A 71,642-nucleotide genomic window follows, 5' to 3' on the forward strand; every position below is an offset into this window, starting at 1 on the left:
GAGTCGAACTGAGACAAAAAGAAAACTCGGCTCAGGCATTGTAACCCCACCGGCTCCAAATTGCCGTGTGATCTCGTTGGCTAATTTGGAGCTCCCGAATATGGAAGACTCACTGGCAACTGAGAGCGTACGATATTTGAATTAAAAAAATATATGTTTTTTGTTTTGCTCTGATCACATTTGCAATTTCCCCACACAGACTGCCCCCCCCGCCCCCCCCCCCCGGACCTCAGAATGGAGCGGCCTCTGCCCCAGTTGGGGCCTGTCTACCACGCAGACGGAGGAGCGCGATCCGTTTGTTGTGTAGACTATATACATATGGATCTTTGCATCGCACAGTCACGAACATGGCAATGCTTTTTTTCTCTAACCCAGCAGTGGATAGTGCATAGCTAATGGTGATAATGATATACGACTACAACGATTTCAGCATCGGTTCTTTGGTGTATCTTGAGAATTAGGTCACGTATCTCTCTACAAGTAAATACAAGAAAGAAAAAAAAGCTCGTGTAACATGAATGTGGCGGTAATGTGCAAGCACAGGACATCTGTACTATGTGGGGAAATGGAGACGTGCGTGCTGATATCAAGACATGTAAATTGCAGCGATGACGGTGATAATGTGCATATTTTATCAGAGCATGTTTCTTTGCATGTTCACCACAGGCCAAGCACGTGTGGTTAATGCAGACTTGATTACTTGCACAAAGGTATCTATTTGGTGTTTTGAAAATCTTGACACCAGTTGTGTTGCCAGAAAGGGTAAAAACGATTAATTTTCATACTTTAATACTGGTAAAAAGAGCCATTGTTATAGCTACTCACCCCGAGCTATAAATGCTCTGACACGTGTGTAGTGACTGTGATTGTCGCTGTGTGGTGCCGGGCTTACGAAGCCACGGCAGATAATGTGTTGGCATTACGTGTAGCCCGCTCACTGGGCGTAGTACCACCAGTCCTAGCGGGGCTTGGATGAGCGCTGGTCAGCACAGAGTCACCACGTACGGTGTGCGGTGCGGACTCCCGGTGAGGGAGCGTCAGCCAGCCAGGGTTACATGCTCTTAGGTTTTTTTCAGTAAAGCCACGTAGGTAAAAATAAAAAAATAAAAAATAATAATAAATAATAAAAAAATTATAGAAATAATAAATCACGACGTTTCGGAAGCAACACAAGTCTCCGTCATCAGGTGGGACCGTCACAGCTGAATTTACTGTATTAAGTGAGGGAAAAATCCAAGAGACAAGCCCTTAAATACAATTATTATTATTATTTGTTTCTTTCGGTTAAATACAAGTTAACGGGGGGAGGGGGGGGGCTTGTCTGAATGTGGTAGCCAGGGGGATGGCCTGATGGTCCTGGGGAGCGGGGCTAAAAGAGAACAATGGTGCACATCGGCTCATGGTTGTGGCCGGTGTTAGCTGATAATAAGCATAAAAGTAAGCAACACTGGTAATCGCTGGGGATGTCAACAGCCAGGGTTACGTTGGGGCATGATACGCTGGTTGACCTGTCGACACGTGACCGGATGATATTGGAGGGGGGCCACCGGTGGAGGAAGACAGCTGGGCGGTCACGTGGTCTAAAAGAGCTATCGGGGAGCCTTTGGGAAAGAGCTCGAGAGATCTAGAAGGTGGGCGGGGCGAAGGGTGGAGCCAGCCCCAGCCCAGGCTCGGGGTTCTTTGTGTTGCTGGTGATGAAGATCCACGTCGGGTAAAAGAAGCCTCGAGCTCGTGGTCCGGGCCGGGATAGCGAACCCGTGTCTAGTTCTGCCGTAGCGTGGCTAGATGAACATTCAACACCCAAGTGTAGGTTGTGTTATGTTGTGTGATTTATTGAATACATTGTATTGCTCCCAAGATAACGTCTGCGACTCAAGTTGGACTCACTACACGTGCATTGCCGTTGTACTGTTCGCCTTTTGGCGTTCTCTGGTCTGACGCTGTTGAGACTAGGCCATAAAGAAGGCTGCTATCTCTGGTGTAGTCCAATCAGTTTCAAAGACAGTGCCATATATCAGAGCATGTTAGGTTGCATGTTCACCACAAGTACTGTGTGTCTAATGCAGACTTGATTCCTTGCAAAAGGTTTCTATTTGGTACTATGAGATCTCTTTTACCAGTGGCAAAATATAATGGTAGGTTTTTACCCTTTTAACTGGTACAAAACTGACACCTTTATTCAAGGCATCATGTTTGCAATGACCACAACACAAGTAGTCAATAAAGCAAACAAAAAGAAGCAACTCTGATAAGGATAATAATATGCACTGTCCTTGAAGTTGATTGGCCCACACCCGAGACGGCTTTCTTTAGAGCCTAGTCCCCATTGGTGTAGGGCCAGATGACACCAGAAGGCGTACAACTCAAAAACAGTGCAATATCAGAGTATTGAGAGTTCGGGGTAAACATTTACACTATGAGATCTCTTTTACCAGTGGCAAAATATAATGGTAGGTTTTTACCCTTTTAACTGGTACAAAACTGACACCTTTATTCAAGGCATCATGTTTGCAATGACCACAACACAAGTAGTCAATAAAGCAAACATTATTATCCTTATCAGAGTTGCTTCTTTTTGTTTGCTTTATTGACTACTTGTGTTGTGGTCATTGCAAACATGATGCCTTGAATAAAGGTGTCAGTTTTGTACCAGTTAAAAGGGTAAAAACCTACCATTATATTTTGCCACTGGTAAAAGAGATCTCATAGTGTAAATGTTTACCCCGAACTCTCAATACTCTGATATTGCACTGTTTTTGAGTTGTACGCCTTCTGGTGTCATCTGGCCCTACACCAATGGGGACTAGGCTCTAAAGAAAGCCGTCTCGGGTGTGGGCCAATCAACTTCAAGGACAGTGCATATTATTATCCTTATCAGAGTTGCTTCTTTTTGTTTGCTTTATTGACTACTTGTGTTGTGGTCATTGCAAACATGATGCCTTGAATAAAGGTGTCAGTTTTGTACCAGTTAAAAGGGTAAAAACCTACCATTATGTTTCTATTTGGTGTTTGAATATCTTAACACCTGTTGTATTGCCAGAAAGGGTAAAAACTATTGTTCTTGATCAGACATTCGTTCAGTAAAACTCCCATTTTGGATTGCTCCCTCGCTAGGCAACTGGGCTTATCAATATATATTTTTATGAACATAAGTTAAAAGAGATGGAACGATGGTAATAAATTCATGTGCAGGTGCTGCGTGTATTGTTACATTGTTGCATATCAGGAGATGGCAGTAGCATGGGGAGGCCTTCGTCCAACAGTGGATTAACCATGGCTGATGATGATGATGTGACAGTCCTGAGCAAGATCTGCTCAATCTATCACAATCATCATCCTCATGGGTCAGTAAAATACCACCACCTAGTGAGGCTGCACGTATCACTTCGTGGAGAGATAACAATGCAGATGGTCCCTGCCATAAAAAAACATAGATTTTTTTTGTTTATCGGCTCAGAACTACACAACACATGTTTTATCTTTCGCTGAATGACGATTAATTTAAAACGTCAATGCTGACGTCCCTTTAGAGTGAAATACAATGTCAACACATTCGTGGTAAGTAGACCTGACTAGAGGCGTGGGCGAGGGGGACATTTGTTTTATTAAATGCAATAATTGTTGTTATAATTATTATTTTTTAAAATGTGTTCTTACATGATCGGGGCCTTAACCAACAATTTGTACCAGGGCCTATACTGTTATAGGCTTGCGTTATTTGACAATGACCCTTTTTATTACCTTGTGTGTATTAGTCCGTTCCATATTCGTCTGGTTTAAGGCTGTCCTCGTTGGCGAGCCTGGCGAGGTTGTATTTGCGTTGATGCGTCATTGCACAAAAAAGGGACACCTGCCGTTGTGGCAATGCGTTAGCACCCTAGACTTGCAACCCAGAGACAGCGTAGGACAATGGGGCGATTCTCGTTATCCCCCCCCCTCCTCCCCGCCTCGGTCTACCCAGCAGTATAAATTGGGCACACCACAGTTAGTAAATTATCGGGTCAAGTTTGATGGAGAAAAATTGTCGTTAATTTCACCTCCATCAAGATGCCTGGCCGGCGTGTGAGAACTGGGCTAATCATGATGTCGAGATGGGCCACTCTATAGCTGCCTGGAGTGAGTACGAACTTGCAGGGTTGTGCCCGTACCGTTTCACCACTGCATTATGCAGTCGCTTTGTTTCGCATTTGTCTTTGTGTGAAGCTGCACAGAACATATCAGCGGAGGCTCGTGTTTATTTCGTTATTTTTTTTTGCGCGGGTGCTCCAATTGCGGTCCAATTTTGCTACAGGCATCAAGGTCACATCGCTTCCAAAGATACTTTTATTTAGCATAAGCTAAATAAAAAAGTGTTTGCCGCATATCAATCAAACTTTATAGCTGATTTGACACGATTCGTTTTTAGTGTGTGTGTACGATGGGGGGTGGGGGGGGCATGCCACGTTAATGTGTACACAATGCAGCCAATGTTAAACATGCGTTAAACAATTCACGGTATGAGCAGCAATACGATCTGTGTCCGTCCATCATCACGCCTCCTGCTAAGGTTGCGACTTCCATCACTGAATGAAACCTTTTTGGCTCGCCATCGGGACGAAGGCGACCACTGCGTCGCCACACGCTTTCAGATGCGCTACTGCGGCCGTCTGGAACGCTCTTCTTACCGATATCATGACGCCACTAGAGCTGTGCACGTTTAAATCAAGATCGAATCCTCAATTTCTTAAGAACCGCTTTTTGTGTTTAGTTTGTTGTCCTTCTCCAGCACCTCCGCTGAACACGGTGGGCTACGTACGGTGTGAAAGAGGTTCAACATACGAGTACATACATACACCTGACATTAAGACGCGGGGCTGAGGTTCCAGCTGGGGGGGGGGGGATGGCTAGCCCACATATCCATTCCGTCGCTTAGTTGCTATTGTACCAACCATTGTTTAGACTTAGAATTTAAGAGGAGAAGGGGGGGGGGGGCTCTACCCCTCCCCCCGGAATATGGATTCCTTCTTCATATGGCTGCTTCATCAACGAACAAAAAAAACGCCACAACCCTCACTCACTCTGGCAGTGGCCCCTGGATGCGTTAGATTTATGAGCAAAAAAATAAAATGTTAAAAGGATTTTATTTTTTTTGTTTGGGGGGTGGGGGTGGTGGTGGTGGTGGTGGTGGTGGAGAACGAGACGTGTTTGGCGGTGACGCGGGGTGGCGTCACCGAGCGCGCAGCATAAAGCGCGGGTCTCGGCCCCCTTACTCCACCTCCCCGCGCGCGGCTTCCAAGGCGCCACGGTCGCCGCCGCTGCTGCCGCCTACAGCAAAGAGCCACTTCTTCTGTCTCTGCTGCTGTTTCAAAGGGCAGCAGCAGCAGCAGCAAGCAGCATCAACAGCAGACAGTTATACGAGCAGCAGCAGCAACTAATTTCGTTCGCTACGTGTCTGAGCAGGGTGTGTTGCTGCTGGCGAGTTAGCGAGCCGGCTGCGTTATTGTTGAGAGATTAGTGTTGTTAAGTGCGGGCAGGAGTTCCGAAGCTAAATGCGTATTGCGAGTGCCGTGCGTGAGAGGGGTGCAGCGACTGGCGCCGTGGTTATTGCACTGCGCTTCGAACCCGACGATCTGAGTTCCGATTCCAGGCCGCGATTAACGTCAGCGTCGAGCGATTTCTGAACAAATCCTGGGCGTCTCTTAGATCGACTCGGCCGTGAATGAGTACTCAGTGCTGAATGTATAAACGTTAGCACTGGGGAGACAAAGGCGGCCGGGTGTGGTTCTGGCTACACCTCACACGTCGTGCGCCGTGTTCACCTTCATAGGTAACAGCACTTGCCGCAACAGCCGAGTAAAGACTACAGGGGGTAGGCTGTCTTTGTCTGTCTGTGTTTGGTGTGTTGATCACGAAGGCATTTAGCGCTGAGCGAGCGGTACTCGTGTTGCGTCGAGCTGGGAATCGGTGACTCCTTCAAGACAATCCGGCTCGTATTCTCGAATCTGGTACGAACTACATCAGCAGCAGCGGCAGGATCAACACCAATCATCAACAGCCATTACCTTGCCAGACTGCTCCTCCCACGTCGAAGCTATCCACGCAGCCAGCGCGCAATCATCCATATCGCTTGCCATCGCACTTCGGACAACACAACTTAGCAACGTGACACGCTTGTTTAAACACACCACCGTCTCGCGTTTAAGTTAACATCCTGCATCGATTACACACACGCGCGCAAAAACAATAATTGGTGTGAGACCTATACTGCATAATTAGAGAGTAGTAGACTCGTTTTCGGCAGTGTTAATGTCGGCGATGATAACCGCCCGCCGTTGCGCGCTTAAACATGCGTGGCGGCACTCGTGTGACCGCTGCACTTAATCACACGCGTCCATCTCGGCACGGCCGTATTTTTCAAAGAGCCACCTTCCTACCCGTGTGTTGAGAGACGCATGTCAAGTTTCGAGTAGCACGCCCGGCGGTAGATTTTGCTCGGATAATTTTCCTTATTCCGCGATAGTGAGCGACTGAAATCAATTCTCTTGGTGTTCGGCGAGAGATGTAAACATTTGGCACGCATATTCAGTAGTCGAGTCCACGAGTATAACTATTTTTTTCAAATTCCAAATTAAAAAAATCGAATTTGGGCATCGTCCAAAAAAAATTCCGGCCGAGAGGATTGATGATTGGTTTCACTTCGTATGGGGGCGGAGTGCAAGGATCTGTCTAAAGTTCTAACCGCTTTACAAACTTCTAAGCGCTTCACAGCACAACCCTCGCGTCAACCTCGTCACCCCCTTGCCCGTTGAGTGTGACTCTTCAGCCGATTGACAAAAAGCGGTCGCTGCTTGTAGGAGGTCCAGCAGTGGAGAAACCATGGAACTCCTCGTGGCGTCCACCGCTCTGGGTTTGGCATCTCAACCGAACGTCACGTGGGACCCCGCCGACTCGGCGAACGCGTCGAGCTGGTCACACGACCCGACCTCGCCGTCGTCGCCTCTCGTCAACGCGAGCACCGGCGGGGCCACCAATCGCTTCGCGCAGCGCCCGTGGCAGGTCGCGCTGTGGTCCGTGGCCTACGGTGGCATCGTAGCCGTGGCCTTTTTCGGCAACATGGTGGTCATCTGGATCGTGGTGGCCCATCGTCGCATGCGCACCGTCACCAACTACTTCTTGGTGAACCTGGCGGTGGCCGACTCGGCCATGGCCGCGCTCAACACGAGCATCAACTTCGTGTACGCGGTGCACAACGACTGGTATTTCGGTGGCGCCTACTGCCGCTTCCAGAACTTCATCCCCGTGGCCGCGGTGTTCGCCAGCATCTACTCCATGACGGCCATAGCGGTGGACAGGTAACGCGCGCGTGATGTCGGGGGGTTGATGGTGGAGATGTCATCCTTGCCACGCGCATGCATAACGCCAATGCGCGCATAGCCTGCGCAAGGCTGTCCGGGGCAAGTGTTGTTTTGAGAACACCCCGCGTGCACGTGCGCATGCACTCTACACGCGCACGCACCTGAGCACACACACGTGCGTACACAAGACATACAGACAGACTCACTCAGGTACGCACACTTACATACACAACAAGCACGCGCGTCTACACACGCACCGTGTGTTCATTCAGCGAGATCGATTCACGTTTATCTGAACCTGTCGCGGGCCTCCCGTAGGTCGACTCAGCCTCAAATGAGTGGCTGTCGATGATGTGTGAACGTCGCCGGCCTCCAAAGGTGCTCGTTAACAGCACGCAACACACACGCGTGTACTAAAGACAAAGATCGCCCGTATGGCCTTCACATACCGTTGGGGCAAGTGCTGTTAGCGAGAACCTATAAAAGACCGGCACGGCACGCGAGGGGGTGGGTGGCCAGCAACCACGCCCCGGCCGCCTTTGTCTTCTTGGTGGAGATATTTGCATACTGCACCAGGTACTCATTTGAGGCTGAGTCGACCTACGGGAGGCCAAGGACCGGTTGAGATAATCGTCACCGGTGATGGCCGTGAGCGGGAATCGAATTCTGGTCACCGGGTTCGTAGCTTAGCGCGCTAACCACTACACCACCGCTCCCTACGAGTGGACTAAGATCCCCGTGTAGCCTGTAACAGACTGTAGGAGCAAGTGTTGTTAGCGAGCATTTATAAAGGCCGGCACGGCACACGAGGGGGTGGGTGGCCAACACCACGCCCGGCCGCCTTTGTCTCCCTAGCGACGATGTTTACACATCGCACCAGGTACTCAATTTGAAGCTGAGTCGACCTAGGGGAGGCCCAGGACCAGGTTCAGATAATCGTCACCGGTGATGGCCGTGAGCGGGAATCGAACCCGGGTCGCCAGGTGCATAGCACAGCGCGCTAACCACTACACTACCGCTCCCCCACACACACTCATACACACACTCACACACACACGCGCGTCCCACCACTACTCATTGTACCGTATTGACCCACCAGTGCGACAGTGTCGCCCGACGCTGTTTCAATCGAAATTTGAATAGGCGAAAAAATCGACCTCGTTTTACTCACGTGAAGGTGTCATCAAACCACGCGTTAACAATGCACCCACCCACACACGCACCCACTCAACACACACACACACACCTACCAAACACACACACAAAGATCCCCCGTATAGCCTTAACAGACTGTAGGGGCAAGTGCTGTTAGCGAGCACGGCCGCCTTTGTCTCCCCACCCACACACACGCACCTACCAAGAACCCGCACACGCACGTGTCGAATTCACAGTTCACACGCCCAAGTCGCATTTTTTTTTCTTCCCACCGACAATTTTTGTGCTTAAATGTTTCTACACATCAGCAACGCCACCGCCGTTTAAGACGAAGGTGCTTCAACTCCGTTGGAAACCGACTCGCTGGAACTGCAACGCGCACTCGCAACACCAGTACGCCGAGCTGACGCACACGTTCTCTCGCGCGCGCGCATCCAGCACGCACAGGGCACGCGTAGAAACAGACACACAAATAACTCACGGGCAGCTCGATGGGAGCTCGGCACACGCGCTCGGCATGCGACCAAAGGGGATGGAAGAACAATGGCGATAACTAGGATAATTATGATAGCAGGTGGCGTGTCCTTTCGTAACGGGGAGCAGGACCGGTTTTTTGTTTTTAACCGCTCAGAATCGAACGTACGTCCAAGCGATGGGTCCAAACGGATGCCCACAGTTTGTGCTCCGCTTGCTGACACTTTTAGAAGAAATCAAAGGTACTCTCGGTATTTTGCGACCAAACTCATGCAAGTTTCCACCACCACCACCCCCCCTCCCCGAGTGCCTAGCGAAACGTACGGCAGCCGACTGCCACCACAAGCGCAACGACGAACATCCTGCGGTTTGTGAGCGTGATACCGCGCAGCGAGATGCCACAGGGCGGGTGCGCATCTGGCAGTCATCCCGGTTCACCAAGAACACCCGGGGTCTGACATCGGCAAATGGCGGTGACATTGCAGTGGATGTTGCTTGTTCGTAATAACACGGGCCATGAATTCCTGTTCGTCATTTCGCCAGAGAGTCCATTCTCGTGGCTCCGAAACTCCGATTTATCCTCGTCACATTCCATCTTTTTTGACGAATTGTTCACTGACGAGGTGCGGTGTTGTTTGAGCAGAAGCATCCCCGGCTTATACCTTTAGAGAATAAGACGTAATCCGATTCACTTTAACACTGACTCTGGCTATCCATCATACGAACCATCGATATAATAAATCACATTGGACTTACTGAGTAATGGAACGCCCCCCCTCTCCCCACGTCCTCCCATCCGACATTCCCCACCCAACTTATTTCACGGAGGTGACTCCCCAGGCGTGTTTCCAGAAACAGGAATTTGCTCCAGTGGTTGATGGGCTCGCTAAAGGCTGTGGGTTGGATGAGGATTAATATCAGCGTGGCCGGTCAACATAAACAGGAGGAAACTGGGCTCGACTCGAGGGTTTTTCGCAGCAGCGAACCACCGCGCGCTGCGTGGCTCAGCCAATGTTGGGTCAATCCTTTCGCATTAACTGCGACTGATTCTGCGAGGTCGTCGTTTTAAACATATCAACAAAAACATCTCTTCAAACTAAGGTTGGGAAGCATCGACGCAATTCGCTGTGTTCGTCTTTAACACGCGGTCACGATAACTCTGATAAGGGTGGTCCAATAAAAACAAATACATAGATTGAACTTTAGTATAAAGCACTAAAAGGAATACTTGCAAATATGCAGGAGCAGTTTCCCTGCCGCCGATAAATCAGAATCAGAGTATTTATTTATTCTGGGGGAATCCGATGAGCTATGAAGCTCTTTTCACAGATGTCCAGTAGGGGCGGGTAAGAACGTTACAACAACAAACAACACAAAAACACGATAGTAGTGCAAGTGCAATAAAGGTTAACAAATCAGCAAAAACACATACAAATGAAACTAAACCATCCCCATCCTACCAGGCAAAGCCCACCGAGGTAGTAACTTGTTTTTCAGAAGCGACCTGGCTACGAATGACAGCTCAACAAAGTGGCCCCATCATTTGGACATTTGTAACAGCGAAATAATCTAAATTATCTCAATACTTTTGAGAATAAACGCACGTTGGAAAGTACAGTATTATAGAATCCATGTAAATGTGTGACCGTTCTTGGTTGCTTAATGAATTGAAAGCCTAAATGCTCGTGGTTTTTTTCCTTCCGCTCTGCAACCAGTAACATTTGTATCTACCTATTTAACTTCCTCTGTAATTTTTCGAATTAAAGCTGTCGTGAGTGCAGAGATTCATATTCTTGGTTATTTCGGTAAAGTCACTTAGAAGGGAAATAATAAAATAATAAAAATAAAACAATTAAATTCTCATGACAAGAAAATGTTCTTGCTGTGGTTTTCACACCTGATGATGATTGCTTGTGTTGCAATCGAAACGTCGTGAGAATGTTATTGTTTTATTTTTTTTTATTTCCCTTCTACGTGACTTTACCGAAAGAACCAATAATATGAATTCCTCTGTAATGTTCCGCCATTTCCGACCGCTTGAGCTTTTGGCTGGACGCCTCCTGAACAAGAGGTCCTCAGCTCGCCGGCTTCTTCCGGCGTGAATCAAACGTCCGTGTCGATATTTCTGCGATTGCCCCATCGGTTTTCAGGAGACGGCCCCCGCTAGAGAAAGCAGATACTTAATCGCGGGCAGCACTTGAAAGTGCCACTTTCGATGTCCCGAAGAAATATCAGACACGCGTCACGCCACCTCGGCAAATCGCCCCCGTCGTTGGTGAGGAGTCGGACAACTCTCCTTTTTTTCACCCAGAAAAAAACATTCTGACCGAAAAGAAACATTCATCACGAAGCTTAAAACATATCTGGCCCATCAGTAGATTTTGGAGAACATGACCCACACTCACCAGCGTGGTAAAGGTGGAGCAGTGGTGCAGTGGTTAGCGAACTGTGCTGTTAAACCTAGTCACCTGAGTTCGGCTCCCAGCAATAGCTAGTATCAGTGGGGGAGTGATACCTGAACCAGTCCTGGATCTCCCCCCCCCTTCACCAACCCGAATTGAACAGTGCGGTGAAGTATGGTTTAAAACAAAACCTCATGACCAACACAACATAGGACGATGCCTTGATACAGCAGTTAGAGTTAGGCAGGCCTTCATCTGGCAGCGGATTAACAGAGACCGCAAATTACTGTTATTAAATCGGGTGCAAGGAACAACGCGATGTAATACAGAGATTAAGCAGTTACCACTGTAGGCTCGCACACCTTGCTCGCAAAGCCTTCTCTCTTTTTTATATTTTTAAAAATACGGCAGCAGCTACATCAATTACATAATAAAGCATATCCCTGCCTCTCTGATCACTGCCTTTCATCAAATACCACTGTCATTCAGTGATCTCATTGAACATGAATCAAAATAATGTCCGTGAATAGAGCATAATATAAGTGGCTAACTGACATGGACATTTTCATCTTTAAAAGTTTAGGTAATAGCGAGTGAATTAAAAGGACTGCACAAATAGGGCATCCATGTAATGGCATTACTGGAGTGACCCATGGTGTGATTAACATCCCATTGGGTGGTGCATCTTGGATGAGTCACAGATTACAGAATGTCGTTCTAGCGAGCCCGGTTTTGGAATCTTGCCAATGTGAAGTCTAATGTATCGACATAGTTGAGGGCATAATTGCGTTGGTACTATTTACGCGCAGCTTTCATTTACAGGCCAGCGAGTCACCTTAAAACGTTCCTGTTCTGGTGAGAATTATTTGTTGAATGACCATTTCATCTCACATGCCAAGTTGCAGGATTTTTTTTTAAACATACAGAAAAGTTAGGGGCAGTGAGACAGAACCGCATAAGAGAAGTGGTGGCTTTCCTGAATCGCAATGTGAAGTGCTAAGCAGCTGTCTGAACCTTATATCCTTGATCCGAGCTTTGTAGAAAAACTCCAAATGTGCCGAAAGATAAGGCTAAATCAAATATAAGCGAAAATGATATTCTTTATATGGTGTACTCTTGCTAAATACATCTGGTAATCTAGCAACATTTGTTTACCAGGCCTGACTGCTGTTGAGACCCATACAGTCAAAACCAGCGCCGAGATTGCTTTCTTAAACACATTCTGCTTGATAGTTTTGGTCTGAAAAGCCAATATGTCGATAGACTCAAAGCAATATGTTGTATTTTATGTGGAGATATACAATGGTTATATTTCCTTGTACCCATTAAGCTAAACGATGCATTTGCCTGGTTCCATATACAGCTGAATGCTTTTATTTACCCTACTAAATGTTAATGACCCTCTTACTGTGTTCTCAACAGGTGATTAAATATTGTGAAGCGATGGCTCGGTGCCTTACAGAGGAGGGCGTTCAATTATTTAATAAGTGTCATGCGATTCCAGTGGGATATGTGTATCGGCTTTGAAATGAAATGCTGTATTCTCTGTAATTCCTCCAGGTTATTTTCGTGGGGTATCCATAACTGTAGAAACAAGATTATCCCCCCCCCCCTTTAAACGGTCAATGTCGCCCTACACCGTCAATACCCCCCAGGCGATTTAATTGGAGAAATGCGTTCGGGTCCAAACGGTTGAAAACCTCTGCACGCGCCTTTTCACTCACACACTGAAGCCACACGTGACTGGACGCGCAACCTACCGATGCGCTCCCCTTAACACCGAGTGCATTCACGTTTCACTTCTTGTTACCACTTAAACTCACTGCAGTGTGCCGTGTGAATGTTAGAGGTCGCTAAACACCACCGGCTCAGCATTTCATGAAGCCCCAGCTGCCGATGGGTGACGAGCCGCAGAATCCACAGAGAGGGCCCATCTAAAAAATCCACGAAATATATTTTATTTCGGTCTCAAGCGGAGGCTCTCGAAACTGGCAGCAGGCTCGACCCTGTGGGAGTGAACCCTGGCGAACAGAATGAACGAAAACGAGGCGTCTGCAACAGACACATCGTCTCGGACCCCCCTCCACCCCCCGGCTTCCGTCTGTCCGGAAAACTCTGGACCACACCCAACCGCACAAGGACATCACACGGGTGCTGTGCCAAACTCATGCACATTGGGGGAATTGGGGGAATTAAAGAGAACCCCCCCCCCCCCCCACGGTTGCAATTACGACTCCACGCCACAAACCATGGACCTTATCGTCAACCACCGCAGCACAACATTGCTCGACGGAGGAACGGAGGAGCTCCACGCGGCATCCACAAACGTCAGCAGTTGGCTGCATAAGCTGGATCCAAGCATCTAAATTGCTTTTTGACCTTTTTCTCATTCAGCCACAAGTGAGAAAGAAACGTTTATCGTTGTGTGTGTGTGTGTGGTTACCAACGTGACCAGGGTTTACTCCTTTATGGAATATTTTCTGGGACCCCCAACAGTCAACTCCATGCCTCCGATTAGCGTGGTTGACTACGTATGGTGCGAAAGAAGTTGAACATACATACACAAGTCCACGCAAGTCGGGGGAGAAATATATTCTGGAGCTCAGCACTGGACAGCTCCAGTTGAAATTAAGCAATGCGTATAACCACGTTTTAACATCACACACGGTGTAACAATCCAAACGCATGTCTGTGTGCCTTGTAAAATATATTACTGACCACAATGGACCTTCGACTCGTTTTATCAGATGTACACAATGCTATTATGTAATGACAATAATCACACAAGCTTATATGTACATGTATAAAACGCCTCGCACAACAGGTTGTCTTGCAATCTAAAATGATAAAATATGTAACACTACAACTGTGAAGCAACAGGGGAGGGCAGTGATGGCAATATATATTTAAATGAGATAGTACTTTCAGTAATCACACTTAATTTTCATTCAGAGTACATACAATTTGGATAAAGTGATTATTTAAACGGGGTGAGTGACCGTTGAGACTTTCAGTATGCTTGCCAAGTGAACCCTGGGAAACTAATGGGAACGTGAACAAAGCAGGCACAGCAAATCATAATCAGACATGTTCTATCCACCGCTGGATGAAGGCCTCCATCATCGTCATACGATGCCACAATTCGATCTCGCTCCTGCACATCGCTGGAGCGCCGCTGTGGCGAAATGTTAACTCCCTCGCCTGGTATACAGGACGTCGTGGCTTCAATCCAGACCTGCTGTATATTTGGAGTTTGCATGTCTTTCTCCCCGTGGTCTGGTGGATTTTTCTCCGGGTCCTCGGGTTTTTTCGTCCACATTTAGAAACATCTGGTCAGAGTATTTGGCTGCTAAAAACGACTCCACATTATAAGCCACTTTATTGAGCTATTATTTGTGGCCCAGGTCACGTCTCATAAAGATCCATATAGCTCAGTGGGCCTCACCTGGTAACATGAACAAAAAGAAAAGATTTGTTTAGTTTAGATTACCTCCTACGCTCCATCGCCATGGTGGTCGTTCCCCATTGAGGTTGACATTGTTATGTCCAGCTTCGTCCATCGGCCATCATCCCATGTCGCAATGTGTCCTGCCCTTGTCCACTTGCTTAACATGCAACACGATGTCTCTAATTTCCATTCGTTCACCGATCCGTGCGTTCATCTTTCTGCCTCTGAGTGTAATTCCCGGCATGCATCTCTCCGCACTGGTTTGCTCAATGTTTCATGTTCTGAAGTATGGCCCGAGGCAATGTGATTGCACACTCGTGAAATAATGTCATCCTTATAAAACAATCAAGCCTTTCTCTAATATGCTAATTAAGAATTTCAAACGTAGTTACAAATACAATATAAGTAGCGAAGTAAAAAATTAAACCCTGAAATTAGACGCGATGTCGTACAGAATATTCACAGACACATCCAAAGTTTCCGCACAACTTAGTATATATATATTATTTGGGTCTTTCGGTAAAGCCACGTAGATAGGTTCAAAGAAAATAACAAAAAACTACGACGTTTCGATCGCAACACAAGCGTTCGTCATCTCTTCTTGAACTACGATGTTTCGATCGTAGTTTTTTGTTATTTTCTTTGAACCTATCTATGTGACTTTACCAAAATACCCAAAGAATATGAATTCCTGCAGTCACGAAAGCTTTAAGTCAAGATTTGACTTAGTATATCACCAAAGCAAACAATGATGGCACTCTACACGAGTTGAACGTTATATGATTAAAGTTCATGTGTGCTACTGCCTTATAGATTCACACCAGAGCTATAGCCTCACACAGAAACCCATTGACTCATACAGAGACCCATACACACACACACAGAGACCCATATACACACACAGAGACCCATCGACTCACACAGACCCATAGACTCACACAGACCCAAAGACTCATACAGAGACCCATACACACACAGATACCCATACACACACACAGAGACCCATACACACACACAGAGACCCATACACACACACAGAGACCCATATACACACACAGAGACCCATCGACTCACACAGACTCATAGACTCACACAGACCCATCGACTCACACAGACCCATAGACTCACACAGACCCAAAGACTCACACAGAGACCCAAAGGCTGACACAGACCCATAGACTCACACAGAGACCCACAGACTCACACATCAATCATTGAAAGTTAAGTTCATGTGCAGTGCTCTGTGCAATTGTGCTCGTTTTTTACACTTCTGTTTTACACTACAGTAGCCAAATTTGTTTTAAACTCGTGTGAGTCACAATATCAAGTAATACATTATTACTGACGATGATTATGATGATTACAATCACGGGGTTGGGGGCATCACATGGGCCACAATGCCCCCTCTTCCACACTCGCACGCATCGCCTCCTCTGTGCCGCGTGACCCCCGTTGAACCCCGGCGTGTTGCGTGTGAAGGTACATGGCGATCAGGCACCCGCTCAAGCCACGCATGACTGCGCAGAGCACCCGCTTGGTGATGGCCGGCATCTGGGCTCTTGCCATGTGCCTCTCCCTGCCGCTATCCATCTACTCGCGCGTCGAGCAGAGGTTCGGCCGTTTCGTCTGCCTCGTGGACTGGCCCGGGAAGATGGGCGGCGACAGCCAGTTCATGTGAGTCGCTCCGTTTCATCTCGCGCGAGCGCTACTGGGGGGGGGGGCAGCCCCCCTAAGTCCCGCGGTCGGGGTGATGTGACGATCACGTGATCTCGCCAAGCAGCGGTCTTCCTCGCAGCGGCGGCTTTTGGCTGGCCCATCGAACAAAGACGGCCATGTGCGTCTTGCGCTTTCAGATGCGCTTCTGCGGCCGTCTGGAACGCTCTTCTTTCGGATATTAGGGAAGCCACTGCGGATATGCACTTTCAGATGTTGATTGAAAACTCATTTCTTTCGATCTTATTTTTGTGTTTAGTCTGTTGTCATTCACGATTAGCACGGTTGGCTACGTACAGTACGAAATAAGTTCAACACACATACGTACGTACCTTTCACAGCTTTCACAAACCAGCTGACCAGCACACACAGGCACGGTGGCACACCTTGCGTGCCCACCGAAGCAAATGGGCACTCTGACTCCACGTCCAAATGCAATTCTGATAACGCACCAGCATTGCATTTAATCTATTACAAAGTAGTTTATTTTGGGGGGGGGGCGGGGAGACCCTCAAAATCAGAGTCCCCTGGCCCGTAGCCTCGAAAGCCTCTGCGCTAATCCGGCGGCGCCTACAAGTTGTCCTTAGATCCAGCTTCTACTGCGGTACATGGTTCCGTCGATTGGCAATCATAAAGTGGGAAAGACCGGGTGGTGAGCTCCCCCGTACTCAAGAGACGGGGAGGTGTCGCAATCGAAGGAAGGGCTTCGAAATGGGAATAAGCACGCTGGCTTTGAGAGGGGGTCGTGAGGGTTTGCGGGCGGAGGGGATGGTGAGAGAGTCGGTGCGCGAGGAGGGGTGTGAGAGAGAGTGAGTGAGGAGAGGCAGGGAGGAGGGGAGGGAGGAGTGGGGAAGGGTCACAGCACCTTATAAATCCCTAATGGGTGGGTGTCAGAGAATCAGACACGCCACTGTCAGCAGCAGTTTGCAATTCCCTGTCCGCATACACAGCCAACCCCTATACCCAGCCACCCCCCATACGCGGCCAGCCCCCACAGCCAACCCCTATGCCCGGCCACCCGCCAGACGCGGTGTACGACCCATTCATACTGCGGGGTTGACTTGGGATTTAAAAATCAAAGAAGTTTTCCCCATTGAAAGTTGCCCGTTGTTTTCAAATGGTGCACAGGTAGATCAAATCGAACCAGCGACCTCTGGATTGCAAATGGAATGTGCTAACAACTGCACCACGACAACATCCCTTGATATTGCTATGGACATGAATATAAGACTCCATCACCAGTTATGATTTGCAATGAAGCTGCCTGCTGCATGCAGTGGGGTGCTCATGGTATGTCGTGCATGTGGGTACCCTTCCAAAGAAAAACAAATTGCCACGAGTTCATGAAATTGGCATCGTTACGTAAGAAGAACATACATTCACACATACAGCGGTGCTTTTTCAAACGACCACTTTTAATGGCGTGTTCATCAAGCGCGGCGCACAAGCTTGGTCACGGGAGCAGAGAGCGGGTTAATGAATTTGTTTCATAATCTACTCTGAATTACTATTCAGCCGTGACACAGGCCCCGCTCTCGGTGATTCCGCTGGCCTGGATGCCCCGCATAAAAAGGAAACACTCAACGTGATTTATGCTTCAATGATCATTGATGCCTTCCACATCTCTTATTTACAGCCCCTTGATCCAATTTGTGGAAATGCCACATTCCTGCAACAGGGACGGAGTTTCTCCAGAGGACGACCGCTGTTTGGATTACCCTACAAAGTGGTACATATTGTAGCAACCCCGCCGTGGGATGATGGGCTGAATCAACCCCCAAACCGGTGATTTGAACTTTGCAACATTCCCATTGCAAGCCGCTCGCTCGCTCAACAGTTAAGCCACAAGAACGGATCATAAAAGGCACCGTGGGCGCTAAGATAGATTGAGGCTGTTTGATCAGATGCTGTTCACAGAGGTGCAAATAGGTGCGTAATGAAATAGGCGGTTGAATTTTAACAAGGAAAACCTACGCTGTTATTGAGCCAACATTAACTTTATTTTCCCACAATTTTAACCCCCATTGTGCATTCAGCATCGTGTCACGAAATGAAGTCTTCATTTCTCGCAGAGCATCGCAACCCTTTGTGTCAGAGAACATCCCACGGAGAGGACATTCACAGAGCTACCTCCTGAGATGCCTTCAAGTGAACTCTGCTCCAGCGTTTCCCCCGCTCGCTCTGCATATGAGAGCGATGTTCCTCGCTTGATATTCAAACCAATAATTTGAAAATCATCTCAAAGCTGGAATTTTGCCAATGAGCAAATCAAAATGTAATGGGATGCTATTTTTGTGTGCAGTCATTGGTTAATTGTCATTTCTTTGGTTGTTGTTGTTGTTGTTGTTCGTGCCCTGTGAAGTGTCAACCCATTGATTGTATACCTTCGAATGTCAAAGCATCGACCTCGTGTTCAAAACTGTCAATTAATCATTCTGCATTAATTTTAGAACTTTCGTGACTGCAGGAATTATTATTTGTTTCTTTCGGTTAAGTCACGTCTAAAGATAAAATAATAAATTAAATAATAGAATACGACGTTTCGATTGCAACACAAGCAATCATCATCAGGTATAATGAAATAGCGACATAAAATCTAACCAGAAAACTATAGACAGACATATTAGCAGACAGATATTGGTGATATCTGTCTGCTTATGTCGCTATTTCATTATACCTGATGATGATTGCTTGTGTTGCAATCGAAACGTCGTATTCTATTATTTAATTTATTATTTTATCTTTAGACGTGACTTAACCGAAAGAAACAAATAATAATCATTCTGCATTTTCATTCGCAGTGAACGATGTAACATCTCCCCTCAGGTGCTTTGCAGGTCTCGTTTTAGCAAAGCAGCCTGCGGCTAAATCTCATCCACCCAGACACACCGTGCATGTTGTGGGTCTCATATTAGCGAATGTTTCCCGGAGGTTACGGGTTGGATTGGAAGATCTGATTCGCAAAGTTTAACCCTCTTCTTTCGGCAGGGATAAGAGAAGTTCTAATGCACTCTAACTATATTTAATCTGCGCGAATACCGGATACTGACGCGGCACTGAACCGTTATGTTCATACGCTGCCGTGTATTTAAACAACTCATCACATTCCACACAAAATGTGTCCGTTTAAGGCCGAGTCATTAACAAACGGGTCGAGTTTTTATTTTTATTTTTTGTGCTCCACTGCCAAATCAGTATCATCAAATAATTTGTGCACGCTATGTGAAAGTTCAGTCATGAGCATATATTTTCGTAGTCTAATAGATACCGTAATTCTGAAAAAATAGTGATGTTTGCTGGACATCTGTGAGAAAGAGCATCATAGCTCATCGGATTTCCACAGGATAAATAAAGATGCTGATGTTTATTTGTCCAAAATACCGATGGCCTTTCTTAGTCATGATCTTCCAACGTCGTGACTCGATCGTGTGTGAAAATATAAACTCGAATATCGGGGTTCGTGACCCACACGGGGGCTTTGCGTGGGCTTTTCATCGGGACACCCACAGTGAAATGTATTAATTCTAGATTTGAAGCTTTCGTGACTGCAAGGATTCATACTCTTAGGTTTTTTCGGTAAAGTCACGTAGGTTAAAAAATAATAATAGAAAAAATAATAGAAATAATAATAGAAATAAAATAATAGATCACGACGTTTTGGAGGCAACACAAGCTTCCGTCTTCAGGTGGAACCGTCACAGCACGATTGCTGTATCAACTCACAGCACAATTGCTGTATCAAGTCAATCTTGATACAGCAATCGTGCTGTGACGGTTCCACCTGAAGACGGAAGCTGGTGTTGCCTCCGAAACGTCGTGATTTATTATTTTATTTCGATTATTTTTTCGATTATTTTTTCTATAATTTTTATTACTTATTTTTATTATTTATTTTTTTCCCTACGTGACTTTACCGAATAAACCTAAGAAAGTGAAATGTATGTTGAACTCTTTCCCACCGTACATAGCCCACCGTGCTAATCGGGGGCGCGGGGGAAGGACGCTTCAACGTCTATGCTCCTCCTCGCTATTGCCAACCCGCACTGACCAGCGTTGTGACGTCTAGTCACAAACAATTCCCACAACACGGCCTGGGAAGACCCTCATTCACCAGTGGATTGACAAAGAGCTGCCACGTGAACCAATGGGAGTAGAGCGGTGGGGTGGTGGTGGGGCTGCTAATGCCGTGAGTGGGGGTTGACGTGGGTTGGTGTCGTAGCCGTGATTGGATGGGCTGACTGACGGTGGACTGGACTGATCTTTTTAAATCCTTTATATTAAGTTCTCTTGCTTGCTTAGGACCGTGCAAATCTTTCGGTCGTTTTTTAACCCACTTCCCGTGATCCAATCGAGCCGACATTTTCCACACAGACTCGTTGTGCGTGACAATTAATGTTCGTGAAAATCTTTTTACAAAATTTTACATTTTTTAGGACAAAAATTTAATTACCAATTGCTTAATGATGCAATGCAATCATCTGACCCATAGGTGGCAGCCATCTCAAGCCAGAGGACGAGAGGACTCTAGCCGCCACGCATATAAAGGATTTATAGTGAAAAACTTTGTTTTTACGGGTTAAATTTTTATCCCGTCCTGTTGTTGAACTCGTCAAACTCGAATGTCTTCACTCCCGTACCTTGGAGGGTTGGCTGCTGCTGGCCCTTCAACTAAAAACTATTTCAACTAAGCTGATTGGAGGTGCGGCGGGCGGGCGGGGGGGGGAGAAGGACTCTTTGAGCCACCCGGATGCCTCCTCGTTGAACCAAACAACTGTTTAACGCCCGATGACTCGCTTGCTCACCGTGTCCCGCAGATACCAGCTGGTGGTGATGACCCTGGTGTACGTATTTCCTCTGCTGGTGATGGCCGTCACCTACACGATAGTGGGAGTCACGCTCTGGGGGGGGACCATCCCTGGCGATAGCTCGGATCACTTTCGGGAGCAGCTGCGATCCAAGCGCAAGGTCTGCGTTGCAAAGGCCACTCACGAAACGCACGGCTCGCAAAGACAGAGGCCCTCCGTGTGGCCTTAACAGACCGTTGGGGCAAGTGCTGTTAGCGAGCACCATTTAACACACACAAACACACACGCCACCACAATTCCGCGTCAAATGATGGTTGGGAAAAATTGACCTCTTTATCGCCTTGAACATCCTTGACTGATAGCCGTCGGATCGATTCACTGCTCCAAAGGTGGCCTTTGATCAACAGATAATTAACGATGATGGTGACGACAATGATGATGGATTTCTTTAATGGATATTGGCAGTGAACGACACGCATAAGAGCAACCATGATGATGTTTTGAACGCGATGTTTATAACGCAATCGTGAATTGTTTCCATGACATTCAGGCCATATCTGCTCTCGATGTTTTACAGTAGATTAGCCAGGACCACCCTACTCATTACTCTGTGCTTCATTGAGCATGAAGGGCTGCGGAGTAGCCGCTCATTACTCAACGTCTCGTTTCCATCCCCCCCCCCCCACGATCCCTACGTCGTGCAGCATCAATCTAGCGGGGAAAATAATGAACATTGAGGTGACACAGACAGGTCCATTTTTCACCCGAATGGGGGAGGGGGAGGTGATGGCGGAAAGAAAAAAAAATCACCCAATGACCGAGCACGTTGCGCTGATTTGCTGACCCCCAGGTAGTGAAGATGATGATCGTGGTGGTGGTGACGTTCGCCGTGTGCTGGATGCCCTACCACGTCTACTTCCTGCTGGGCCGCACGCTCAATCGAATCTATCACAGGAAGTACATCCAGCAGGTGTACCTGGCCATCTTCTGGCTGGCCATGAGCTCCACGATGTACAACCCCATCATTTACTGTTGCCTCAACAGCAGGTGAGGGGTATAAGCAGAGAGTCGACAAAAACTGCCGATTAAAATGAGTTGAGGACGATTTGCCTTTTTTATGTTGAGCAAGGTTTCGCAGTGAATGCACGAACATGTATTGGGGAATATGCACAGAACAAGCATTCGCTGGCCAAAAATGAGGACAGCCCTCACTACGGAATATATTTCAAGTGCATATGCATTATAAAGTGGTTTATAAACAGATTTCAGATTCGCTGATGCCTATTCAGGTGACCTGCATAATAGGGGTGAAATAATTTATCAATTCAAATGTGCCTAACACGATATATGCATCAAATCATGTATAATTGTCATGGGTTCCTGTGACCCCTGCAGGCACTAGTGGTGCTATACCATTCACAAAACTAAAAAGAGAATCAATTATTGAATGTCAACGGTGAACCTGAATTATGAAAATGTATCGAATTTCCCAGAGGGAAACTTGATCCACCCCCAATCTGTGGCATTCTAATTGACTCTAACCCCAGGTCAAGGTGAGAGAGGGTCAGGTTAGCGAGAGTGGTCAATGCCATACGGTCACTTCACTTGTGAATATGCCGCCCTCCTGTTCATGAATGATTCAATGAAAGGCACGAGCGGCAAACGCTCGCTCACGCTGGGGGCCTTGTCATCTGGCTCATCTCCCTCCCCCCCACCACGTGCGCTTCTGTGGCCAGGTTTCGCACGGGCTTCAAACGCGCCTTCCGCTGGTGCCCGCTCGTGCGCGTGTCCAGCGACGAGGCCTTAGAGCTCTACTCCACCAAGTCGCGCCGCACGCGGCACAGCGTCATGATGTACTCGCTGACGCGCATCGACACGAGCGTTCTCACCTCGCTCGACTCCCAGCAATTGCAGCAACAGCAGCAGCAACAGCAGCCGAAGCAGCAGCAGCAGGAGCAGCAGCAGCAGCAGCAGACGCACGAGGCTCAACGTGAAGATCGACCGTCGGGAACGCGCCCGACTCTCCCGGGACCTGGGACCAACGGCCACCCCAACCAGTTCGCGTGATCGATCAGGCCGATCTTCGTTCCGTTGGTTCGTGGTGGCGCTCGTAGTTTTACATCAGCGGGAATCGCCAACGACCGACCAGGGAGACGTACTTACATAGAGACAGACGTACATACAGACAGACAGAACGCACACACGCACGCATACCCACACACACACACAAAAAAGACCAGTGCCAAGCCTGTTCTCACTTGATTGCCGTGAACAAACCCAGCTACAAGTGTGGCTAAAATGAAGTGATCCCGGCACTGGGCCGGTTAGTAAGTTGACAAGGCAGATGATCTTCTTGGTTCTTTCGGTAAAGTCACGTAGAATAGAAATAATAAAATAATAAAAATAAAACATAATAAAATAATTATCACGACGTTTCGGCCACAACGCAAGCAGACGCTGTCTCCCCGACAGACCTGGTCTTCACCTGAGGACGGCTGCTTGCGTTGTGGCCGAAACGTCGTGAGAATTATTTTATTATGTTTTATTTTTATTATTTTATTATTTCCATTCTACGTGACTTTACCGAAAGAACCAAGAAGATGAATCCCTGCAGTCACGAAAGCTTTAAATCGAAATTTAAGGCAGATGATGCTCACTCGCGGCGATGAATGAGGGTGGCAATGCGGTCCCGGTTTGGCTTAACCACTGAATCTGTAAGGGAGCAGCGTCGGGAAAGTCTTCTGGCCCTGTGACCCCCCCCCCCCCCATTGATCATCGATGCCAACGCTGTAAAGTAGCACAGCAAAACGACGACGGAGCAAAGGCTCGTTGCTCCGATGTGCGTGTAGTTTTTGTGTCAGGTTTTGGGCAATTGCATTCAACGTTACAGACACATTGCGGCCGTCGCCGCAATATCATGCGTTAACACATAACGTCTCGTGTAACATAATACACACCATATTTTGAGTGTTGCCTCTGTACGGGGATGAATATAGTTCCATTTTACAGCTTTTAGATTTTTTGTTTACGCAGAGCGTATAAAATTATCGATGGTTCTATGATAACGTTGCTTTTAGATATGAGTGTGGTGTAAATCTTGGGTAATATAAAGAAATGTTACGTGCCAAAAGCTTACAAGAATTGTGCATCTGTGAAATTATTACAAGTAAAATGGCTGTTCTTTAACAAACGTTGCAGTTGTTGCTCAAGTCTGTTTCTCCTGAATGAATAATCACAAACTTATTCTTTCTAACCAAGGTTAAAGCCCATTTTGACCAAGTCCCTCCGACCAAATGTATCATATGCCATCTGCACCATCACAGGACGCCAATTTAAATAGAGCCTCGCAGCTTATTGAGCCCTTCCTGCTAAAAGAATGAAATACAAACTATATGAATGACTTTGGATGCACCCAATCTCGTGAAACCTAGGAAGACAAGCAGGCCTGAGCCTGAATAGTGCTAGGATATGCGACCGCGGCGCATAACAGGTGTCATAGGTTGCTGCTGCTGCTGCAGGGCAACGTTGTTGGCAGAGGAACGTGCAACAAATTCCATCGTTGCACCTATGTATGTTGAACTTCTTGGTTCTTTCGGTAAAGTCACGTAGAATGGAAATAATAAAATAATAAAAATAGAACATTATAAAATTATTCTCACGACGTTATTATTTCCATTCTACGTGACTTTACCGAAAGAACCAAGAAGATGAATCCCTGCAGTCACGAAAGCTTTAAATCGAAATATGTTTAACTTCTTTTGCACCGTACATAGCCCACCGTGTTAATCGGGGGTGCGGGGGAATGACGCTTCAACATCTGTACTCCTCCTCGCTATTGCCAACCCGCACTGACCAGCGTTGTGACGTGCAGTCACAAACAAATCCCACAACACGGCCTGGGTAGACCATCATCCATCAGTGGATTGACAAAGAGCTGCCACGTGTACCAGAACCAATGGGAGTAGATCGGTGGGGTGGTGGGGGGGTTGCTAATGCCGTGGGTGGGGGGTGACGTGATTGGTGTCGTTGCCGTGATTGGATGGGCTGACTGACGGTGGTCTGGACTGTTGTTGAACTCGTCAAACTCGAATGGCTTCACTCCTGGACCTTGGGAGAGGTGGCTTATCCTGGATCTTCAGCTAAGAACTAAACTAAGCTCTTTTCATTTTACCAGGTAAGGCCTACTGAGCTATACAGGGTTTTTTTTCAGAAGCGACCTGGCCACAAATGATAGCTCCACGTAATGGCTTATCGTGTGGAATGTTATAGGAGCCAAAAACTCTAAACGCATGTTTCTCAATGGGGAGGGAAAACCGGAGGACCCGGAGAAAAAAAAATCCACGCCACCACGGGGAGAGAGACGTGCAAACTCCAATCATACAGCGGGCGTCGGGGGATCCAACCCACGACCTCCTGCACACCAGGCGAGGTAGTTAACATCTCGCCACATTGGGTCTGCGCCGTGCGGGCTTCTCGTGCAGAGGCGTGGCTCGGCAGTTTGGCGCTGGGGGCAAGGTTCCAACCGCGCCCCTTGCCTGCTGCTGCTGCGGAATGGGCACCCACACCATCAACATCTTGACGCACTGACCCCCCCACCCACACTCTGTTCGCTTCCTTTCCAAAGAATTCGACAAATTTCGGGCAGTTGCCCCCCCCCCGCATCGGCCGCACCCTTGCCACGTCACTGCAGTAGTTTCGCTGTCCCCCGACCCCCCCCCAAAGTTCGTTGCTTTTTGTCCGTTTCCGTTATCGCCTTGAACATCCTTGACTGATGGCCGGATCAATTCACGGGTCCAGAGGAGGCCTTTATTCAACAGATGATGCATGATGATGGCGACTGGTGATGATGGATTTGTTTAATGGCTATTGGCAGCGAACGACACTCAACTGAGAGCAAACATGATGTTTTATTTGTATGATGCTTATCACACAAATCGTGAATTGTTTACATGGAATCCAGGCCGTGTCTACTTTAAATTAGCCAGAACCTTTCTGCCCCAAGTGTTCTGTAATTTATCAACTGTCACATTTAAATGATGCTGTCACATTTAAATGTGACAGCATCTCAATGCGCCGTACATCACAGTTAAATGTGACAGGGCTTAAGCCCCAAATTTATGCAAATCCTTAAATCCATTCCGTGCTGCACTATGAATCCGGCAAGCTGGGTTTGAGTGCTGGGCGCGGATGACATCGCCAATGAGTGCTACCTGATCAAATCTTTACACCGCACCTCCTTCCTACTGACCAGCACGGTGAAGTATGGTTAAACATCCTTCATGATCGACACACGTGGGGTAAGCCATTCAGCTAGCAATGGCATGGCAAAGGGTCGTATATTATAATTAGTTAATAAAACCAAGGTTAAAACAAGAAAATCAGAAGCAAAATCCGAACTGCAACACAGAGCTTGCTAGCCACGACGGCCTGGGCTTATAACGCAAGTGCACTCAAGGCCACCCGAAAGGTGAGGTTGGCAAAATAAACATTTTGCCATGGTCCTCACACAGAGCAGGACTCCACAACGGGCCTTTGAATGGTGGAATGAACGGGCCCCAAGTGCCATTATTCCCTACGCCTTCAGGAACCTCCGTGTGGCAACGAGACCCTAACCACTGCACGACTGCTCCCCTCAATATAGTTCAAGACAGTCCCAAGTACAAAAAAACTCTTGATATCCTGCAAAGCTGTTCTGTATTAAAGACCTCATTGTGCCTATGAAGCCAATGGTGAAAGAAAGTAAGGGCCCGTTCTGCACAACTTCAAAAGGTTATAGAGGGTCTCATAAAAGCTTAAGACATAATTAAGCTGGGGCACATGGGGCATTAAGCAGCGTGTCCCAAAAGCTGCTCAAAAAGCACAAAACGCCGTTCAGACTTGAATAGCTTTGCACTGCACGGGTGAACCATTGGGCAAATGCCCAATTCATATGAACCTACGTTATCAATAGATAGCAACAAAAATTGACCGAGTGTGTTTACATTTTTCACAGCCAAGCATCTGGCATCTGTAATGCAACAAAGAGATGGTGCCATGGCGTAATGGTTAGCACACTGGACGTGCAATCAATGGGTGCACCACGGTTCAACAGCAGGTCACGTGGTGGGTTAAAGTGTGGATATTCGTACCTCTTTCACGACTTACGGCCAGCGTGGAAAACTTGGCCAAAAACACTCTCCAGAGGGTCTCTCCCGAGGTTTCTCAAGTGGTCTCTTCTGGAGTGGCTTGAATAGATCATTGCAGGGCTGCGTCTTTACCTTTCTCTCAATGTAACCCATGATGCATACTGTAGTTTATACTGGTAGGAACCCACTGGTTCCACCAGCCCACAGGGGATTATTGTGTCCGTCCGTCCGTCGTGCAGGTAGGGGCTGGGTGGGGAGGGGAGGGTGGGGAGGGGTGGGTGGGGAGGGGCTGGGTGAGGAGGGTGGGGCTGGGTGGGGGGTGGGAGGGGTCGGGCTGGGTGGAGAGGGGCTGGTCACCCTGTGGTGCCCTTATAAAACTCAACACCTACTCACGCAGGCTTGTGCCCGCCCTCACAGTCGGGCATATTTGCGACAATACACCACGCCGCCATTAACCCTGGCCATTGACCGAGCAACCCAACGTTCCTACCAGCTCCCTCCGCAGGAATGTGTTACGAGTACAAAATTATAATAAACTCACTACATCATTATAACATAATAATTATATTGAATAAGTTAATCATGTGAGCAATGGCCCATTTTGAGATGCGCAATGTACCATTACATCGCCATTCCTTACCGACAGAATCATCTCCTGGTTCCGTAAATTAAACTGGTTGCATAAATTATGTTCTAAATCTGGCCCATGGGCCAAATTCAACTCACAAGCTCATTCAATCAAGACTCGCTGCCTCAAATCTACTAATGAAAACAGCCCTCTGAAGTGTTTATGTTTAGTTAATAAATTAACTGTAAGAATGTAAGATTTCTAGTCTTGTGTCACATGGGGGTTGAAGTCTGTGGAGTGACCGTCATGAATATTCAGCACAGCCACCTACGCTCCGCACATTTGTGATTTTCCCTCTATATCCTTTATCCCACTCTTACGAATGCATATCCCGCATATCGCTTTTCTAACTTCTGATATTTCTGATGGGCACAATTAGGAATTATACCACGTAAAAACGCAGCAGCATCTTAAGCCACGGTTCAAAGAGTAGGAGTCAATCGAAGGCAGGATTCAAAAGACTTGAGCCTGGACTTGAGCAGGGGTAGAATAAGAATCGCAGATTCATAAGGGGGCATTCTCGACGATGTGGGCAATGATCGAGAGGAAGGAAAAAATACTATTCAGTGCATAGCCAACCGCGCTAATCGGAGGTGCGGGGAAGGACAACACAACTAAAGACACAAAGCAGTTCTCAATACATCTATAATCCCTACCTATAATCCACATACGTATGCATTACTGCAGGAGGCATGGCTGCTATTTTCCAATATTGGGATGCAAACTTTGAGTTATCAGCCTCAGGGAATATTCTAGACTGACGTCCCCTGTCCAGTTTGATCCAGCATGTTCCTTTTCATTCAGCGCGTGGACCCTCTGTTCTTCAAGTTATCCAACGGCACATTCTTTTTCAACCTCTTGACCCTTTCCCCATCCTTCCGAGCTTCCATCAGCAAGCCTTCTCCTCTGACAATATGCCCCATTTATATCTCGTCATGAAAAATAGTGGCAAGTGCACCCTCATATACCCAAGACGGAAAATGCGTTTATTGACTTGGGTCTGGCCATACCTGTTGGGATTCAAATGGAGTCACATTTCAGTCATTTTTTTTATTTTGCAGCCATCGACATACACACTAGGCATGCATTCAGATCATTCATTTGGCGTTCTGTCCATAGACCAGTCAGAGACACAATAATCTCCTCCATCTGCCTGTCTTGTGCTGCTCACATCTGTCCGCGCGCTCTTCCTTTTTCGTTTTCATCGCCGCTCGTTTTCTTCCTCTTGGTCTTTTCCCAAAGAATCCTCCATCGATCACCTCCTTCAGCTCATTCCCTCCCCACGACATGCCCAATTCAGATGTTCCTCTTTTCATCGATTAAAATCCTTACACTATGGATCATTCATTGAATCTTGCGTGCAAATACGATTTAAGAAAATACACCAACAATTTTTTTTACTATCTTTATATGAAGCTTTCGTGACTGCAGGAATCCATACTCTTTGGTCCTTTCGGTAAAGCCACGTGACTTTATCGAAAGAACCAACGAGTATGGATTCTCTCAACTACTCTTCAATGTACATGCCCATTAATAAATCCACGGATCTTCATATTATCCACATTAATAGCAAATATCAGGACTTGTAACTATAACTGGTGTCACATCGTCAAGAATATCAACATTAACTGAGCAAATCAGTCGCCCATGCTTTGTGCACTGCACTCTGAACCAGTAAAGACAAGTTCATTTCTAACCACAGCTAACATTGCTCAGCTCCTATAAGCACGGTTGGCTACGTACGGTGCGAAAGAAGTTCAACGAACAATACAATCGGTGATGAGTGATATCTGTACACCAGTCCTTCCCCTACCCTTTCGCCAACTTGCGCTCACCAGAAAAAAGTTCAGTAAAACCCCCCGTTACCGACACAGCGTGGGAGAATGACTTCATCCAGCGGTCGATCAGTAAAACTGCTGGGAATTATGACTACACTATACACACATGCACAATAAATATCACGAGTGACAATCTATCCGCTGCTGGCTAAAGGAGTTGAATTTAGCAGTTTCCCCCAAAGAAGCAAAAATTTAAAAGAACAGGACAAGTTTTGAAAACCCCATTTTGCAATGAATGTTATTTATTAATAATCAACACAGAGCATTGCAATTCAATCGAAAATACCCTTATACATTTACATATCTACCATAAAGCGTTTTTGAGGTCATGGATTAAGTTTATTTTAACTCTGCAGCAATTACAAGTTAAGGCTATGTGATTTGTAATTCAAATCAATTTAGTGCATTCCCACAAAAATAATGAATGGCAGCTGAAACATTAAATGCTTGCCTTCGTTTTGCCACAGGTTATTTTTGCACAGCCTGTTCCAGAAAACGGGATGATAAAATATAATTGTATTCTGCTAATTTCACATATTCGGAATTGCACATATCAGTGATGATTTTGTTTCCGCCAAGATTTTTTTTTCTTCCAAAAATAGATGGCTTCTGTCTAAAAGACAATCATGTTACCGAAGGCAGAATTAAGTCCTATACGTATATATGTGCACTTGGATATGCAACAATAAATGAATTCTGTATACGAATAAAGTATTATATTTAATAATCCTCTTTCACCTTCCTGTCCACACCTTGTACAGTATATTTCATTGGCAGATAAAATAATCAGAGGCAGCACGCTTTAAACACCAAATATCTGACATTTAACCCAAAAATGTTTATTACACCAAAATGAACCCAGATCGATAACCAAACTCTTCCCAGGGTGGACGGACGGACCACTCATGCCCAGCTGCAGTGGATCTTGGACGTCTCATTCGGAGCTCTTCTTGTTGTTGATGATGAGAGGTCCGACGTTGTCTCCCGTCGTCTCATTGTGCTTGGCGTGCGCGCCGTCACAGTAAGGGAACTGGGATGTCGGTAGGCAAGCACAAGCACAAGCGCGCGCACACACGCACACATCACTTCTATCCATTACGGTGAGCACCGAAGAGCTTACGTTGCAATAAAACTTCACGCTTTATCTTCTTGGTTCTTTCGGTAAAGTCACGTAGAAGGGAAATAATAAAATAATAAAATGAAAACGTTCATTTTTTTATTAATTTATAATAAAATAATAAAAATAAAGCATAATAAAATAATTATTTTATTGGTTCTTTCGGTAAAGTCACGTAGAAGGGAAATAATAAAATAATAAAACATAATAAAATCATTATTTTATTTTATTATGTTTTATTTTTATTTCCCTTCTACGCGACTTTACCGAAAGAACCAATAAAATAATTCTTTTATTTTGCTTAACTTTTATTATTTTATTATTTCCCTTCTATGTGACTTTATTGAAAAAACCAAGAAGATGAATCCCTGCAGCCACGAAAGCTTTAAATCGAAATTTCACGCTTTATCTTAATCTAATTACTTAATTGTGGGGAAAAAAAACATATATAGCGATGTCGCCGCACCACTGGCAAAAACTCATGCTCATTTGCAGGCTGGAACCCGATACAAATTTAAAACGTCAAAAGTTGCCTCTCGGAGTCCCCCCCGTGGCTCTACTGCAGCAGCGCAGTGTAATGGTTTTGAGATGAATTGTGGTGTCAAGTGGAGTGTGTTGCCGAGGCACGAAAATGCTGCCTGAATGCTAAATCCTTTTCCTTGTCAATTAACCCCTAGATGAAGGCCTCCAACCACCACGTTGGTCGTGGAAGTTGTCTCAACGTGCTTCCCCATATGAGTCGGTACAAGTTGGTGGAGGGAGGGGCCCCACAACTGATTCAGTTATCACCTGCCGCTAGTACTCGCTCTGGCTGTGAAATGAACATTGGTCACTGGTTTCATAATCTAGTGCATTTACCACTTAGCTAAGTTGAAACTGCATCTGTCTCCATTATAAGAAACTTAATTTGTCTATCTGTAATTCAGTATTTCAGTTACTGAACTTATAAGAGTATTTTTCTTTCTTGCAGAGCAAGGGCTTAACGTGAGCTATTGTATAAACTACGAACTACGTAAATCTATAACCTTTTACCGAGAGCAAAACAATCTGATAGTAAACATGCACCATGGAAAATCTAACGGGCATTTTTTAATTTTCAAGTTCCTATTTGTTTTGTGTTGAGAGTTTGACATTTTTTGTAAAATGCCAAAAAATCTGAGTACCTTCACAATTGATGGTCTAAGCATAGCGAGGCTTCAAGTGACTCATGCAATGTAGCTTTATTAAAAACAAATTTTCAACAAAGATTAACTGCCTATAAAACGGTTTATTACCGGCTTGTATTTGCTATAAGAATAGCCAATTTCCATCTCGCCAACACCACAACTCCCACGTTTTCAAAATGTACGCTTAAATACTTCAATATGCTCCATAATGGCTGAGACACGGAGGGAGGCATATTTAACATTTTAGATAAAGCAAAAACAGAAGCCATGGTTTTGCAATAGACAACAGCAGAGTTTGGCATCTCTCCCACTTAGTCAAGGCCAAATCTGACAAACGCTACTGAGAGGACCTATCACATGTTTCAAATTTTCCTGTAACAAATAAAATAATTAGGCCGACACGACTATTCTCGGAAAATTCCATTATATACCTGGAAACGAAAAATCATGAAAAGGTACATCTATAGTGTGAGCCACCCATGCAAAATATACACAGAAAGTATTTGTATAGGTTGTTTGAGACAAAGCCAATAATGTCCAAGGGCTTTAATGCTTGAATGTTCAGACAGGCATCGCAATGGTTTTTGGGCCAACAGAAGTCAAAACCAACCGCAGGCGTATGTGTTGGCAGACGTCGAATATTCTTTAGTTGGCTGTGAACTCTGCGGTTTTATTCACACACTTCATAAACCAATGCATGATTTCGATTTAAAGCGTTCGTGACTGCAGGGTTTCATCTTCTTGGTTCTTTCGGTAAAGTCACATACAAGGGAAATAGGAATACAAAAAAAATCTCACTACGTTTCGGCCACAACGCAAGCAGCCGTCCTGCGTTGTGGCCGAAACGTCGTGAGAATTTTTTTTTTTCTACGTGACTTTACCGAAAGAACCAAGAAGAACAATGTTATGATGTATTACTGTATTCCATAGGGAGGGTGGGTAAGCAGTAGCACGGTGGTCAGCGCACTTTGCTAAGCACCAGAAAACCTGATTTTGTTTTCCGGCCATGGCAAAAATCAGTGATGAGTCACATCTGAACTGATATTGACCCACTTCACCAGTTCCCGCAATTTACCAGTGTGAAGTATGGTAAAAAAAAACCTCAACGATCGACATGTCGCAGGGAGGTCTTCACCTGGCAATGTATTGACAAAGAGTTGCCAATTAGTATTAATGTATAAAGAAGGTCGGGGTAAAGCAATTAAACATGTGCTTTGCTCATGCCACAACTTGCACAAGAGCCTCCGCCACTACATGGCGAACTAGGGAGTACTCACACTTTATCCTGTTGGGTGAGCGGAGGTGGAGGGGAGATTTAAAAAAAAAAGACGTGTTTACTGTTTCAACGACTACATCAGGAGATCGAATATAACCGGCCACGCTCGGAGTAAAAATCCAGTGTGCTAACCATTCTACCACGACATGCCCTCTTGTGACCCCTACGTGCCTTCTGTTACGGTTACTCATTCCTCAGCCCTTGCACTCCCCTGCCATCTCCAAGTAACTCAAATTGTGTCCCCACTTTTTAAACTATGTAAAGCGCCTTGAACTAAGGCGCTCTGTAAATAAAAGATAAGATATAGGTCACAAACACTACAGGCCACAGACAATGCTTATACACGAACGAGGTGTTAAACGCATGTGGCCCGTGCAGAAAGCAATAACCGTGGGCACACACCCATGTCACGTACGCATGTCGAGTGTGGAATACATCTTCTTGGTTCTTTCGGTAAAGTCACGTAGAAGGGAAGTAATAAAATAATAAAAATAAAAAAATAAAACATATTAAAATAATTCTCACTGTCATACCTAACAATTATGTTTTTTTATTATTTTATTACTTCCCTTCTACGTGACTTTACCGAAAGAACAAAGAAGATGCATCCCTGCAGTCACGAAAGCTCTAAATCGAAAAAATGTGGAATACATGTCAAGCAATTTGCCTTTTTGGAGCGCCAGCAGCGGCAGAAGGCAGCCTTCTCGCCGAGGTCTTCCACATCAATGGCATGAACCACCTTGGGGTTGTCCTTGTCCAGTCCCGGGTTCGCCTGGCACTCCTTGCCAGAGCAGCAGCCACCTTTTTTCGCGTAGCAACACTTGTAGCCCTTGTAGCCCAGGTAGCCGACGAGCGCCACGCCACCCGTCACTCCAAGAAGCTTGGCCCAGTTCCAATCTGAAATCGTTTTGATTTGCAAAGGACGTACGAGTGAGACCAGTTGTGGACCCCCCCCCCCCCCACATCATTATTAGCGATTGGGATTGTCCACTATGGCAAGTGAGCTCAACACATTTCCTCGTGTGCATCGCCAACAAAAACTACACATTGACAAGAGGATTCACAATATTAGCGACTAAAGAGCAGTGATACATCAGTTCACGTGCAGGAGATGGTGTGACACAGCGAGATCAAATTTCGATTTAAAGCTTTCGTGACTGCAGGGATTCATCTTCTTGGTTCTTTCGGTAAAGTCACGTAGAATGGAAATAATAAAATTATAAAAATAAAACAGACTGTCTACTCGACAGACCTGCTCTCCACCTGAGGACGGCTGCTTGCGTTGTGGCCGAAACATCGTGAGAATTATTTTATTGTTTTATTTTTATTATTTTATTATTTCCATTCTACGTGACTTTACCGAAAGAACCAAGAAGACAGCGGGATCAATTGACGCAAACAGCGTGGAAAGAACGTCATCCAGATGTGATGTGGATAACTAACAGAGGTGGGACAAAGTCATTGTTATGCAAGTCCAAGTCGAGTCGCAAGTCATCAAATTCATGACTCGAGTCTGACTCGAGTCCAAGTCACATGACTCGAGTCCACACCTCTGATAACTAATGACCGAAAATGATGCGCTGGATGAGAAAATTAAGATAATGCTTGGGTATGGCAATATGTTCTGGAGCTAAATGTAAGTGTCGAGGTCTGCTAGCCACGAGATTGCTTCAGCAGAGAGGTCGTGTAGTTGTGATATTACTCCTCCTTAGGAGGAGCGCAGACTATCGTGGTTTACTGCATGGTCCACAGGCGTAACGTGGCTAGAGTCGCACTATAGCTAGTTTTTAATGTTCTATTCACGAAGGAGATGTGCGCATCGGCCTGTAGATGTTCTGATGCAGTTCATGGTTCCACCACCGGTGTCTTCGAGAAATGTCAAAGTCAGGATGTGTCAGGAGTTTGGGTATCGAATTAGGTGGTTCATTACGGGCGTGCCAATTGTCCCACTCTCTTCGCCAGCATACGTGCGGGTCTGGGTGAGTCTAGGATGGTGACAACGCAAACCCAGAATGGTTTAATAATTATGCCGATGAACGAATCTAATCAACAATGACTGCGGCAAAGGATGGTAATGATGATGGTGGTTGATGATAATGATTGATACATTTGATTTTTAAATCATTATCGTGTGTTTATTACAAGCAGGCTGTGCAGGCATCGACAATCAATTATTCGTCCCAAGCAACGTACGCTAACTGCGATCAATCGGGCGCCAACCGGTGTCCATCCATGAGCGCGCACACAACCCGGCAACGTTTCCAGACAAGACCGTGGTCGCAATCCAGGCCTAGAGCGAGGCGCGGTCAACGGGACCGCGAACAAGCTGGGTTTTTTTTTACTTTGCCTAAAATAACTTCCAGTTAAAAACACCCGCGCGCACACACACAGACACACAAGGGCAGGCGATAAAACTTCGCTGACATCTGGGGGGGAGGGAGGTAGGCGCGCACGTAAAGAAAGGAGGTAAAGGATGAGGCGAGCGATACCTTTCAGGACATCCATGTCGGCGCACGGGTCGAACACGTGTGTACTTGGGTCAAGGGCGTTAGGCGCTTCCGGGCCACGTGACCCAGGCGGTTACGCGGTTGCCGTGGCGACGCGATTACCGTGGCGACGCGGTTGCCACGGCGATCCGGTTACCAGGGCAACCGCTGTCGTTCAGTGTGGTCCAGAATCAGATTGATCAGAATTCGCATTTGTACTGGAGGAATCCGATGAGCTGTGAGCCTGTAACCTACAAACAATACAAAAAAATAACACGATAGAAGTGCGAAGTATAGCAAAAGGTAAACAAATCACTTCAACAAAAAATATGTACAGTATATACAAATAAAAGTAAAAAATAAATATTTTATTTTACACAGATAAGGCCCACAGAGCTTTGTAGCTTCTTTTTCAGAAGCGACCCGCTCAAATAAATAATCTAAACGCGTGATGTTGATTCTAAATGTGGAGGGAAAAAAGCGGAGGATCCGGAGAATATCAACGCGACCACGGGGAGAGAGACACGCACACTCCAAATATACAGCAGGTTGGGATCGAACCCACGACCTCCTGCATACCAGGCGAGGTAGTTAACATCTCGACTCCGTGAAGCAAAACTTAATTGGTGATGCTGCTGTTCCTGCGTTGGCAGAGGTGCATAAGCACAAATAACAACAACAACCTAGACACGCTCATCATTAGCACTGTGTTCTTAAAAGGAAAAAGTTATAAAACACATTCCTGCGGAGAGAGCTGGTAGGAACGTTGGGTTGCTCGGTCAATGGCCAGGGTCAACGGCGGCGTGATGTATTCCGCAAATATGCCAGACTGTGAGGGCGGGCACAAGCCGGCGTGAGGAGGTTAAACGTTGAGTTTTATAAGGGCACCACGGGGTGACCTGCCCCTCCCCACCCAGCCCCACCCCTCCCACCCCCCACCCAGCCCCACCCTCCCCACCCAGCCCCTCCCCACCCAGCTCCTCCCCACCCAGCCCCTCCCTCCCCACCTAGCATGATTGTTCAGGTGGAAAGCACTTGTGGTGGTTTAGGAGGGATTTGGTTTGAGTCTCCAGAAAGGGAAAAATTCCTCCAATAACATTAGATTAGCTGTTCTCAGGTGTGCCCTTTGCTAGCAAGGGCGATGTCACCTGCGTTTCTGAACGTTCGAAATAATGTCCGTCGCGGCTCGCTTATATATGTTCGTGACGATGTTAGTACCGAGCCTTGAGAGAGGAAATTGTTCACAATTCTCTTGTGGTTGTGTTTAGCAGCGACGTGTACCTTGAAAGTATGGTAGCAGAGCATCGCGTCGATTAGGTGTGGCGCCAGGATAAATACCCACAAAAAGATACACCACCTCGTCCAGGCGGTGCTCTCGTGCGCAAATGATGTCGGCGGTAATATTCTTCCAGTACGCCGAGCGCCGCTATTTTCACTCAGGCGCACACGTTTTAGCAGCGTTAAAGGCAAACCGGAAAGTGGCCTCCTGGCAGCAGAGAGGCTGTTGATGCTGAAAACCATCTTCCATGAGGGAGGTGAAGGCAACGATCTGCTCGCAGCAGCGATGACCGGTTAGACGTCCAGCTTGTTTGGGAGCCAGTTGGGAAGGGGTCGATAATGGAGGCAAGTCTGGCAAGCTTGCAGATGGATGACAAGAGGGATATTGGCCCTCTAGATGGACAACAACAACCTGTGGCTTTCCTGCTTGCAGAATGACGATGACTTTGGCTTGCTTCCATGCTTTCATGATTTTGCCTGCCCATTGCATAATGGGGGAAGATGGTCCAGCAGGAGCCGGGTACAGGAAAAGTGACAATCGGTTATGAGCACTTGGCAGATTTCTCTAAAATACTCATTCTCCTAAAGCAAGTTTGCACATGAATAAATTATACGGCTGATACAGTACTCATTTAATGACGTTTAAGTAACATGTTTATTGGGATAATAAACAGAAGACGTATAATGGTGCATTGATATCGATTTTTAAACTCTTACGCATACATGGAGATTCATGTGTAGGAATCAATGTTTCTCAATTCCTATTTATATATTATTGCTTTGTGTTTCACGTGGTCCCTTTAGCCACTAATAATAATCGATTTTGGAATCAAATCTTGGCGATCAATCTCGACAATTCATTGAACTGAATATCAACAGGCACTTTCATCATCAGTAACAAAAACACAACATTTGGTTCCATCTGCCTATGGTCCTTTTGAACTCGTGTTTTCCAGCAGCTTGTCTGATGGGAACGCAGCTTCAACGAACACTTTGAGTCTCAATCACTGCAGTCCAGCATTATTTAAAACAAATATTGGGAGCTTTGCATCCATTATGCACAGAGATACACTAAGGACCATTGAATTCTATTCAGCTGCTCAAATACTTACGTGATTCATGTTTCTTTCTACATTTCTCACATTTTGATTAAAATAAAAAATACTCAAGTGTTTTTTTCCCCCTGCTCAATGGAGCACGGGGCCCTCTCTACATTCTCCATTCCAATAGCGGGGACCGGACTCTTCATCGGACAACTTCCCTATAGAGGGGTGAAGGGCCGAGTTTAGCCCTGAACTGTGATTTTAACTAGCAATCTTCCGAATATAAGACACACACTCTAGACATTCCATTCATTGGCTGCCACACCATAGTTATTCTTGAACCATCATCCATATTATAGCGATGTGTCCTGCTCAAGGGCAACTATTTTCTAAACAGTTTGAATTGATCACATCCCTGTGATGGTGTGCAGAGGTCTTGTCCAGCAGATGATAGGAAATGGCTGCTGATGATGATGATGGTGGTAAAAGAGCTCTGTATTTTTTTCTTAAAAGAGAATAAAACGAATATTTCACAAAACCTACAAGCAAAAAAAGGTTTTTGTATTCGACGCCTGAGGAGTGTTTTTATACTGAGGCTTACGACGAAAATTGCATCTCTTCTTCTCAATTACTCTTCATGAAACTTAGCAACAATTGTAGATATTTATATAGAGTAACCTAATTAATATTTTACTTTTTTATAACATGGCCTCCATTCTTTCTGAATGGCACTTATTCCAACATGGAACTAAGAGGCAGTATTCCACCATTGTAAACAGATCAACCGTCATCACGTACAGTAGTGGCATTTTTTTTAAATGTTTCCAACATAACCCATTAAATGGCAGAAAATACTCAAGTGTGAGGGTGCCAGGATTTGGCTGTAGAGTGGATGGGGCAGCACCATCGGCTCAACTGAAAAATTACTTCTGATGTCCACGGGCTCATGCGTGGTCAGGCATTTCCATATCGGTGTTTCAAAAATAACACCATATAAGTCCGCTGCTGTTATTTTGTGAGTCTAGAGCAGGGTTTCTTAAACGGCAGTCCTCGTGACCAACCACGCTATGTTTTGCCACGTTTACCAATTTACTTCTCCCATTCCCATTCAACTATTTATTCGCTCCACGCGGCACGCGCTCGATGATTGTAAATCGTGTCCTATGAGGACTCGAGTTTTGGACACCCTGGCCTAGAGCAAATTATGTTAATTTCAAATTTGTTTGGCAAGCCTTGGTAAATATAAAGCCCATAACTGCACCAACTAATACTGGTAGGAACAAACTGGTTCCACTAGCCCACAGGGGATGATTGTGTCCGTCCGTCGTGCAGGGAGGGGCTGGGTGAGGAGGGGAGGGTGGGGAGGGGCTGGGTGGGGAGGGGAGGGTGGGGAGGGGCTGGGTGGGGAGGGTGGGGAGGGTGGGGAGGGGCTGGGTGGGGAGGAGCTGGGTGGGGAGGGGCTGGGTGGGGAGGGTGGGGCTGGGTGGGGGGTGGGAGGGGTGGGGCTGGGTGGGGAGGGGCAGGTCACCCCGTGGTGCCCTTATAAAACTCAACGTTTAACCTACTCACGCCGGCTTGTGCCCGCCCTCACAGTCGCGCATATTTGCGGAATACACCACGCCGCCGTTGACCCTGGCCATTGATCGAGCAACCCAACGTTCCTACCAGCTCCCTCCGCAGGAATGTGTTACCACACATATCTATGGGCCCATTTTTTGCCAGTATCAAAAATGGTGTGTGAACATCTTAACACCTGTTTTATTGGCAGAAAGGGAAATCCCTATTTATACCACAGAGCAGTCGAGAATATGTTATTCAATTACATAATACAATAAAAAAATTTAAATCTACTGCAATATACATTCACCATTACAATGCAGGTCTTGAAAATTGTGAACATCTTAAGTATGCAAAACACAGTTAATAATAATAATAACCATAGTAATTCGTGTATATATCTATATAAATATCTATATAAAAGCATATGCACATAAAGTGTCGTCGTGTTTTAAATCAATAGGATAATTTGTGTTCTTGATATTCTGCTTGAGAGTGTTGTGGATAATGTGTTTGGTTATATTCCAAATTGTCTCATTGCATCATCATGTTCTATATATTATCTGATTTTGTTCCAGATAGTGTGTGTGTTTGTCATCATATACTGGCTCTTCCGTAGCGTAGTAAAAAAAATAGTAAAGGTATTACTAATGTAACTGGAATATTCGTATTCAATAAAAACGAAGTATTTCTGAGTTTACCCACTCTGGCATGGTAACTTCTGCCACCGAAGTGTGTGTTGCAAAGGCTGGTAGCACAGAGGGGCGGTGTGACCCAGAGTTGACACCACAAGAACGTCACCTTGCTCATGCTTCATGAAGGAGATTCTCAACCTCTTCAGAGCCTGCAACGTCATTAGTATGATTAGAGTATCACGAGTCAAACATTGCGAAGTGTAACTATTTGGGTCAGTCTGCCACAACACTTTGTTTTTGAAGCTAACATTTAATACATCTTGACTTAAAGTTTTCGTGACTGCAGGAATTCATATTCTTGACTGGACCGAAAGACCCAAGAATACTAACATTTTATTCGTTTTCATTTCTACACGAATTGAACACGTACTCCCTCGTGCTATACTGTTAAAGCTGCAATGTGAATAACTCAAATGTGTGAAAAGCTGTGAAAACGCGTTAGCTTTCCTGTACATGTCTTCCTCCATTTTATTCGGGCTCATGTCTGAATTCATTTATGCTCCATAGAGTGTGTATAATAAAGCATGCCTTGATGTATAACTTACATTAATCTCAGCCAATTTCTACAGCGAAATTATCAAAGCTCGCCACTTTCTGTAATCGATATTTTAGCAGTAATTTTTCAATACAATGCTGCATGAAAGCCTCCCCACACAATGTTGGTCACGGCAGTTATTTGACCATACTTCACCACACTGGTCAATGTGGGTTAATGAGAAGAAGGCGCAGGGGGGGGGGACGTTAGATATTACTTGCCGCTAATGTTAGCTGTGGCAGCGAATCTAACTCACGTGGCCAGGTTCACAGGGCAGTATGTGAACGACTGCTTTTCCTCCCAAAACCTTGTAACATCACCATAATTAATCCTCATCAGTTCTCATCAACCGAACGGATATATGTCAATAAGTTCTGCCCTTCTAATAGCTACAACATGTTATTTCTTACCTATAGCTGTCATAGTAAGTCGTATCCTGTATGGAAACATTCGTGTTTTGGTAACCACCAACAACAGAGAGTTGTATTGTGCTGCCCACTAAGTTGTGCAATATCCAGCTCGCTGGGTGACTCAGGCGGCTGACACACTGCCAGTCAGCACTGCAGAGAGCCTGGGTTTAAATCTGGGTTTTAGACGCCAATGATAAAACCAGTTTATAAAGTGGAGAAACTTGGTGGTTTCAGCCGTGTCAACAATAACTGCAGAAAGAAAACATCACCAGGGGTTTTCACCAAAGTTGACTCAATTCCAGCTCTGAGGATAAGGTGTTCCTTTTTGGCATGCAATTAATATTGTCTATCGGTAAGGCATTTGAGAATAAGTACCACCTTGTGTGGATGAGAGGCAATGGAAGAGACTTCAAAAGTAGTTCTGTAGTACTCCTTGTTTCTTTCGGAAAAGTCACGTAGTTAGAAATAAAATAAAATAAAACAAATCACGACGTTTCGATTGCAACACAAGCAATCTTCATCAGCTGGTAAAACCACGGCAAGAAAAAAATCGCTGAAGTAGGAGAGAGAGCTGCCGTGACAAGAGGTTATATAGGTAAGGAGGGGGGAGGGGCAAGGGGGGAGAGAGAGAGAGAGAGGGGGGGGGGAGCGCTGCGTGAGCGCTAAGGGGAGAGAAGACGCGAGGCTGGGGGGGAAGTGGACGGGGCTGGAAGTAGTTCTCTAACATGCAGTGATGTTCCACTGCTTTCGGTCAAAGTCACAAATACAAATGCCTTCGTCGTTATCAATGGCCTCACCGAAATATATGCATCTTTAGTTTCGGAGACCACTTGTATAAGGATATCTGATACATCGTGCTCGCCACCATTACCACCACAAGGCCAAGTAATATCCAGTTGAAATCGGCACAAAACTTCTGCACTCGACACTGGCAGAGGGGGGGAAAGGGGCCAGTAACGATCAGTTATAGATTTGAAGCTTTCGTTACTGCAAGGATCCATACTCTTAGTTCTTTCGGTAAAGTCACGTAGGTAAAAAATGAAATTCAAATTTTAAAAAAATAAAATAAAAATCACGACGTTTCGGAGGCAACACAAGTCTCCGTCATCAGGTGGGACCGTCACAGCCAGATTTGCTGCATCAAGTGAGGCATGGATTCAAGATGCAAGCTCTTAAATACAAGTTAAGGGGGAGGAGAGGGGGGCGGAGCTTATCAGACCTCCTGATGACGGAGACTTGCGTTGCCTCCGAAACGTCGTGATTTTTATTTTATTTTAATTTATTTTAATTTCATTTTTTACCTACGTGACGTTACCGAAAGAACTAAAAGTAGTAACAATCAGCTGTAACAACCGTAGTCTACATTCGACTGAGCGCGAGACGTCATGGTGCAGCACCTCTGCAAAATGTTTTCCAGAGTAATTTACGGAATGATAGTTACATGAACTCGATGTGTTCGCTGTAAATGCATTTGCTTCATTAATTATTTGCTTAAGTAAGTGACAGCATTTGCACTCTAAGCGTTGTAGATTGTGGAGTTGCAATGCTTAATATACTTGTCAAGATTATGTGGAGTGGACCGCAGTTTAATTACTTTTATGTCAACGTTCTTTATATACTGGAGGTACTGGAGGTACAGCAACGCACAGCAATTATACAATAACATTCCCAAGTACAATTGCACACGTAGGAAACTGATATAGCGATAAGTCACATTGTGAAAATTGCTTTTGTATTGTATAGTGAAAGATGACACCGTGCCACATCCTGTCATTAAGTCACCAAATTGCTCTGCACATCACTACGCTCTGCAGCAAACTTACCCTGACGGTCTTGGCTCCATATTCCCTTCTTGTAAATGAGTGGTACGGCTTGTGTGGGGATGATGGCACGTCTCCGTCACTGTTGCTGGAGCACGTGTGGCGGTTCGCGCTGCGTTGGAAGGGGCGGCTGTCTTCGGCGTTGTCGCTGTCGCTGCATCTTGAGGCGAACGTATGCCACCCAAGATCGTATCTGCCACGTTCTGCCGCATCCGTGAGCACCTCGTGAGACTTGTTGAGTTCTAGAAAACCATTGCAGGCACGGACAATGTCTGACAGGGCCGTTGTCTTCCATTGTGTCTGCAGCATGGAAATGGGCGTGACTTGCAAAGAGTTTAAAAGGCACAAAACTGAAAATATGCAAAAAGCAGCTGTGCTGCTTGTGCAAAGCATCGCACTCGTGATTGGTTCACAGTCACGTACAGAGGTTCGTCTAACAGATGTGCTCATGCTCAACTTTTGCCTTCCACACCAGCAAGGGATCGTGCTCACGGAATTATGTAACCGAGTGGCAATGATGTACGATGCCACGTCTTGCTGATTAGACTGAATGAAGTTGAAATCGGTCCACAGTTTACATTCTCAAACACATACATGAATATCGAATTCCTCTTGACTAGAGGATTAAACTCGATTTGCTTGAATCAAATGAAGTACATTCTTTTTGTTGCTTAGTTCATTTATGAAAGCACACCTGAGCATGGATCACCATGGACTATTGCCAGGTGTAAGGACAAAAGTGTTTGGATAATGGCTCAATATAATCAGTGCCCATGAGGTGGCTGAATGGTGTGGGTGGCTGATACCAAGTAAGAGACAGAGCAGATGGGGGTACTGCTGGAGATGCTGGGTTTGAATCATAGCAGATGCCTATGATTACATCAATTTATTAAGTATAGGAAGTTGACAGTCGCAGTCACTTGATACAGCTATCGTGCTGTGACTGTTCCACCTGAAGACGGAAGCTTGTGTTGCTTCCGAAACGTCGTGATTTTTTATTTTATTTTAATTTTACTTTTATTAATTTTAATTTTTTACCTATGTGACTTTACCGAAAAAACCTAAGAATATGAATCCTTGCAGTCACGAAAGCTTCAAATCTAGAAGTCGCAGTCAGACCACGAATGATGGCTTAAAAATAACCGTATTATTACATTCGGATTTCCATTTGGAATATGTCAGTTCAGGGTTATAGACACGTTGGTGTCATTGCCATAACGTGAACTCTCTTTGCAGGACTTATAGGAGAAGTGTGCCCCTAACATGGATACAAAGGCTTTCGAAGTGGCACCAACATTATTCCCGTGGCATCATGTTCCAAGGGCGATCTGCGACACGAGGTGTTTGCACAGTTGTATGCATTTCTGTCGAAATTCTTTCACACCGTGCGTCGCCAACCGTGCGAATCGGAGGTGCAGGGTAAGGACATTTGGCTGAGAGTTCTGTATTGCAATGTCTAGAGTTCTGTGACAATTTGCCAAGAGCACACGTGGAACGTACAGTTGAGGAGTAATCAACAAATTAAAGAATCAACGCACGGATGCGTTGTGATAAATGGATTTAGATTTTTGTGAAAGACAAAGCGTAGCTTGTTTACTTTTGAATGCATCCGCAGCTCGTGGCATGTGGTTCTTGTCTGGATGAACTTTCAAAGACTGCAACTTGAATGCCCGTCTGATCTCCTCTGTCGACGCTGCAGACTGGACCTCCAACACTTCATAGTAGCTACACGCATTGCATATCCTGTCCATTGGAAGACAATACCGGCCAGCAATTTTGCAAGTTAAAGCTAAAATTGCAATTGTTTAGCCACATTAGAACTCAAGGGACTCGGAGAGTCTCATTTCCCAGGGTGACCTGGATCACTAAAATGGCAAAAGCAATGGCATAAAATAAAATAGCATTTTGAAGGAAATCTAAATTGGAGATTAAACAATCATACATGTATAATGAACTGACAAGGATTTGATATTTATAACATTAACGTACAGCATTATGGGATGCACCCAGCTTGAATGATGCAAAATAAAACAAAATTATTTTTACAAGTCCACCTTTCGTTGTAAAATGTGTCTATCTGCATATGGGCCTTCCAGACCCCAACGTCATAAAATAATGTGTTTTCATCGTATAACTCTGTATCTTGGCAATTAACGCAATCATGGAGAATCGTCACGTGCTATAATGAATGGAGCAGGACCTGTTTTCAGCAGTGGCAAAATGAAAAACCGTTACATTTTGGACTGTGAACCACATTTTTTCAGCAACATTTGTTTAAGCGTGCAAAGTCTGGGCTGATTTTGACCGTCGGACCTTTTAAACAACTGCTACTGCCAAATGTTTTTGCAAAGACTACTTGATGAAAATTGTAGAGGCCCATTCAGCAACAACAAAAAACCCAATTCAAACGCCAGCGTGCGCTGTGGTGGAAGAACAAAAAGTAAACTAAGTATAACCCGTAAAAACAAAGTTTTTCACTATAAATCCTTTATATGCGTGGCAGCGAACTTAATATAAAGGATTTAAAAATATATTCGCCTGTGGAGGACGCAGGGATCGATCCCGCGACCTTTGGCATGGGAAGCGAGGGCGCTACCAACTGCGCTACTCCGCCACAGCCTGTGGAGGGGTTACGCTCTGGGCTCTTACACTGTGACGTTCAGCCAAAGCCATGAATGAGTTCTATTTGAATATATGTAAAATACAAAAATTTTGCCTAAAAAGTGTAAAATTTTGGGAATTTTTTTTTCACGAACATTAATTGTCTCGCACAACGAGTCTGTGTGGAAAATGTCAACTCGATTGGATCACGGGAAGTGGGTTAAAAAACGACCGAAAGATTTGCACGGTCGTAAGCAAGCAAGCAAGCACGCAAGCAAGCACGCAATTAAGCAAGCAAGCGAACTTAATATAAAGGATTTAACAAAAACGTAAATGTGTGGCCCTCACCTCTCCACGTCCTTCAACATCACTGCGGCTTCTTCATGCTTGTTAACGCAGGCTAGCAGCTCTGCGCGAGAGGCCAACACACGAGGCGTGGAGATCTCTGGTCTCCGCTCAAATATAAATCGGCCCACTGTACAACGTGAGCTGCCACCAGCAGTCACAACTCCATCATCAACATCATATTTTTCATCATCATTTATTTTTTATACTGCGCCTCCAACGCAGTATATCACAAAGGTGCCCTGTGGCAGGGGGCACCCGAAGGCAGCTGTCCCTGTGCAGTGCAAAATGAATGCAACACCGGTCCTGCAAGTGGACTTGAGTCTGCCAGGAGGGGGACCATGTTGCTGTCACTTCCTCATTGAGGTACTATGCGTGGCATTTATCAAACTGGGAAGATTTAAACCGCGATGTCAGCAAGCCCGCAATTTTTTCAAATGACACCATGGAATTGCTCACGTCTCCTGTTTAGCAGGCGTGTCCTTGTCGTGGACACACCTGCAGTATTAACCAGGACGGTCGCTGTCCTTGAACCACACACCGTCGCAACAAAGTGGCAAATGCGCTGTCACCGCCAGTATCATTACACTTTTTTTAGCCTGCATGCCTTTTCTGGTTCATACGTTTTTTTCGTGAGCAAGTGTTAAGAGTTGGTTTATGCTTTCCCTGCATGAATGAAAAACACTAAAGGTGATGGCTAAGATGATGATGAAGATGATGCCAGTGATCGCAATGAAGGTAATAATAACGGAAGAGTTTAAATTTTTACTTAAAACTTTCGTGACTGCAGGAATTCATATTCTATGGTTCTTTCGGTGAAGTCACGTAGATAGAAAATGTAATAAAAATAATAAAATATTTTTAAAATAAAAAATATATGAAAAAACAATAAACTCACGACGCTTCGATCGCAACACAAGCGGTCGTCATCAGGCGGAGAGAAAAAAGGGGGGCAAGTCTCTAACTGCAACTGCTTATAAAGGTCTAAAATGGGCGCAAGAGCAGTGGAGCAGCATGAATGGACGAGCTAAAGTTGTGAGTGGGCGGGGCACAAGAGTCGTGGTGCCGAGCTCGTTCGGAGTAGTCCAAGTGTGCCAGCAGCATGGGCGGGCAGCAAATGTTGATGTAGGAGAAGACAAAGGGGGAGAGAGCAGGGAGAGAGAAGGGGTAGAGGTAGGGGGAGAAGAGATGGGGGGAGAGAGGGGGTAGAGATAGGGGAAGAGAGGGGGGTAGAGATGAGGGGGGGAGAGAGAGGGGGGGGAGAGATGAGAGGGGGGGAGAGAGGGGGTAGATAAGGGGGTAGAGATAGGGAGAGAGAAGGGGGTAGAGATAGGGGGAGAGAGAGGGGATAGAGATGGAAATGGACGAGTTTGTAATCACAGAAATTATATCGGTGCATATTTCAGTTTTCACAGATTTTATTCAAACCTCTTTCCCCCAAATACAAAAGGACCTGTCAAATGTACCAAACGTCTATAAGCAAAATCCTCCAGGTACGTAAGAGGATTTACTGGGAAAAGGAATAAATATTAGGCCTACTCTACACAAATATAAATAAATAAACGCATGAATCACGAACACTGCCTTCAAAAAGGTAAAAATAAAAACGATTCAAGCCATTCTCAATCCACTAATGGATGAAGGCCTCCCCTTGCCACATTAGTTCGGGGGATTTCTTTTTTTACCACTCTTCACCACACTGGTCAGTGAGGGTTGGTGAAGATGGGGGGGGGGCATGACTGACTCTGATACAACTTAGTTGTGGCCGGGAATCAAACTCGGGGCTCCCGTGGTCATGCTGCCTTAAAGAGCCCTCCGCTAAATTTCGATTTAAAGCTTTCGTGACTGCAGGGATTCATCTTCTTGGTTTTTTCGGTAAAGTCACGTAGAATGGAAATAATAAAACAATAAAAATAAAACAATAAAATAACTCTCACGACGTTTCGGCCACAACGCAAGCAGCCGTCCTCAGGTGAAGAACAGATCTGTCAGAAAGACAGCGTCTGAATATTTCCATTCTACGTGACTTTACCGAAAGAACCAAGAAGATGAAGCCCTCCGCTATTTCGCGATAAATTCTGACGACGGAGGGTGCGTGGTTGCAGTTACCATGATCCTCCTCGTCGCAGGGGTAAAGTTGCTGGGCCTTGTCGATGAATCTTCTCGCTTGCTTCGTGTCGCCTCTACTCAGAGCCGCTCGGGCATTCTCTCGACAGCTCATTGCTGCGTCTCTATTGGCCTCCATAGACCCGAGCAGATCCATTACCCGCTACCGGAAGAGAAGAACAGCTCAACCCGGCTGAACTGGGCCTCTTCCAGTCACCTGCTTGCAAAAGAGAAAAGCCATTTACTCCATCACTGCCATCATCAACATCATCTTTGACAATTACAGTATTCTACTGCAACTGAATGACTCCCACCTGCCATCCGCCACGATATTGCAGCGCTACCAGAGATGGGAAGAAAAAAACAGAAGCAACACCGACCTTCCCATCCACCAACACCTGAACAATCAAACACAAAAGCGGTGAAAATCATTACCGGCCATTCTGGAAAACAAGCGGCCAATATCCATGCAGCTGGTACCAACCCATTATCGGCATTTACGGAATGGCAACGTCAAAAACCGACACTTCATGAACATCCTAACAGCATTGGTCCTTGGCGATGCGGCCACCTCTGTCACAAGTGGCAGATAAGGGATGCCCCCAGGTGCGACTGTGGCCACGAGTCCCAGACGGTGGCACGTATCGCATTGACCTGCACATGCAGGTCTGTTGTGGTAGGGATAGCACAACTAGACATTAAATTTTTTTTTCGATTTAAAGCCTTCGTGACTGCAGGGATTCATATTCTTGGTTCTTTTGGTAAATTCACGTAGAAGGGAAATAATAAACTAATAAAAATAAAACATAATAAAATTCTCACGACGTTTCGGCCACAACGCAAGCAGCCGTCCTCAGGTGAAGAACAGGGCTAATTAGGACATCCCTGTTCTTCACCTGAGGACGGCTGCTTGCGTTGCGGCCGAAACGTCGTGAGAATTTTATTGTTCAATTTTTATTATTTTATTATTTCCCTTCTACGTGACTTTACCGAAAGAACCAAGAATATAGACATTCCATTGTGAGCTTTTCCCATAATACAAAAGAAGAGCATCACCATTATCGTCGACAATTACTGTACGGCAGTCATCATCTATTACAATGACAAAGCACTGAAGATGTGGATACAGATACCTAATAACTGTATTCCTGCAATGCCGCACCTTAACTTTTTAATATAATAAAGTGTGGTGAACTTGTATTCGTTCAGTAACCTATTACATTACAAGTGAAATGTAAGCACCACTACCACCACTAAAATCCTTCGGATAGCGAACCACATCAATATCTAGCAGTGCTTCGCAATCAGTGCATAGTGCGCTGCGGAAAAGTTCCAGAGTGTGTTACAGAAAAGTAAAGAACCTCTTTCCGTTGGCCCCAAGTGCTACGTTTACTGGGTATATTTTCATGATCATCACAAACTCAGAACACGTGAAGAAGCTCAACTCACCACAAGAGTTGAAGGGATGGCGGTTGTGAATGGCTGTGCCCCGGATCATACCCACAGAGTGAATGATACATTAGTTGCAGATCGCTGGCACACCGACAAGGTATAATTACTTACTAAGAGTTGTAAGCGATTGAATGGAACCTTAAATGCCCTCGCTCAACGCGGCGTTCTTCATTGCAACTGCTGCGGGACATCCGGCGCGGTCTTTCATGCGGTAAAAAAAAACGTAAGAGGCAAAAAAAAACCCATCGAGATCGTGCTGTCAAACCCGAGCACGTGGCCGACATCACACCGATGCTGTCTTATTGGCGAAAAATGAATGAAGAGCACACTGGGTTCAAGCCTCTCCGACTACACAAGCGACCCGCAGCGTAACAATGATACACACGTGCCGTGAAATATCACGCGCTAATCCTGCCAGTCGGGATGTGATAGTGTCTCAAGGAAATCAGAATATTAATTTATCCTGGAAGAATCCGATGAGCTGTAAAGCTCTGCTTCACAGGTCAGAAGGTTACATCAAATACAAAAAACACGATAGGAGTGCGATGTGTAGGAAATGTAAACGCATCACTTCAAAATACGCACACAAATGAAATAAACTACTTTATTTTACTTCCCACAAGTGGACCCGGCCACGAACGAACGATGGCTCATCAGGTGTGGCTTCTCACGTGGACATTTTTCATAAGCGCGAGTCGCCGGACAGCTGTTCCATCGGTCGATCTCGTTTAGTTGTCGCCGTTTCCTTCCGTTGTATCTGCGCGCCACTACCGATGCACTACGTGTACTGTGTTGACCAAATCTCGTTCACGTTGCGGCGAACCGAAATAGCGGCGTCTAGTGCCTGGAGGAATGAACACAAAACGGGCACGAAAGCGACGATTCTTATCCACACACACGCACCGTGTGAGCTGTTAATATTACGATGACAATTAGCCCTTTGTCTTGGTTCTTTCGGTAAAGTCACGTAGAAGGGAAATAATAAAATAATAATAATAAAACATCATAAAATAAAATTCTTACGACGTTTCGGCCACAACGCAAGCAGCCGTCCTCAGCTGAACAACAGGGCTGTCGGAAAGACAGCGTCCGAATGTTTTACTTTTATTACTTCCCTTCTACGTGACTTTACCGAAAGAACCAAGAAGATGAATCCCTGCAGTCACGAAAGCTTTCAATCGAAATCAGCCCTTTGTCAATCCACCGCTGGATGACGTTCCTCCTCCTCCTGCTGCTGCACGCCGTGTCAGCTCTGCGGTTGTTTATCCACACTTCAACCATTGCCCGTGTTCCGTGAACGGAGGGCCCAGACACAACGCGATTACCGTGCGTGAAATCCGCGCGTGGGCGAGCGGGGCTCGAACCGGAGTGTGCCCGGTTCGGGTCGCGGTGCGCTCCACTCCACGGCCGCCGCTGGACGCATCGTGGACTCGATGCCTCGTAGCGCAGGAGTAGCGCGCCTCCTGTTTACGACTCTTCACGAACGAAACGAAAGACTTGCGGACAACGGATCCGGCACGGGAGTTCAACGGAGCGCGCATCGGGGAGGGGGGGTGGCCCAGTCTCGACGCGGAAGTTGAAGTTGCCACGTCGGTGCGACTCGCAAACCCGCCCGCGGGCAACTCTCGCTCCAGCGACTTGGTTGCATCCAGCCCCTCGCTCCCGTCTCTCCCCTTCCCTCCATCTCTCTCCTTCCCCCCCCCACCTCTCTTTTTTTATTAATAATTTTTGTGTTCTTTATTTCTTTTTGTATCGTGAAAACTGATAAAGGCGGTGTATATTTTCAGGTTAGGAGCAGAGTTGGAATGACCGTCCGAAACCCATTGCCCCCTTTATTTCTAGAATTACATTACGGGAAAAAGCCATTCCTATTAACGACATTTCGTTGTACCCGCGTATCTCTCTTTAAGAACGCCCATCCCTTTCCGTAAATCCACTCCCTCCCTCCACTCCCTCCCTCCTCTCTCTCCGTGCGCGGTGAGTCTAGCGTCACAGCGCGTGGATGTATCGTGTTTGTTATTTGTCTGCTGGTGACTTTGTGTATTTCGTATCGGAATCGCCTCCAGTGCTGGTGCTGTTGCTGCTGGCGGCAATAAAAGTAGTTTAAAAGTCAAAAGTCTCCGTGCCTCCATCTCTCTCCGTGCCTCCATCTCTCTCTGTCCCTCTCTGTCTCCCGCCATCTCTCGGAACGACCGGCAAATAACATCCGTGAAAAAAAGGCTGTGCATACATAGACTTTTGACTTTTAAACAACTTTTATTGCCGCCAGCAGCAACAGCACTGGAGGCGATTCCGATACGAAATCCACACAGTCACCAGCAACACAAATAAACAAACGCTATGCATAGAAGAAAAAGAAGACAACCCTGACGATTGATTGCAGTCAGTGATGAGAAGGAAACCGGCACTAATTTGGACACAGCGGGAGCATTTAAAAGTGCGTTGTTCCCCGTTTTTTTCGAGAAAATTTGAAGGAACCGGAGAGAGAGAGAGAGTAAGACTTTCGAGAGAATGGGCTTGGCCACGACGTCGTAAGAGATTGGTGCCGGAAAGATGTGGCCCACCACTTGAGAACAAGACAGAGGAAAGTGGAAACATATTGCGACATGTGCTGTGTACACATCAAGTTCAAGTTCATTCAAGTTAATTTATTAGGTATAGCCCTGTGAGCCATTCGGCTCTTGAATCGGGTGCAACCGCAACAAACAAAAAAAACATGAACAAAAAACATCTTAAAGTGAATATGTGACTAAGTGCAAACAGAAAATCCAAGCAAAGACAGCAAAACATTGCAGAAGCGTGGTCACCACATCTACGCCTCTATATAAGGAACTAAACAGGTGGACTTCTCCACAAATCTGGCTGTCGCCTGATGAAGCTGGTTGTAATTACTGGCTAAACGTCGTACTCAGATCGTAAATGTTGTGGCTTTGTTCTCCAACAGACCGGTGTGCTGTACTAGTGACGAATTGGCATATTCTGTTTATGTGACAACCCTTACTAGTTGGCTGTGTCGGGTGGTGGCGGGTTTTAACGACGCATTTATATATTTACGCGATTTAACCCCAAAAAACCTCTATTATGAACTACGATTAAGTTTGAATCTATATGGTAACTTAGAAAGATATAAACTACCTTCATAAACTCACTCATCATACACAATGCGGTTTCCAAGAGTAACCAGCGAGCGCTTGGAGTGCGTCCGTTGAATTTTAGTTGTATTCGCTAGCTAGTTAGAATTCCTCACAAAATGGACAATTTATTAAAATATTGATGTTCATTATTCATACATTTATTTCTCTGAACCATGTTGGGTCAGGCAAGGGGGGGGGGTACTCGGTTGTAACTAAATTCAACAAGGGTGTTACAGTAGCCAAATAAGTTTGAGAACAACTGCTTTAGATAATCTGCTTGACAAAGGGCTGTGAAATCTTATTGAAGTACCTGTATGCATCAGGCCGCAACCATCATCACCGCAATGTAAAAAAACCCAATCTATTCTTGAATCGAATCAACATCTGAAATCTTGCCAGTGAAATCGTCGCGAAAGTGCCTTGAATCGTTATTACACAACGTATTTGCGTGAGATGATGGCAGATGGTCGAGAACAATGACGGAGTAGCAGCATAGGAACGTAACGCGGTGCAAATGGAGCGATGAAATCAATTCACGTGCAAGGCGCCGGATGGGTTGTTGTATCACAGTGTGTCTGCGCGTTGCACTTCTTTCGCGCCGTACGTAGCCAACCGTGCTAATCGGAGGCGGCTTTGGGAGGGTCGTCTCCCATCGGTGGCTTGAGCACGGAGTGAGAGCGATGGTGATTTTTTGTCTTCTGCTAAACAGTCCGCTAGAGGGCACCATCGCTCAACAGCACGGCCTGCAAACGTCTCGTCGAATTCTGGGCTGATGCGGCAGAGGGTGCGGGTAACCCCCATTCGAGGTCTGTTTGGTTATTGGATGAGAACTCTTTATATGCAGTACAGTACATTGTATACATCTGCTACGGTAGTCAAAGTCGAACAATCCAAAGGGTAGCTGATCACAGCCACGCTCCTGTCTCTGTAGCAACAACAAATGACACACGTGACTGACAGCCAATTAGTATGGTTTGTCACGTAAACGAAACATGCCAAATCCGTTACTAGTCCAGCACACCGGTAATTACAACTAGCATCATCAGGCGACAGCCAGAGTTGTGGAAAAATCTTCCTGTGTCGGTCTTAAATAGAGGTGGTGAATGTGATGTCGTCACTTGTGAGTCAATCAGGTGCGAAGGCCAGCTGAGATTGGTGAGGGGAAGGGGGGTTAATGTATACATGTAAATTACCATGCCAAACAAGAATTGCAACGACCGCATTTATACAAGGTCAGCAAAGACGTCTGCACAACGGCTATGGGCAGTGCATATAATAAACAGAGCTCATAAAACACCTTGCAGCCTCTGTCGAGTTCACCGATCATCTCAGACGGCTGTATTGTCAATTCACTGCTGGATGAGTGCCCTCCCCACAACAGTCGTTGCAATTCTTGATTGCAATGGTAATTTATATGTATACATTAACCCCCCTCCCCCCCACCAATCTCATCTGGCCTTCGCACTTGATTGACTCACAAGTGACGGCATCACATTCACCCCCTCGATTTAAGACCGAAACGGAATCCATCGACGAAAGGAACGATGGATCGAGACTCGTGGTGGAATGGCAGCCGAAAAAGAGAACGTAACACGAGAGGGAGGACCGCCTTCCTCCAGCAGTGGATAGGGCATGGCTCGTGACGATGGTGATTAAATAAAGCTGCCCCAGAGACGCTTTGCAATCTCAACATACGACACGGACTTCAAGTTTTGGTTTATTGAAAACGATTTAAAAGGAGGGAAATGGGTACTGTCGTTGCAGTGGTTCGTTAACGGCACTATAAAGTTAGTTGCTTACGTTTAATTGGTGGACAAAATACATCTAAATCAGTTCTCTTACTCCCGCCTTGCACCAAACACACATTGACCAGCGTAGTGAAGTATGGTCAACCAACTGCCGTGTTTGACATGGAATGGGAATCCAGCATTAGATTGACCAAGGTCTGCAAATTATTGTTCGCCATTAGAATTATAACAACTCGTAAAATATGACATTTTAAACGCTCTTTCGAATTGTTGTTGAAAAACAATGATGAGCTCTTCAGTTCCAGTTCGGGTTGGAGAGTGAGTAGCATATTTGACGTCAACAAAAAACAAAGAACTCGCTGTTCGAACGTTCTCGATATTTCAGTTGAACGTGTAGAAAATTGTCATCTATTATTAATTACATTTTTTAAACAATAATCTGAGGAACGAACACTACGAACGGGAACACAGGCACAAGCCAACCCCCCCCCCACCCGAAAAAAGAGTATAACCCATACTAATATTTATATTTACTATACTGTCAGATAAACAAAAGTGTTTATCCAATTGCATACGCAATCACTGTACGGCAAATCAGTCTGAGATGTTTCATTGGTGTTGGCAAGTCTTCGTATTGTCAATAAATATGAACAAGACTGATACACGATTATTTACAGCCCTTGTTAATACACTGCTGGAAAAAGCCATTCGCCACATTGTGCCGGTCACGTTAGTTCTGGTTGATCTAACTTCACGACGCTGGTTGTCGCGGAATGTTCTAGAGGAGGCCAAATACCTGGACACCATCGGCTCTGCCGTTAGCCGTGACCGGGACACAATCTAGGGTCGCCGTGTCCATAACAACCCACTGCCCCACGACTGATACAAACATTTATTCACGCAATTAAAATCGCCATTACCGGTCCATTTCTGTTGTTGACCGTAATATTAACTTGCGCGCACTATTTCGTTTCACAGGGTTTGATTTGTCTTGTAGAATGTTGGCGTTTTCCATTGTCTCCCGCAGATAAATTAGTGCCGTGGACGCCTCTAATCCAGTGCTTTAAAGGCAATGTCCACAAACCTCACGGGGCTATCTTAATTTTTGGAGCTTTCGTGACTGCAGGAATTATTCTTTGGTTCTTTCGGTTAAGTCACGTCTAAAGATAAAATAATGAATTAAAATAATAGCGACGTTTCGATTGCAACACAAGCAATCACCATCAGGCATAAGAGAAATAGCAACAAAAATCTAACTAGAAAACTATAGACAGACATACAAGCAGACAGACATCACAAGGACACACAGAGAGAAGACACATCGGCACAGAGAGAGGGGTCGTTTCTGTGACGGTCCCTTAAATATAGGGAGGGGGCGGGGACGGAGAGAGGGAGGGGGCAGAGAAAATTAGCATATCAATGAGTGGACGGCAACGTGTTGCTGCTGCGCAAGTAAGACGACGACGTGGCACGGCACGCAAGCTTGAAAATTAGGAGAAAGACACACTAAAATTAAATAACCTCGCAAAATATCGAAATGTGATGTAATGCAACACAGAGAGTCGGTCAACACACAATTAACGCATAGCCTGGTTGATTACGTATTTCAAAGATTGCTAAGTTAGAATTTAAGTGTGAAAATTCCAAAGAGAGGACACAGGCAGAGAGAACAAATAGCCAGAGAGAGAAAAAAGATAAGCTTAAAACTTCCCCGTAGAAGTGGTTCAATCTTAATTTTTGGAGCTTTCGTGACTGCAGGAATTAATTCTTTGGTTCTTTCAGTTAAGTCACGTCTAAAGATAAAATAATGAATTAAAATAATAGCGACGTTTCGATTGCAACACAAGAATAATTCCTGCAGTCACGAAAGCTCCAAAAATTAAGATTGAACCACTTCTACGGGGAAGTTTTAAGCTTATCTTTTTTCTCTCTCTGGCTATTTGTTCTCTCTGCCTGTGTCCTCTCTTTGGAATTTTCACACTTAAATTCTAACTTAGCAATCTTTGAAATACGTAATCAACCAGGCTATGCGTTAATTGTGTGTTGACCGACTCTCTGTGTTGCATTACATCACATTTCGATATTTTGCGAGGTTATTTAATTTTAGTGTGTCTTTCTCCTAATTTTCAAGCTTGCGTGCCGTGCCACGTCGTCGTCTTACTTGCACAGCAGCAACACGTTGCCGTCCACTCATTGATATGCTAATTTTCTCTGCCCCCTCCCTCTCTCCGTCCCCGCCCCCCTCCCTATATTTAAGGGACCGTCACAGAAACGACCCCTCTCTCTGTGCCGATATGTGTCCTCTCTCTGTGTGTCCTTGTGATGTCTGTCTGCTTGTATGTCTGTCTATAGTTTTCTAGTTAGATTTTTGTTGCTATTTCTCTTATGCCTGATGATGATTGCTTGTGTTGCAATCGAAACGTCGCTATTATTTTAATTCATTATTTTATCTTTAGACCTCACGGGGCTACAAGGTGCTCAGGAGAGGACAGGCAGCACTGCAAGTGGGTTCGTGTACCCGTGTGTGTGGACCTTTGACCGTTAGCTCCTCGTATGCTCGGTGGGTTATCTCCGGGCACAATCACTTTGGTTTCGCTCCCACGTGAAGCACAACGGCTGTCGCATTGGACATGGACAAATGCACCATTGCAGGATACTCTTGAAAGATAATTATCCAGAGACTCCGTAAGAATATCCTTCATAATTAAATCACCTTGTTGTTATTTGTGCTACGATTGAGTGGAATGGTGGCGCAAGAGTTGCCGCACTTCACTACGAGCCCAGTGACCCACATGGGTAACACCAGTGGCGAGTGTTTATCTGAACTATTTCTGAGTCAATGTCCTCCGTCAGCACGCACTGACTAACGTGGTGAAGTATGGTCAACCTGCCCCCATGACTGACACTGCGAGGTTGAATGCCAAATTGAAGGATACAAAAAAATAACCATTGTAAATAAAATAAAAACATTTTCTCACAGGGCTTCCACTATGGTTCAATATACACTACAGTAAAACACTTGCGTCCACACATCTGTCTTAAATTAAATAAAAACTTAATCTCAACGGGCTCTCTAAAAAAAAAGCTATTTTTATATTAGCAGGCAAGGCCCCACTGAGCCACACAGCTATTTTTCAGAAGCGACCTGGCTATTACAAATGATTGCTCAGCCAAGTGACTTATCACGTGGAAATGTATGGCAGCCCAACACCGTGAACACGTGTTGATTCTAAATGTGGAGGGGAAAACCGCGGGACCCGGAGAAAAATCCACGCGACCGTGGGGAGAACACGCAAACTCCAAACGTACACGCTTCGCTACCGTGACTACCCCTTAGCGAACGTATGAATCAGAATCAATTATTCACAACCAATTAAGAAAAAACGTGCTCGCACTAACACATTCCTGCGGAGGGAGCTGGTAGGAACGTTGGTTGCTCGGTCAATGACCAGGGTCAACGGCGGCGTGGTGTATTCCGCAAATATGCCCGACTGTGAGGGCGGGCACAAGCCGGCGTGAGTAGGTTAAACGTTAAGTTTTATAAGGGCACCACGGGGTGACCAGCCCCTCCCCACCCAGCCCCACCCCACCCAGCCCCACCCCTCCCACCCCCCACCCAGCCCCACCCTCCCCACCCTCCCCACCCAGCCCCTCCCCACCCTCCCCACCCAGCCCCTCCCCACCCAGCCCCTCCCCACCCTCCCCACCCAGCCCCTCCCCACCCTCCCCTCCCCACCCAGCCCCTCCCTCCCCACCCAGCCCCTCCCAGCACGACGGACGGACGGACGGACACAATAATCCCCTGTGGGCTGGTGTAACCAGGAGGTTCCTACCAGTACAATTTGTATGTGTGCGCTGTATGTGTGTGTTATATTGGGGAGCGGTAGTGTAGCGGTTAGCGCGCTGCACCACGAACCCGGCGACCCGAGTTCGATTCACGCTCAGGTCAACACCAGTGAGGATTTTCTGAGCCGGTCCTGGGCCTCCCCTAGGTCAACTTAGCCTCAAATGAATATCCCTCGTGTGCCACAGCGCCGGCCTTCGTAGGTGCTGCTCGCTAACAGCACTTGTCCCGACAGCCTCTTTAAAGCCCACACGGGGCATCTTTGCCTTGATCACAATTCGGAGGCGTGGCTAACGGGGGCGTTTTCCCTTCGCGGCGGCTCTCATTGGCCGATCCCTGCCACGACAACAAGTGACGTCACCGTCAGCTGCCCCACGTGGAGCGAGAGGGAAGGAGGGAGGGCGGATCGTAGAGGGCGCTTGACACGGGACAGAACGGGCATGGGGTGGTCGAGCGACTTGGCAAGCACATGGCTCCCTCCTCCGTATCGGCCCCGACGTGCACTGGAGGGAGTTTGCGTGGTTGGCGTGAAGCGTGGTGCACGAACTTAAATGCCACCACTCCCCCCCGCTCCCACCTCCTCAACCACCCCCACCATCATAGGAAGGTGCGCGTTCTATCGGACCCCCCTCCCACCTACAAGCAGCTCAAGGGGGGGGGGGGCCTTAGATTTCAATAAAATACTCTCAAGAGAAGTGAAACATCACGAGACGATTAACACAAGGAAACGTATCTCTCTAATCTGTATTAGTGTCTGCATCTCTCATTTTTCAATCATTTTACCACATCCCTACTCGAGTTTTCTTCTTCTCTTATCTCACTCACCTCAGCAATATCTATTGTCTGCATCTCGTGATAGTACTCGGATTTTTTTGAAAAAATATATATCAGTGGAAAGAGAATGCCACCAGACGTAACTTCTGCTAAGGATTCCCCAAAGGACAAGCACCACCACTTCCCCCCCCCCTGTCCAATTTCCCCTCCCCCTGGACGCCATCTGGGCTCATCTGACCCCGCGGGGTCCTGTGCAGTTGCATAGCCTGCACACTGTGTAACTGTGTCCACTGCCAAGCAGACGACACAAACAACTCGGGATATGCTAACTCCGTGCGCGTTGAGCTTGACTCCGGTGTCGGGTTTTGTGCACGGACGTAACCACCACCAGCAGCAGAGCCATCACAGAAATAACTTGGCCATTCCTATGTGAGTAGTATAACGCCTACAGGGTGGGTTAACGGAGGTCACAATGCATGGCAGTCATCGTCATCATTAGCAGCATCACCGCCAGCCATGGCCAATCCACCGCTGGATGAAGGCCTCCCCAAGTCGTCACCATCTCTCACGATCATGTGATGGAACAATCCGCCCAGCGCCTGCACACGAGCTGATACCGTCGGTTCATTTCCTCGGTGGACCACGTGGTACTGATGATGTGATTAATGACCGTCTGTGAGCCTGTCTGTCGGTCATCACTTGAGTAATTTTAGCATTAGCTAGCAGTCAAGTAGCTCTCTGTTTGAGTGGATGTTGATGCTGAGATTCGTATGTACCTTTGAAGTAAGTACAACAACAAAAACGTGACAACATATTTAACCAGGCTAAAGTTTGGGGATTTATAAATGTATCGTCTGTTTTCATTCCTCGAATTATTGTTCAATTGAGAGTTGGCAATAGCGTTGCAAAGTGATCATCTTGAGTAACATGTGGGGACAAATTGAGTCTTTTGGAGGGCTTAAACTGTGATATTTCTCGGATTTTTTCTCGTTATATTTACAGATTTTGCATCGCGATGAAAATTAGTGATGTGCTCCAAATGTGTCTCAGTCGACTCAATATTCACACGCCATCCGAATAGCAGTTGCATTGAGAATTGTGGTTACGGTGAAGTTTTCACGGGGCAAATCAGTTTGCTCAAGTGGTCTATTGGCTGGAATATAGCAGATTGTACAAGTTACATTCCTGGCCAGTGTCAACTCAGCACCATCATCACTCATTAATAGACTTGGGCAAACGTCATCGTGTTTGCTATCTGTTTCCAAAATGAGCAATTTGTGCGCAAAAATGGACCGACAAACATTGGCTACTCTTGTTTGAAGAACATCACGGGGACCTTTAACGTCCACTCTGAAGCGGTGGGATTTGAACCTTCTCAACTGGCTGAAATCGTGCGAAAAACCCTGCACCATGTCACTGCCCCGAAGATGATGATGATGATTCCACAAGTGGTGATAACAACATTGACAATGCTTATAACAGTGATGATTATTGATGGATGAATAGTTGATTTGCATGGATTGCTCGCGATTGAGTCGGCTGTAGCTTGACTTTGTCTAAGGTCCCATTATTCTCAACATCTCGTCACACACTCAGGGCAAATTAAGCAGCGTGGAGAGTTTCACGGGCGTGCGAGACTATTCCGTGACACCATGGTGAGCTTGCTATGCAAGCGCTATGCTCAGTATAACCACAGCGTAGTAGGCAACTGTCACAAGGTCTCATTTGGAAGTCGCATGACCGGCAATTTTTAGTCCAAGCACCGAATGTGTATATTTCGCACGCACGATAGAAGTAATAATCATAATGAATGTCTCTACCAGTCTACCTATTAACCCTTTCCCATTCTGACGACGTATACATACTTCATTGAAATGGAATCGGAAGAAAAAATACAATAATTTTGATTGGTACCAAGGCTCCCACAATGCCATGCGGGAGGGCGTGTGGTACAGTTTGGCGCCAGCTATTATCGAGTGCGGTCGTGTCACTACGGTTCCCTGCGGTGAGTAACATGTCTTTAAAAACAATGGCGCTACTACGCCTCTATAAATAAAATTAACGCTGAACGCTTTCGCGTTCCGGGATCCAGTGGTGAACGTGACCCACCCTGTAACTTGCAGACGTCTCGGAACGGGCAAGGGTGAATCTACCCACTTGAGCGGTGGTGCAGTGCTGCGTGCAATGAGCTTTGAACCTGGCTCCCTGAGTTTGTTCCCCAACCACGGCAAACATCTTAACCGGTCCTGGGCCTGCGCTCCCCCCCCCCCCAGACTTTACCAATCTGCACTGACCAGCGCAGTGAAGTATGGTAAACCCCCATGACCGTCATGGGGGGGGGGGGGGGGGTGAGGCCTTCATCTAGCAGTAGTTTGACAGAGGTTTATAAATTATGTTTAATAATTAAAGTATCGTAGTAATAGGTTTTTACCCTTTCAACTGGTACAAAAACTGACACCTTTATACCAGTTGAAAGGGTAAAAACCTATTACTATATTTTGCCACTGGTAAAGGAGATGTCTCATAGTGTAATTAAAGTATCATCGAGTGAGTCTGTGTTACATTTCAGGATAGTCTAATTTATCGCTTAGATGCTAAAATGTGTGAGAATGAAATGATGTATCATTTATTCGTGAATTGGTAATTCGGTGAACTGGACGGAAACAATCCACACAATGGTAAGTCGTGAAAAGTTGAGATTGAAAAGCCTGCCTTTCGTTAATATTCTCTCATCTTTAATATTCTCTTCATCATCATCATCATCAGCCATGGTCAATCCACCGCTGGACAAAAGCCTCACCAATCCTCCGCCATCTCTCACGATCTTGCGCCGTAATCCTTTTTATCCAGCAAAATAGAGACGACACTCGATCACTTGTGTGTTCCAATACACTTTTTGTTTCCGTGTTATTTTTATTTTAGTTCATGTAAAAGCTCACGCTGTGGGACTAGGCACATCGCTGGCATCTTAGAGCAAGGACCATATTTCACGCTTTAAAGAAAGAAGAAAAAAACCGAGAAATACATTCAGAACAAAAAGACAATTGTCAAGGCAGCACGAAGCTCAATCTTCTCTGCTCGGAGTGAAGGCAAAAAACCCCCGTATCGCCTTGAACAGACTGTTGGGGCGAGCGCTGTTAGCGAGAACCTATTAAGGCCGGCACCGCACACGAGGGTGTGGTGGCACCACGCCCGGCTGCCTTTGTCACCCGAGTGGTGATGTTTACACACCGCACCAGGTACTCATTTGAGGCTGAGTCTACCTAGGGGAGGCCCAGGAGCGGCTCAGAAAATCGTCACTGGTGTTGGCCGTTAGCGGAAATCAAACTCGGGTCGCCGGGTTCGTAGCGCGGCGCGTTAACCGCTGCACCACCGCTCCTCACAACACACGTTGCACGTACACGCACGCACATTACACGTACGTGTCTTTCTAAAACTATATTCGCACCGATTAGGGACAACTGAAACACACGACGTGCAGATCTCTTGATGCTTCGGGAAGTTTGTTGCTGTCTTTTTGCCTCTATTCAGGGGGTCCGCGTTGACTTGGTTGAGACAGTCGCAATGTTTGTTTGCGGGCACAAAATGGATTTGCTACTTCTCAGGACCCTGGGAGGAGGTGAAGGTGTCGGCTCAGGGAGGAGGCCTTCATCCAGCAGTGAATTGGCCATGGCTGGTGGTGATGGTAACGAATTAGTTTTTTTTAATCCTTTATATTAAGTTCACTTGCTTGCTTGCGCGCTTACGACCGTGCAAATATTTCGGTCGTTTTTTAACCCACTTCCCGTGATCCAATCGAGCTGACATTTTGCACACAGACTCGTTGTGCGTGACAATTTATTTTCGTGAAAAAATGTTTCAAAAATTTTACACTTTTTAGGAAAAAAATATATGTATTTAATTACCAATTGCTTAATGGTGGCAGGCAATCATCTGACCCATAGGTGGCAGCCATCTCAAGCCAGAGGACGAGAGGACTCTAGCCGCCACGCATATAAAGGATTTATAGTGAAAAACTTTGTTTTTACGGGTTAATTTTTTTCTTCTTAAGGAGTCTGCATGAGCATTGAGTCGTCCTTAAAGAGCCGGAAGCATTTCAGATTTACAGTATTGGCCGAAATTAGTTTGAAAGCATTACTCCCAAACCACGTTGTATGTGTGTGCGCACAATGATACAAAAACAAGTGTCCAAAAAGAAAGTACGAAATATCGTACAGAAAAACATTCTTGTATTTTTTTTTCCACATAAACAAACACATTGCAGTCACATTGTTACAACTCTTTGATATGCCAAGAGAACGGTGGCGCTCCCATCAACCGCTTGAGGACAGCGGCTGGTCGCCGAGCGCGCCCTCTGTCCGCTCGTGGGGACATTCAAGATGACCCCCCCCCTGCCGCTCACACAGTCCAGTGACAGTGGCCACCCGAACCACGCAATGGATCGGCAGCGGCCAACGACTGCACCAAACCACGCCCGCTCTCCGGCAGGACCGGACGGTGTTATTCGCGCCACTCCCAAAAGCTATTATCCCGTGGCTCGCATACTTCAACCTGGACGTGCGCCAAACACGTACTCGCCATGCTCTCGAACAGTGCTTATTCATCTTCACTGCGGCCTTGAACGCCGTTGGTTCCCATTCGTTAAAGTGTGTAATAATGTTAATACGTACATGGGTTTAGTGAAGCAAAGTAATTGGACTTACATGCCCCGGCTTAATTTGTGTTTTTAATGGTTTAGCTTCCAAAACAAAATCTGGCCACATCTCGCTCCCCCAGAAAGGGCATCTCGCACCCCCGGGGGGTTGCGTGCACCCCAGGTTAAGAAAAAGAAGAACCACTTGCCCAGAGAGAAGAAGAAGACGTTTCCATGTTAACGGACAATCTTGTGTCAGTGCATGAGTGAAACGCCAACACGTGCAATGGAGGTGTGCACGAGGAGCTTGACGCGAGTGCATGGCCACGCCTGCAAGACGATGACGATGATGACGATTGCTCTTTTTCTCTTTTTTTAATGGCCAGTGACAGGGCCCATCGGCAGCGGGTTTGCCTCTCGCTGCAGATGATCACGGATGAAATCCAGTGACCGCCCTGGTTATTATTGCGGTGCATGTACACGTGTTGAACTTCTTTCGCGCCGTACGTAGCCGACCGTGCTAATCGGAGGTGCGCACCGTCTGCTTCACTCACAGTGGCCGATACAATGATCGACTCGCGGGATTCGCAAGAGTAGGTCAATGTGTAAGTCTCATCACGGGTCAAATTCGCCAAATAAAAAAATATACCTGCAAATTACCCGATTGGGATAATGCATACCAATCATCATCATCATCATCACATCCTCCTGCGAAAACTTGGCAAGACCCTCCTGAAAATGAGTCACGAGACTCGGCAAAGGCTTTTTGGGGTAAACAAGCGCGATGATAACCCTAATAATGATCCTCGTTTTATGAACTAAGCCACGTGTGCAAATGCATGCCCACGCTGCTAAGTGCTCTGGGTAATAGCTGCCGCACATACGTGCGTGCGTGCGCGCGTGTGCACGCATGCGTTTAGAGGACACGCAGAGTGCATGTGCAACAGGTGTCCCGACTTTATAAAGTGCAACGCAGCAAAGTCAGTGAACTCCCCCCCCTCCCTTTCCCCCCCTCCCCCCACAACTTCTCGCTTCCTCCCAACAGGCGTCCCGTGTTAAAACGATACCACATGCCGACCTACATTTGTATCCAAATTGTGAAGAGGCTTGTGGGAGCTGTGCACGCAGATGTATATCGAGACCGCAATATGTGCCCCACATTTAGCCTATTAGCTACCCCCAAGTGCGAGTGCATCTGCGTGTTTATTTTTGGGATGTTTGAGCCCACTGGAGACCCAATTGTTTAAACATTTTCTTTCAAGATGAACGCTTTCACTTGGGTTAATATTTAGAACCACGGCCGGCCTAAGTGTTGCATAAAAAACCGTGACAGAAAATTTGGACGGATCTCACCCCCCCCCCACTCCTCCCTCCAATCTCCCACCGCGTGTGCCTCAAACCACCAACACGTTCCCCGCCACCACCACCACCACCACCCCCTCCCCCAAACCATTCACCTCTTCCGCAGCCAAAGCGCCTTCTACGACGACCAGGTTTGCCCAATTTCATCGTCAAACTATTCCTGTTACCGTCAAAAGGAACGATGGGGGGGGGGGGGCGGCGGCGGCGGGAGAGGTTTGTGCTACGAACCCGTCGACCTAGAATTCTATTCTCGGCCACGGATTACCGCGGAACCAGCCCTGGACCCGTCACCAAATTCCTTCAGGACCCCCCCCTCCCCTCCACAACGTGTGGTCAGGTACGGCGAGAGGACAGCCGTGACCAACACGCCATGACCAACACGGCGAGAGGACCGCTTCACCCAGCAGTGGATTGACAAAGGGGGCATGCGTTGTAATTGAATTACTGAATGGCAGAGACGATGTTCAAATGTGTGCCTGTATGTGTGTGTGGGCCACCACTAGTGACGATTGTCTGAACCGGTCCCGGGACTCTGCTAGGTCGACTCAGCCACAAATGATTACCTGGTGCGATGTTTAAACATCGCCACTGGGGAGACAAAGGTGGTCGGGCGTGGTGCTGGCCACCCACCCCCTCGTGTGCCGTGCCGGCCTTCATAGGTGCTGCTCGCTAACAGCACTTGCCCCAACAGTCTGCTAAGGCTTTGCAGGGGATTTCTTTGTCTCTCTTTGTTAAAGTAAACTTTAGTTTTATTTTACGAGGTAAAGTACATTATTAGAATGGCATGGAATGAGGGGGTAGTGTGACTCTAACCTAAATACTGTACGTATCACAGCTTAAAAAGCCACCGGTGTTATTACTTTAGCGTTTTCATTTCCTACTGTATGTGTGCCTGTCCGTTGCCGCCAGTGATTTTCCAAGATTCAATTTCATCATCCTGCCACGGGAAGGGGGTGGCCTTAAGTTGCCCTGCAGAAGCCATGGAGGCAGGGGCCAAAAAGTCACCAACGCAAATCTAAGAGCTCTGGTTTTATTTAAAATATAAAACTAATTCTGGAATCGGTCAGTTGGCGCTGAAAAAGGGGGGGGGGTGGTAACGTCTAAAAGGGCCACCACTTTGTACTTTGTTATCCATCTGAGCGCCTGACATTCATGTCTGCGAAAAAGATCTTTGCAGCTCATCGAATTTCTTCCAATATAAATGAAACATTCTGATTTTGATGTATAAATAAGAGTTTAAATTAGCCACGGTTGCTTTGTCAATCCACTGCTGGGCGAAGTGCGTGTCGTCTGTGGGGGTTGTTTGACCATATTTTACCTCCCTTGCCAGGGAGGGTTGCTGAATGTGTGGGGTGGGGGGTGGTGTGTGGAGGGGGAGTCCGGGACCGGTTCAGATGTCGACTGACCTCAAGTCACCGGATCCAGATAACCATTGCGCCACCGCTCCACACACCGCCTGTATAACACTGCAACGGAAGAACTCGCGCGCTCGTCAACAACACTGCCTTGTGCACCGCTGCCAACGCAGCATCGCCAAACGATTTGCGTAACGTTACAATGGCATCGAGGGTGCCTGAATTTGAATGCCAAAATAACGACAATATAAAACGATCCCCTCTCAAAACCACCCACTGGTGTCATCATACAAAGTGCACCGAACCTGGCAACATCTTTCCTCCAGAGTAACAAATCTCTCCACATCGGAGCCAATTACACGAGTCCTCAGCCAACTACAGGAGTCCTCAATGCGTCTTCCTCCTCCTCCTCCACATCCTCCAGGGCACAGTGTTCCTCGGGGTGACGGTAGAGCTTCCGCTTGATGATCCTGAACCCGCCGCTCAGCCGCACCGTCCGCTCCGCCGAGCTGCGCGCCTCCGCCACCAAGCGCCGCAGACACGAGCCGGGGGGCAGCAGCAGCGGCAGGCGCAGGAGAGCGTCGCTCCAGCGCCACGCTCGCTCCCGGCGCAGGAGGACGGTCACCTCGAACGTCGGCGCCCGGCCCGGGTCGAGCTCCAGACGCGCCAGGCACGGCGCCGGCGGAACGTCACGTGACGACGAGGACGAGGACCGCGAAGGGGCACTCTCCAGCGGCGGTAGCAGCAGCACGTGAACCACGGCGCCGGCCAAGCCGCAGGGCTCGCGCTCGGCGGCGCGCACCACCAGCCGGGCCACCCGCTCCAGGAGGCGCTCGGGCGCCAGGATGGTGTCGCAGCGCAGCGGGCCCGACTTGGCGGCCGCCAGGCCCGCCTCGAGCCGCGACGCGAGGCGGGAGCACGCGGCCGAGAGGGACGCCTCGTGAGCGGGGCCCGGCCCCAACCACGAGGGGTCGGAGGCAGCGGATCTGGACTCGAACCCATCGGCCCACGGGTCGCCAGCGGCTTCGAATGAGTCGAAGTCTGCAGGAACAGGGTGTCGTCATCGTTATCGTGTGTGTGTTGAACTTCTTTCGCACCGTACGTAGCCGACCGTGCTAATTGGAAGGACAACAAGCTAAACACAACAAGCAGTTCTTAAGAAATTAGTTTTCTGTCTAGATTTAAAAGGGCATGGCTCCAGTGACTTTCTAATATCGGGAGGAAGCGCGTGTAGAGTGAGAAGCGAGAGGAAAGGAATGGCACAAGGTTCAGGAATTGCAATTGGTTCTCAAGGTCATCGTTTATTACTTTTGTTTCACGTAATTTTATAAGACTTTGTAAATCCACTGCTGGATGAAGGCCTTCCCACGCCATTACAGTGTTTGAGCTTGCGTTCAATTGGTAGACACGTCAAGCCGGTGGTGTGTCGTCGGTATTTGCATGATAGTGCTCAAGTTCAGTGGGAGCCATGCACAGGTGAACCAGGAAAGCTGAAATCGCAGCGATAGAGGTTTAATGATTCAGGGAGGGATTTCACTATATAACACTAATTGGAAACGCATTCTACATACGTTTAACAATTCCCAGATCTCAATTCCAGAGATTAATTGTCACAGGGGGTTGTTATACCTGGGGAAATGTATAAGATGTATTAATAGAGAAATAGGCTCCTGCTTAAAAACGTAATGCTTAATTAAGAGCATTGATTGATAATCGGGTAGCAACGTTTGCACGCAACTACACTGATATATGGACCGTTAGGCTGCAGCCTATTCATACATAAAAACTCGTAAAAGTGGCATTTAATTAAACATATGTATTTAGCATGCAAATAATCACACCGTGGCTCGTATGCGCAAACAATTTGCATAAGCAATGCAGAATTGTCATTTGCTATTTTACCGCAAAGGGGATATAAACAGCAGCCTTCATTTGCATGTGCCCGTGCTAAGCGTGTCATGAGACCTGTATCCAATCTCCCGGCTTCTCTGATTCCCGAGTTCTTAAATTGGATCCCCACACAGGGACACCGAAGGCAGGCGAAGTCGCACGTGCACTTGGCAAAATATGCCGAGTGGGTCTCGAGCCCTGAATTTTGAGTGTCTATCCATATTCTCTTTGCCAGTGGCAGACATGTATTAACTCTGAGCTAATTGGAATGTGTTCCGATCTCGTCAGATCTTGGAAGCCAAGCAGGGCGAAGCTTGTTTAGTGCTTGGATCGATGACTGCTTGGGAAAAAAAGGTGTTTTTTTAAGCATGAGATGTGGGATTGCTATGAGATCAAAGTACGGAAATATATTTTTTTTATCTTTCTGTGTGGAGCTTTGAGTGTCACCGGGCATTCGTGGAAGGAATAAGCCAAACAATTCATCCAATGCAGGAATCCGACTGATAAACAGACTCCGTGAGACTTTTCGTTTGCAAACAAAAGGGCTTTGCTATTGGTATTTATGGGGCAGTTTAAGTGCAAGTAACGTTCGAGCAGTAATTAAGCCCAAGCAGGCATATCATACTTTCGTTCAGCATCAGCCATGATCAAACCACTGCTGAAGGCAGGCCATTATGCCTTCATAATTTTGCAATTTATTATTGTTCAATATGAGAAACCTAAGATATTGTAACTTATTTCAACAAGATGAATCTCGACTCGGCCGTGTATATGGCTCTATACGAGTGTGTCGTCCTCTGGAAAGGAGCGTTAGGTTTCACGGATTCTATTACCTGAGAAACATGAGTTTAGAGTATTTGGCTGCCATACATTTCCACTTCGTAGAACTATCAATTGTGGCCAAGTCGCTCCTGAAACAGAGATATATAGCTCATGGGCCTTACTTGGTGAAATAAAAATAGTTTTGGTTTGACCTTCGTGCAACCTACGACACTCATAATTCCATGGGCTCTAGACCAAATATTTTACTTCTTGGGACCACCTGAGATTGATTAGACTTGAATAGTAGCAACATCTTTGAATAGCAAATAAAGTTGAACCATTCAACAACGTTATTTAATAAGTATGTCATACTTCACGACACTGGTCAATGCGGGACCATTCTTTGTCAAGCCTCTCACCCGGGGTATACCTGGCCAGGATGGGTGCCCCATACCGCAGCATAGCTACTCAGGTCTACACACCACTCAAGCCTCTCTCGTCGAAGAGGTGTTATCTATAATCCACCAATATGAGCGTTTAGTTTTGGTGCCGTTTCTGAATTTGTTTATTCATATTTTATTCTGCTTGGTAGCAGGGTTTCCATTTGCTTAGAAGTGGCTGTTTATGGGATTTGGTCTCCAAATATATAATTAATGTACAGCGTTACGTGATGCCATGAGCACGAATGACACTAAAAAAGTGAAAGTATTATTAGTATTATATACAGAATATGTTATCGATAAACACGCATTGACCACCATCTGCGGTACCGAATTCTGGATGTGTTGCCCATGGACTACACATGGACAATTGCGTGGCGGTGGCATCTCAGTGCATTGCTCCCCTGTGGTGTGCGGGTTCATGTCAGCCGCGGTACTTTTCCATTGCCTCCAATGCACGGGTAGCTCTGGCTTGTTGGGGAAGCCTACGGCTGCAGTACACAAAGTGCCCAGCAAAGGTGGCACGTGTCTTTCTTTTAACACCCTGTTTAGCCAGAAAAACAATATCGTGGAGTCTCAAGACGTGTTTTTCAAGGAGGGTCCTGCCAAGTTTTTGTTTGCAGTTCGGGGCGATGGCTTCTAACTCTATCCCGATTGAGTAATGTGCGGAGTTACTTTGACGCCGAAACACAGTGGCCCGCTCTTGCGAATGGCAACAAAGCGGGGATCTTTAACGTCCACTGTGAAGCAGGCGGCAGTATTAATTAGGGCAGCCGCTGGATTGGCACTCTTGAAAAAAATCGGCGAACGCGCCAGGGCTATGCCAAGTCACCGCCCCGTGGTCTCCACGCGGATGAAAGTCCAAACCCAACGATTCCCCCCCAACCCACTGCCACCCACGCGAAGTTTCATAAGCAGTGCAGTGGTAATCCACAATGCCCATTTGCTAAACAAGCCCTCGGACTAATCGCAAGGCGTATAACGAGGATGCAATGTTTGTTAAATTATATTTTGTATAAGGAGCTGTAAAACCGATGAGTACCAGGAGGACGTCTATTGTCTGTGTATTCGGTGTGAAATGTTTCCTGTAATTGCATTAACCAGGTGAAGCATCAAGATGTCTTATTCAATAGCGTCCAGGCAAATACGTTGTTGACTACCTTTGCGTGAATAATTATGAAACCGGATCGAGGCCACCCACGCACACATAAACGGGCGGAGAAACACTTTAACGAATTGAAGTATAACATCCTTAGAGCCATAGAGTGCAGTGTACTGCCCATGCCTGCAAAGAGTAACCGCGTCTTCGCGAACCACTAAGCGGATGGATGCCAAAAACGCTGTACAAAAAAAAGCGTTCATGCGGAGCTGCGTTAAATCGCATGCGACTTGGAATCGAAAAAGAGTTTAAGAACCCGTGGTGTGTACATCATTGCCGTGAATGCGTGAAAGTCTTGCAAGCTTCAAGATCGGTAGTTCAACTCACGGCGCGAATTCTGATCCGCCTTGTGCCTGCCGGGCGCGATGTCCATGTGGGATGTGGCTGCCTCTGCTGCTGCTGCTGCGTCGGGGATGATCGATTCGCGGGGAACCGGCGACTCAACCCGAGACCGAAGCAGCACTTTGGGAGCTCCGGGCAGCCGCGTGGAGCGCTCCTTCTTGCAGCTTCCCGCTCCCTTGCCGTTGAATGTGGCCACCAGCGTGCTTCCGAAGATCATCTTGGCCGTGACTCTTCCGATGTTATTTTCACAGCGTAGAGACGAACACACACACAAACACACGCACAAACGCGTACCCGCTCGTGCACGATGGACAGCGAGTGGTGTAACTCAGCGGGGTGAGGGAGGGAGGGCGTCAAATTGTTCGAAGTTATTGTGTTTGTGCCGAGCCC

At 46.5% G+C, this 71,642-nt stretch overlaps 4 protein-coding genes across 8 annotated transcripts in view; 1 reads left to right on the forward strand and 3 right to left on the reverse strand.

The window, feature by feature from the left end:
- The first annotated feature begins 5,258 nt into the window (after positions 1-5,258).
- Positions 5,259-24,601, forward strand: LOC144934119 (neuromedin-K receptor-like). Of its 2 annotated transcripts, none has more exons than XM_078859564.1 (6): positions 5,259-5,984; positions 6,834-7,331; positions 16,293-16,487; positions 21,341-21,491; positions 22,182-22,378; positions 23,068-24,601. In XM_078859564.1, the coding sequence occupies exons 2-6, from the start codon at positions 6,856-6,858 to the stop codon at positions 23,396-23,398; spliced, it is 1,350 nt and encodes a 449-aa protein (XP_078715690.1). In that variant the 5' UTR covers positions 5,259-5,984; positions 6,834-6,855; the 3' UTR covers positions 23,399-24,601. The 2 variants fall into 2 exon arrangements, with proteins under 2 accessions (XP_078715690.1, XP_078715691.1); XM_078859565.1 differs by having other exon boundaries at positions 5,259-5,806.
- A 5,509-nt stretch (positions 24,602-30,110) lies between these two features.
- Positions 30,111-36,112, reverse strand: LOC144934121 (CDGSH iron-sulfur domain-containing protein 1-like). The gene is made up of 3 exons (XM_078859571.1): positions 35,971-36,112; positions 34,149-34,378; positions 30,111-30,952 (listed from the first exon to the last, which is right to left on the reverse strand). Exons 1-3 carry the CDS (start codon positions 35,984-35,986, stop codon positions 30,857-30,859), a joined length of 342 nt encoding a protein of 113 aa, XP_078715697.1. The 5' UTR covers positions 35,987-36,112; the 3' UTR covers positions 30,111-30,856.
- A 47-nt stretch (positions 36,113-36,159) lies between these two features.
- LOC144934120 (dnaJ homolog subfamily B member 14-like) lies at positions 36,160-51,373 on the reverse strand. 4 transcript variants are annotated; one of them, XM_078859569.1, is made up of 8 exons: positions 51,135-51,373; positions 48,361-48,574; positions 46,255-46,315; positions 44,903-45,048; positions 43,309-43,547; positions 42,283-42,413; positions 40,647-40,689; positions 36,160-36,218 (listed from the first exon to the last, which is right to left on the reverse strand). In XM_078859569.1, exons 2-7 carry the CDS (start codon positions 48,512-48,514, stop codon positions 40,683-40,685), a joined length of 738 nt encoding a protein of 245 aa, XP_078715695.1. In that variant the 5' UTR covers positions 48,515-48,574; positions 51,135-51,373; the 3' UTR covers positions 36,160-36,218; positions 40,647-40,682. The 4 variants fall into 4 exon arrangements, with proteins under 4 accessions (XP_078715695.1, XP_078715696.1, XP_078715693.1 ...); XM_078859570.1 differs by lacking the exon at positions 36,160-36,218 and having other exon boundaries at positions 39,835-40,689; positions 42,283-42,401; XM_078859567.1 differs by lacking the exon at positions 36,160-36,218 and having other exon boundaries at positions 39,835-40,689.
- Positions 51,374-65,363: 13,990 nt separating this feature from the next.
- LOC144934046 (uncharacterized) overlaps positions 65,364-71,642 on the reverse strand; it is a 6,457-nt gene continuing 178 nt past the window's right edge. Inside the window, exons 1-2 of the mRNA XM_078859411.1 lie at positions 71,238-71,642; positions 65,364-67,700 (exon numbers count right to left, since the gene is read on the reverse strand). The exon at positions 71,238-71,642 is cut by the window's right edge and continues 178 nt beyond it. Of these exons, the coding sequence (XP_078715537.1) occupies positions 67,027-67,700; positions 71,238-71,469 (906 nt within the window). The 5' untranslated portion in view covers positions 71,470-71,642 and the 3' untranslated portion in view covers positions 65,364-67,026. The remainder of the gene's footprint in view (positions 67,701-71,237) is intronic.

This window comes from Lampetra fluviatilis, chromosome 9 (genome assembly GCF_964198595.1).
Source record: "Lampetra fluviatilis chromosome 9, kcLamFluv1.1, whole genome shotgun sequence".
In the NCBI taxonomy this organism is placed as follows: Eukaryota; Metazoa; Chordata; class Hyperoartia; order Petromyzontiformes; family Petromyzontidae; genus Lampetra; species Lampetra fluviatilis.

Coding starts and splice junctions, on each gene's coding strand:
- LOC144934119 (XM_078859564.1), top strand. CDS start 6,856: ATGGAACTCCTCGTGGCGTCCACCGCTCTGGGTTTGGCATCTCAACCG. Junction 16,488..21,340: donor GGCGGCGACAGCCAGTTCAT/GTGAGTCGCTCC, acceptor CGTGTCCCGCAG/ATACCAGCTGGTGGTGATGA. Junction 21,492..22,181: donor AGCTGCGATCCAAGCGCAAG/GTCTGCGTTGCA, acceptor GCTGACCCCCAG/GTAGTGAAGATGATGATCGT.
- LOC144934121 (XM_078859571.1), bottom strand. Junction 30,953..34,148: donor GCTGCTGGCGCTCCAAAAAG/GCAAATTGCTTG, acceptor CCGACATCCCAG/TTCCCTTACTGTGACGGCGC.
- LOC144934120 (XM_078859569.1), bottom strand. CDS start 48,514: ATGGATCTGCTCGGGTCTATGGAGGCCAATAGAGACGCAGCAATGAGC. Junction 45,049..46,254: donor ATGTTGAAGGACGTGGAGAG/GTGAGGGCCACA, acceptor TCCAATGGACAG/GATATGCAATGCGTGTAGCT. Junction 42,414..43,308: donor ATGGAGCCAAGACCGTCAGG/GTAAGTTTGCTG, acceptor CCCCTCTGCCAG/TGTCGAGTGCAGAAGTTTTG.